This window comes from Eleutherodactylus coqui, chromosome 8 (assembly GCF_035609145.1).
Source record: "Eleutherodactylus coqui strain aEleCoq1 chromosome 8, aEleCoq1.hap1, whole genome shotgun sequence".
Classification (NCBI taxonomy): Eukaryota; Metazoa; Chordata; class Amphibia; order Anura; family Eleutherodactylidae; genus Eleutherodactylus; species Eleutherodactylus coqui.
In genome coordinates this window covers 204343290-204415030 of record NC_089844.1, presented here as the reverse complement: position 1 = coordinate 204415030, position 71741 = coordinate 204343290, and the positions used below count along the sequence as shown (strand labels likewise).

Sequence of the window (71741 nt, the reverse complement as noted above, 5' to 3'; positions counted from 1 at the left end):
CTCCCTGGAACCCACCGGCGGTACATAAATAAATCCCATTGCAGTGCCCAGCATAGCTGAGGTAACGTCAGGTTTAATGCAGGTGGGCTTCGGCCCACACTGCATGCCCCAGTCAGACTGGGGTTCTTTAGAAGTGGACACATGCAGTTACAACTCCGTGTGTAACCGACAGCATGGGTGGTTCCCTGGAACCCACCGGCGGTACATAAATATATCCCATTGCAGTGCCCAGCACAGCTGAGGTAACGTCAGGTTTAATGCAGGTGGGCCTCGGCCCACATTGCATGTCCCAGTCAGACTGGGGTTCTTTATAAGTAGACACATGTAGTTACAACTCCGTGTGGACCGACAGCATAGGTGGGTCCCAGGAAGCCACCGGCGGTACATAAATGTATCCCATTGCAGTGCCCTGCTCAGCAGAGCTAACGTCACATACAATACAGGTGTGCTTCGGCCCACAGTGCATGCCCCAGTCAGAGTGGTACTATGTACCTTAACAGTAACCGCGTTGGTGGGAATGTGGTGGCGACTGCGGACCTAGTAGCGTGGTTTTATTTAGTTGTTTTTTTTTTAATGTGGCCAGGATTAAGTGGGCCGTGGTGGGGGGAAGCCTCTGTTTCCACACCCCAGTGACATAGCATTTCACTATAAGCACCCCTGTAAAGTAAGTAATACTTATTACTATACAAACCATAATCTCTAACACAAACCTCTGCATCTTCTGATTGTCATCTTCCGATACACCGCAGCGCTGGTTTATTTTTTATCTTCTATTGATTAGCATTAGCAGCGGTATAGGCAGAGCCCAGAATTAGTAACATTTCAGCAGTAGCATTAGGGACCGGCCCCAGTAACATATCACTAGCAGCAGTATAGGGGGAGCACAGTCTTAGTTCCATTTCAGTAGTAGTAGCACTCAAGACAGGCCCCAGTAACAATTCCGAAGCAGCAGTATAGGGGGAGCACAGTATTAGTTCCATTTCAGTAGTAGCAGTCAAGACAGGCCACAGTAACATTCCCGTTGCAGCTGTTTAGGGAGATAACAGTATCTTTCACATTTCAGTAGCTGCAGTATAGACAGGGCCCCAGTTACATTTATGTAGCAAAAGTGTAGGCCAACCCCACACACCTTGCTGTAGCATGATTGCAGGCGAAGCCCATAAAAATTACTAGGATTACACTGTAGGCGAGGGCCCCAAAAAATTGATGTACCAACAGTACTAATGTACCTCAGAAAAATTGCCCATGCCCAACCAAAAGGGCAGGTGAAACCCATTAATTGCTTTGGTTAATGTGGCTTAATTTGTAACTAGGCCTGGAGGCAGCCCAGTTAAAATAAAAATTGGTCCGGGTGAAAGTTTCAACGCTTTAATGAGCATTGAAACATATAAACATTGTTTACAAAAATTATATGACTGAGCCTTGTGGGCCTAAGAAAAAATGCCCGTTTGGCGTCATTACGTCAGGTTTCAGGAGGAGGAGCAGGAGGAGGAGGAGGATGAATATTATACACAGATTGATGAAGCTAAAAGGTCCACGTTTTTGATGGTGATAGAGAATGATGCTTCCATCCGCGGGTGCAGCCTACGTATTGTTTAGGTATCGCTGCTGTCCGCTGGTGGAGAAGAGAAGTCTGGGGAAATCCAGGCTTTGTTCATCTTGATGAGTGTAAGCCTGTCAGCACTGTCGGTTGACAGGTGGGTACGCTTATCCGTGATGATTCCCCCAGCCTCACTAAACACCCTCTCTGACAAGACGCTAGCCGCAGGACAAGCAAGCACCTCCAGGGCATACAGCGCAAGTTCAGGCCACGTGTCCAGCTTCAACACCCAGTAGTTGTAGGGGGCAGAGGCGTCACAGAGGACGGTCGTGCGATCGGCTACGTACTCCCTCACCATCCTTTTACAGTGCTCCCGCCGACTCAGCCTTGACTGGGGAGCGGTGACACAGTCTTGCTGGGGAGCCATAAAGCTGGCAAAGGCCTTGGAGAGTGTTCCTCTGCCTGCGCTGTACATGCTGCCTGATCTCCGTGCCTCCCCTGCTACCTGGCCCTCGGAAATGCGCCTTCTTCCACTAGCGCTGTCGGATGGGAATTTTACCATCAGTTTGTCCGCCAGGGTCCTGTGGTATAGCATCACTCTCGAACCCCTTTCCTCTTCGGGTATGAGAGTGGAAAATTTCTCCTTATACCGTGGGTCAAGCAGTGTGTACACCCAGTAATCCGTAGTGGCCAGAATGCGTGTAACGCGAGGGTCACGAGAAAGGCATCCTAACATGAAGTCAGCCATGTGTGCCAGGGTACCTGTACGCAACACTCGGCTGTCCTCACTGGGAAGATCACTTTTTATGCCCCCCTCCTCCTCCTCCTCCTCAACGCGCTGAGATATAGACATGAGGGTGCTCTGACTATCCGGCGACATACTGTCTTCCCCCGGCTCTGTTTCCGAGCGCAAAGCGTCTGCCTTTATGCCTTGCAGGGAACTTCTCAAGAGGCATAGCAGAGGAATGGTGATGCTAATGATTACAGCATCGCCGCTCACCATCTGGGTAGACTCCTCAAAGTTTCCAAGGACCTGGCAGATGTCTGCCAACCAGGTCCACTCTTCTGTAAAGAATCGAGGAGGCTGACTCCCACCATGTTGGAGTTGGTATTGCACTATAGCTCTACGCTGCTCATAGAGACTGGCCAACATGTGGAGCGTAGAGTTCCACCGTGTGGGCACGTCACACAGCAGTCGGTGCACTGGCAGATTAAACCGATGTTGCAGGGTGCGCCGGGTGGCAGCGTCCGTCTTGGACTTGCGGAAATGTGCGCTGAGCCGCCACACCTTGCCGAGCAGGTCAGGCAAGTGAGGGTAGTTTTTAAGAAACCGCTGAACCGCCAGATTGAAGACGTGGGCCAGGCATGGCACGTGTGTGAGGCTGCCAAGCTGCAGAGCATCCACCAGGTTACGGCCGTTGTCATACACGGCCATGCCCGGTTGGAGGCTCAGCGGCAAAAGCCAGCGGTCGGTCTGCTCTGTCAGACCCTGTAACAGTTCGTGGGCCGTGTGCCTCTTGTCACCTAGGCTGAGTAGTTTCAGCACGGCCTGCTGACGCTTGCCCACCACTGTACTGCTGCGCCGCGCCACACCGACTGCTGGTGACGTGCTGCTCACACTTCTTAAATGAGAGGTAGAGGTTGCGTAGGAGGAGGAGGGGGAGGGTTTAGAGTAGGTGGCATAGTGCGATGCAGATACCAGCACCGAGGTAGGACCCGCTATTCTGGGTGTGGGTAGGACGTAAGCGGCCCCAGGCTCTGACTCGGTCCCAGCCTCCACCAAATTCACCCAATGTGCCGTCAGGGAGATATAGTGGCCCTGCCCGTCAGTACTTGTCCACGTGTCCGTGGTTAAATGGACTTTCCCAGTGGTTACTGGTGAGGGCACAATTTATGTTGCGGGAGACGTGCTGGTGTAGGGCTGGGACGGCACACCGGGAAAAATAGTGGCGGCTGGGAACCGAGTAGCGCGGGGCTGCCACCAACATCATGTTTTGAAAGCTTCCCTTTCCTCAAGCCTGTACGGCAGCATCTCTAGGCTGATTAATTTTGCAATGTGCACATTTACAGCTTGTGCGTACGGGTGTGTGGTAGCGTATTTGCGCTTTTGCTCCAACTCTTCTGCTAGCGACAGCTGGACGCTGTGCTGAGAGATATTGCTGGATGGGGTGGAGGACACTGGAGGTGAGGGTGTGGGTGCAGGCCGGGAGGCGCACATGCCTGTGTCCTGAGCGGGAGGGGGGGGGGGGTGGATCTGAGTGGCAGCTTGGGGCACAGGGGACAAGGCAGTGGTGTAACCCGGAGGCGGTGAACGACCTTCGTCCCACCTTGTGGGGTGCTTGGCCCTCATATGCCATAGCCTGGTAGTGGTGGCTCCCAGGCTGATCTTGGCGCGACACAGGTTGCACACCACTGTTCACCGGTCGTCCGCGCTCTCACTGAAAAACATCCACACCTTTGAACACCTAGCCCTCTGCACGGAGGCTTAGCGCGAGGGGGTGCTTTGGGAAACAGTTGGAGGATTCTTCGCTCTGGCCCTGCCTCTACCCCTGGCCACTCCACTGCCTCTTCCAACCTGTCCTGCTGCTGCACTTGCCTCCCCCTCTAAAGACCTGTCCTCAGTAGGCTTAGCAAACCAGGTGGGGTCAGTCACCTCATCGTCCAGCTGCTCTTCCTCCAAATCCTCTGTGCGCTCCTCCCTCGGACTTACTGCCCTTACTACTACCTCACTGATAGACAACTGTGTCTCATCATCATCATCCTCCTCACTCATTGAAAACTCTTGAGACAGTTGCCAGAAGTCCCCAGCCTCATCATCCAGACCCCGGGGACGTTCCAAAGGTTGGGCATCGGTCACGACAAACTCCTCAGGTGAGAGATGAACCATTTTTTCCCACTCATGGCAGAGGCCCGAGAACAGTTCCTGGGAGTCTGTCTGCTCAGAATATGTCATTTTCATGAAGTCAGGAGGCTGGGAGGAAGGAGGAGTTGCAGCCAGAGGAATCAGAGTTGCAGTCCCTATCTGGGAGTAGTGGACTGTATAGAAGACTGGGTGGTCGATACATTGCTGGATGCACTTTCTGCCCTTTACGACAGGACCTACTCACACTGCTCTGTTTGTAATAAAGGTCTACCACAGACCTGGGCAAAGCACGGCCCGCGGGCCACATCCGGCCCGCTGAATAGCTCGGACCGGCCCGCAAAGAGTGTCCTGGTGACTCACCAATGAGTCCGGTGTCAGCAACGGGAAGCAGCGAAACTATGCACTCCGAAGCCTTGTCCATTTTGTTCACTTCTGTGCTGTGCTAATAGTTATTCAGGCCTTACTTATTCAAGCACCTCTACCAATGACGTAGGCTTGAATAACTTTATTAAACAGCACATAAGTTAACAAAATGGACAAGGCTTCGGAGTTTGTAGTTTCACTGCTTCCCGATGCTGAGTAAGTGATGCCACTGTAACTTCTGAGTGCCAGGATGCTCGTTGCGGACCTTGGGGAGTGCCAGGACAATCGTTCCACGCTCGTCATTGGTAAGTGTCAGGACTTTTCCCTTTGCATTGTAATTAGAATAATAATACTAATAATATTCACTTTTTAATTCATTCATTTTCAATGGCGGCCGTATTCTGGCCGCAAATCGGGCGGCTGGAATACGGCCCCATTAAGGCAATGTGCATGGAGCCTTCGTATGTTGGTCTGGCCCTCTAAAACCATTCCAATTTCTCATGTGGCCCCATGGGAAAATTAATTGCCCACCCCTGGTCTACCACGTGGACCCATAAATTGTGATATGAAGCTGGGGACCCAAGAAACTTGCCTCTCTCCTAATCCCGCAGAAGCCGGCTGTGATTCACCTGGACCAGGAACTCGGCCTGTGCCCACACCCTCACTTGGACGTCCGCGTCCACTTCCTTGACCCTTACACCTACTCCTCATCATGGCGGATTACAAATAAAGCAGGGTCTAAATAAATTACCCCACTGCACAGCACTGACGACTTGGCCTTAATTCACCGCACACAGAGACTTGTAGGTAGCGGAGACTCTATGCTGTGGCTTGAAAAAAGTAACCTGCTGTCTTGGCAGAGACTTGTAGATAATAGAGGCTGTGTGGAGTGGGAGAAGACTGTAAAGCCAGTGGATAGTGCTGGTGTGGTGGAAGTCCAGTATATATCTATATGGATCGGTGGGCCTTGGCAGTAGACAGTTGTCAATTTAACATTCTGTATACATATTTGCTTTCTGTCTTGCTACAAATATAATGTTCTTACAGTTATGCAATAGGTACTTCCGCTCATATGAAAATATCTGTTTTATAACTCTGCTGACATGGGGAAGCCAACATGAAACTTCTGTACTCAAAACGCTGACAAGATAATATATAGTATAAACACGTTACATTTTCCATCTGTTTTGCAATTTTGGAGGACAGTATAACTCAGACGGACAACCGCAGTCTGAAACAGCCACCGCAGAAATTACCCAAGCACTTTTACTGGAAACGTATGCAAATAACATGGGAGGTTTGTGCAATTTATAGTTCATGATGTAACATCCAATCATATCGAAGGAACCACACGTGGCTCCAAGACAACCCACTCATTTCATCCACCACCTGATGGCCAATCACAGATGACCGGAGGATGGAAGAATTGCAAGATGCTTATCCAATAATTAAACAATACATTGTATCTATGTAATCTTTGACCTGCCCAGATGGGTGGAGTTGTTAAACTCTTAAAATAGGCTACACGCCGATCATTAAAGTTAGAATTGAGGAAGCTATGCATGCTGAACCTCGTGTCAGTGTGAAAACTTCTTATGCGCATTATCAATTCAGAATTAATATGGAAGGGTGTGAACATTCCAAATTGAGTAAGCCGTGGTTCCGCAAAGGAAGGTTCCGCGACAGCTGGTGGCCCGTACGGGGAGTGATCGATAGGTTCCATAGAATTCGGACAGAAGACACGGACATATGCGACCTTGGACTTGGTGGGCCCAAAATATCATCAGAACACGGTAAGATAAATTAATTATCTATACCTGTGTGGCTAACTCCAGGCTCGCCTATTTGCCGTGTCAAGGCCGAATGATTTGGAACTGCACGACAGGTACTTTTAAGTCTCGATCACTCGATAAGAACCTGTCATAAGATATAAAAGGAATGTTTGCATGCCTGTTGTCTTGAGAGTACTAGTTAATTGGTGACATCAATAGCTGCCCCCGGGAGGGCCTGTACGGGGTGTTTCCACTCCTGAGGGAGGAGGGAGCCGTTCAGGTGGCCTGTCGCAGAGACTCAGCAGTCCTGAGGCCTGTTTGGAGGGCCCAGGGAGGGAGAGACTGCCAGAGAAAAGTCTGATATGGGATTTCCGCTCCTGCTAGGCCTGCTTGTAGGGTCCGGGAGAAGGGAGCTGTCAGACACGTATCCCGAGGGGCAGTGAGACTAAGCCAGCCGTACTGGTGCTCTGTCTATTTGTGTGTGTCCACAAATATTTGTTTATCGTTTGAACGTTCATGAGTAGATCCCTCTGTCTAAGGGTAGATCAATAAACTGTGTAGTGACAGAAATGCTAGAGACTCTAGGACGGGACATACTGTGCCCGGTGTCTGAGGAGACTTCTATAATCATAAATCTGGCTGCCATGATTGAAATTGAAAGGCAGCGAACATTGTACCGAGGTCAATTCTTACACGCTCCAGAAAAGTGTGGAAGGGGTGGAGAGTCAAGTTATCATTGATTAATCAAGCAATCTTTCTGTGTGTTTAAAACGTCCTACCTGTCCTTTATATAAAGTTAGTGTGCTTGTCTGTTGTGTAGAGCTAATCCTGCTGAGTTGTTATATAGAATTAGTATCAGTCCTGCTCAACTGTAAGAAGGGATTGTTAGCAATGAGAATGCATTGGCTGGGTATAGCCAAGATAATGCACCGTACACAGCGGCGCGCTGTGTGTTTGGACTTTATAGGTTAGGTTGCATTATTGGATCCTTTCTAGTAAAAGACAGACTACTAAACTGTGTTGCCTTTGAATTGTTAAACGTTAATAATAGCATAGAAGTATAGGCTTGTGCCCGTAAGTGTGTTTGGAGGAAAAAAAAAAAAAAGGCTGCTAACTTCATTTAAAAAGAGGAAGTGCCATAACTCTTGATAGAAGGCAAGCAATTCCTGTGCTGTAATAAATAAATAAACTATACGTCCGTCATACAAATGTAAAAAGTTATATGCCACTCACATCCTGAGGGGGCTCTTAAGAATACATCTATGTTTGCCAAGTCCCCAATTCAATTGTAACCACATACAATGTTAGGTGGTCACCGCTGTGACAGTAAAGTTACAACATAAGATTTATGCATTAGACGTTAGAATTTCCCTAAGAGACTTAAAAAGAGGAAGAGAAGGTGGGTTGAAATGGCGTCTGTATTAACACACGCCAAAGACACCAGCGTTCAATATAACAGTTTAGTAAATAGAGAGAATTGCAGTACATTACCAATCAGATGGAGATGCCCGGCATCTAAGACTGCATCTGCCCGGTCGCCGGAAGTCTGGGACAAAAACTGTTGTAAAAGTAAAAATTAGCCACGTTCTCCCTTATAATCCTGTTGCTGGGCTGTCACATGAGCGAGAGACTTAAAAAGAGGAAGTTACTTGCCCTGTAGTCCCAGCACAAGTAACGTATATTCACAGACAATAAAAAATAAATAAATAAACTACAGGGAGTAAGAGAAACTGTAGAGAAGCCAAGGAATAGGAAACAAGCAGGTAACGATAAGGCCAGGTATCCACAGGAGGAACGGGGCAAATTGACCCGTAATTTGTAAAATGTAAATTGTGTGATGCATAAGACTTTATCTTTATTGGGTTGTGATGTGTACCCAAGGACTGCCAAACTTGAATGAGAGAATAAGGAAGTAAGGGATTAGCCTGATTCAGAGGGGTGGAGCTAGATGATGCAAGAACGCGTCTCTTATCCAAGGAGGGGGTAAGAATCATAGATAGCCAGAAGAAAAAGTTTTGTTTTTTCTCCTGTCCCAAACTCAGCTTTCCACGGTTCCTGACAAATTATGGGACACCCACAAGACAGGCATAGGGAAAATGAATGTACCCACCATGATAATATATACGAGACCCAGATACACACCCCTGGGTCAAACAGTATCCCCCTAGTTAAAAAAAAAAAAAAAAAAAAAAAGGGTGAAGGGTCAGCCACATATGTTAGGTGCTGTGTGCTGATGCTTTGGAAAAAACTGCCAACCGGCCACAATTTCACTGTTAATTTCTCTTGCAGAAGGCTGTAAGGCCTGGAGGCCTCCAAAGACTAACCAAGTTCTGCAGGCCATACCTGTACATACACTCGTTGCCAAATTCCGCACCTTTCTGGGCCTTGTTTCATACTGCCGGCCATATGACAGTATTGACACAAAAGCACGGAGGACAACCACAGCCATGAGGTTAGATCCAGTGACTCGAGGAGCTCCCTCATCTGCTTGTGCGGTGGCAGCAGTACAGGCAATGGCTGACAAATCTTCTAAGTCTCACTTGAAAAAGTCGCTTTAATGCGACGAAACGCGTCTGACGTATTTTTAAATAAAAAATTTTACTTTTACTTTGGAATTGAAGGAGCCTACTATTTATTTAGTTATATAGGCTTCCTTTTTGTTGGGAGCGCTGGATCTTTTTTGTTTTTTGGTTCTTTTATTACTGCATGGTCGCACCCCTTGGGTTTGGGAGGTGTGACAGATCCGTGCCTGCTCCTGCGCATCTACCTCCCAAATTTCGGACGTGAGAGAGGACACTACATTATATATTCAACGCTCATCAGGACGTGGAGGTGTTAGGTGGAGGGTTTTCACTTTGTGATCCCTCTACCTACACCGGGTAAGTCCCCAGCTATATTTTAAGCACTATTCTTTGGTGGGTGGAGCGCCGTCCCTCATTGTTTTTTCCTTAAATCTTCTAAGTTGGTATTGGACTACCCCCTAGTGGTCCACACCCCAAATGACATCCAGAACATACTCATGCAAGTGCAACCCAAGCACTTATCTCTGGCCTATTAGATCCGACTACAATGTGCTCTTTCCATGCCTCCCCCAATATTGCTTCCCAATGTTGTAATACCTTGAACCCGGCTACTCTTCTTTTAATCAGGTATTCCTGGGGGGAGGGGAGGCATAGGTGATCTGAGTATGGCAGATCAGCTATTTTTTTTAAAATTATTTAAAAATTCTGTGCAGCAAGATTCTGACACTATTGTAGTGATGTACACACTGTTAATGATGCATATTTTGAGTTTTCTTTTGTAGATGGTATCAGGGTGAGGATTGATGATTCCGAACCAGATATGCAGAGGTCACACAACAAGATGTCCTAAACGCAGAAGCTCTGCCTCCGCATGTCTCAGGGCAAGAAGCGGAACCGGAGGCCCTCACTGAGGCGTGTGGAGTGGTAGAAGGTAAGTCGGCAACTTTTTACACTGACTCCTGGAATGCATTTGGCATAGCTCATGATTATGGCCCAATATGGAAGGCCAGACAGCTTGTTATCTCAGTAGGACAGCCAATTAAGAATGGTGCAGCGGTGCAGAGTCTCATGGAAACCCTACTACTACTACCTGGCAATGGAGAATCCACACCGATTTCTACAACGGAGAAGCGAGAGATGACACCCTCACCGACAACACAGCAAAGGCAGCGGCCCTCAAGCCATGGAAGAAAGAAGAATAGATACTGACAGCATGAGTCAGTGATAAAAACTTTGGACTTTGATAAAACCTTTGGACTTTGATAAAACCTTTGGACTTTGATATGTCAAGGACTTTACAGTTACAAGTCAACGAGGAAGGAAAGCAAATGGGCTAAAAGACGGGAAAGACAGAACAGGACGGCGTATGGTGAAAATCCAAACAGAACTTGCCTACAGAAGTCCCTGTTCCCCAGGATGGCCCAACTGGTACACAGAATCAAAAGCAGCGATGACGGCGACACTGAACAAGAATGGGTGACACCTGGGTTCTCTGTAGCTGCTGCATCATTTGTCCAGTTAGCATGATCTTTGCCATATGCGAGTCCGGACAGAAGTAAGGTGGCCATATAACACTTGCCTTGACCACTCTACCCATTTCAGAGATTGCCAATTTGACCACATTCAGCTCACACCTGTTGGGGAGTATGAATATGTGCTTGATGTTGCTCGAGTCTTTTTCAGGTTGGAGGCCCACCCTGATACTAAGGTAAATGAGCAGATAACCACACAGAAGCTCATGAATGAGGTAATCTGCAGATACAGGGTACCTGAAGTGAATGAGGTAAACAAAGGTACACACTTCATAGGTGAAATTATTTGACATCATATCTGGAAAGTAATTGGACAGGGGAATGTGCCTTAGTAAAGCCATTATGCTCCCCCACATCCTGTCAGACAGCATTGAAGATAATGAGGTTACCCCCCATAGTTACTCGATCTTGATCCAACCCTGCTGTGTTGCGTAGTTATCCTGTCATGTTGGTCGACCCTTGTTTCTGCATAGGTACGACGGCTCCTTCTAGTCTTGTCACTAGGTAGTGTAGGGTCAGGGTAGGCGGCCTGGACGTGTTCACCATTAGGACTATCTCCAGGAGGGACATCGGTGTGGGTGAAGATCAGGGTGTCCCACGCCGTGCGTACCTGTGCACACTACTAGTATTGTAACAGCACATTAGAGTGAGAAGAGAGGCTCCTGGTGATAGTTTTGACCCACACATGTACGTTGACGTCATAAGACAGCCAAGGGGGGTACCTGACGAGTTTTTTAAAATTTTTCCTGATTTATTATGGTAAATAAAATGTTGACCAGATTAATTATGTTTATTATAATTAACAGCGGTTTATAAATTATACTAGAGACGCCTTATAGCGACTAGTCGACCAATAGGACCTACCTCGACTATGATTTTTCAAAATAGAATGGCACTAGGTACGATTTTAGCCAAAAAAAGGGAGTGTCTGTTAGATGATAGGGTTGACTTGTACCTACATTCCAGACAACACGTGACCCGCGGGCAAAGACGCAGTTGCCATTAAGAAGCTGACCGCACTAAATAAAAAGAGCTAACCTTAGTCTGTTTTCCTCAGTTAGGTACCTAACAGGAGAAGGGAAAAATATATATAAAATAAGTTTTGAAACATTGTGTATTTAGAACACTGTGATAGGTTTTTGCTAAGATTTTGCTTTGTTTTATCTGCAGTGCACTCTGCTCATGTCCACGCAACATACCGGTGTTACAACGCCCCTGGTCCTGTTACCTTGCCGCCTCTGGAAAAGGGAAGTGGGAATAATCAGCTTGTAGCTCTTTCCTTCCAGACTAATATATATGATAATGCACTTACTAATAAGACAGGGGTTCAGTCATGTTGATCAGTTATTAGATAGTCCTGATTTTGCACTCTTGTTGATGAATCTAGGTAATGTCAAGTAGGCAGGGTTCTATACAAGTTATGCAGTGTTTACCTGAGATAGTAAAAGTCGCACCTCTCCTAACCTAATTATGTTTGTCACCTTTATAGTCATCCTAATTTCTGTTTGTTGTTGCATACAGTGTATTCCGACCCTGATGACTGCCTGGTCCACCTGTCCCACTACAACGTCCAACAAAAAGCCCACTGTCAGCGCAACCGTCGTCATCATGGATCCAGAATGTGATGATGTCGAACCATCCTATACCCCCATGACAGCAATAGCTCCAGTGTACAACACAATGCGAGTCTAGGGTCAGCGGTGGGGGTGGGTCGGAGCAGGGCGAGTTTAGTGAAACAGATAGTTTCAAGGGGGGTCTGTGGTGGAAGTCCAGTATATATCTATATGGATCAGTGGGCCTTGGCAGTAGACAGTTGTCAATTTAACATTCTGTATACATATTTGCTTTCTGTCTTGCTACAAATATAATGTTCTTACAGTTATGCAATAGGTACTTCCGCTCATATGAAAATATCTGTTTTATAATTCTGCTGACATGGGGAAGCCAACATGAAACTTCTGTTCTCAAAACGCTGACAAGATAATATATAGTATAAACACGTTACATTTTCCATCTGTTTTGCAATTTTGGAGGACAGTATAACTCAGACGGACAACCGCAGTCTGAAACAGCCACCGCAGAAATTACCCACGCACTTTTACTGGAAACGTATGCAAATAACATGGGAGGTTTGTGCAATTTATAGTTCATGATGTAACATCCAATCATATCGAAGGAACCACACGTAGCTCCAAGACAACCCACTCATTTCATCCACCACCTGATGGCCAATCACAGATGACTGGAGGATGGAAGAATTGCAAGATGCTTATCCAATAATTAAACAATACGTTGTATCTATGTAATCTTTGACCTGCCCAGATGGGTGGAGTTGTTAAACTCTTAAAATAGGCTACACGCCGATCATTAAAGTTAGAATTGAGGAAGCTATGCATGCTGAACCTCGTGTCAGTGTGAAAACTTCTTATGCGCATTATCAATTCAGAATTAATATGGAAGGGTGTGAACATTCCAAATTGAGTAAGCCGTGGTTCCGCAAAGGAAGGTTCCGCGACACTGGTAACTGCGGCAATCTCAACCCCACCAATGAAAGGGTATTGTGAGACGCTCTGCACAGCGGCTGAGCTGAAGTACTTCGCAATAGCCCGGTGATATTACAGTACTGTTTATCGTGAGAGTGGTATTTTACTGCACACTCCAGCCAGAAAAAAAAATAACACGGCAGGCTGCAAACAGGCCTAGCTGCGTATTACTAAAATGGAAGCACTACAACTCCCATCAGCCACCCAGTAAAATGCACACGGTCAGATGTAGCCCAACAAGGAGCTTTTGGGGTTTTTTTTGCGCAGAGGATACAGGCCGTATAGTGTATATCACTTTGCCTCTAGAAGTGGCTGTGGCCCTACGCTGTGCGTCTAATTTACTGCAGACACAGACCGCTATAAATAAGCAAGGAATTATTTGCGTACACTTTCACGCTGAGAGCGGTATTTTTGCGCACACTCCAGCCAGAAAAAATCAAAAACAAAAAAAAAAAAACATTACGGAGGCTGCAAACAGGCCAAGCTGCATAATACTAAAACGGTAGCACTACAACTCCCAGTAGCCACCCGGTAAAATCCACCCGGTCAGATGTAGCCCTAAGAAGGACCGTTGGGGTTATTGAGGACAGGATCCTACACTAACACTCTCCCTATAGTAGCAGCAGCAGCACTTTCCCTATACACTCCCAGTGTGTGTCTGAGGCGAGCCGCGAGCGGGCCCGCTTTAAATATTCTAACTAATAGAGATGAGCGAGCGTACTCGTCTGAGCTTGATACTCGTTCGAGCATTAGGGTACTTGGGATGCTCGTTACTCGAGACGAGCACCACACGGTACTCGAGGCAATTCAATTTCCTTCCCTGAAATGTTAGCACAATTTTCTGGCCAATAGACATGCAGGGAAGGCATTACAACTTCCTCCTGTGACGTTCCAGCCCTATCCCACCCCCCTGCAGTGAGTGGCTGGCAAGATCAAGTGACCCCCGAGTATTTAAAGTGGGTTCGCTTGCGGCTCGCCACAGTCACACACTGAGAGAGATCAGGGGCAGTGCTGCTGCTGCTATAGGCAAAGTGTTAGTGTAGGAACCTGTGTACAAGAACCCCAACAGTCCTTCTTAGGGCTGCATAGGACCGTCTGCATTACTGTTGTGGCTGCTGGTAGCGGTTTTGCATTTATTTTTTATTTTTTTTTTGTATATCGGGCGTGCAGCCCCATTACAGCTATAGGGTTCTCAGGCTGCAGTCTGTACTACATACTATAGGGACAGCGTTGCTGAGATATGGAGAGTGGTAGTGTAGCATCCTGTGTACAAGAACCCCAATGGTCCTTAGGGCTACCTGTGACCGTGTGCATTTTACAGGTTGTCGGATGGGAGTTGTAGTTCATCACTATTGCACAGCTAGGCCTGTTTGCAGCCTTCCGTGTGTATATATATATATATATATATATATATATATATATATATATATATATATATATATATATCTATATACACATATCTATATATATATATATATATATATATATATATATATATATATATATATATATATATATATATATATATTTTTTTTTCCCCTGGCTGCAGTTGGCGTTAGAATACCGCTGTCAGCCTCCAACTGTACGCCAATAATTCCAATTTTTTACACCACTCTGTGTCTGCGGTCAACTTCACGCACAACGTACGGCGACAGCCCCCCCTGATAGAGGGGAAGTCATATACACGCTATATAACTGTTTTTTTTTTTTTTTTTTCTTTAAATAAATAAATAAAAGCTCCTTCTTACGGCTACCTGTGACCGTGTGCATTTTACAGGTTGTCTGATGGGAGTTGTAGTCCATCACTATTGCACTTAGGCCTGTTTGCGGCCTTCCTGACTATTTTTTTTCTGCCTGGAGTTTGCCTTATTAGACCGCTCTCAGTGACAAAGTCTACGCACATAATCCCAAGATCATTTACACCGGGCTGTGTCTGCAGTGAATTAGAGACGCACAACATACGGCCACAGCGACTGATAGAGGGAAAGTGATATACACACTATATAGCCTGTATTCTTTGACCAAAAAAAAAACCCAATAAGCTCCTACTTAGGGCTACCGCTGAGCGTCTGCATTTTACTGGGTGCCTGGCGGGAGTTCTGGTGCATCACTATTGCATTGCTTACATTTTTTTCTGCCTGGAGTTAGTGTTACGATTCCGCTCTCTGCGTGAAAGTGTACGCATATGATTCCATAATTATTTACAGCGGTCGGTGTCTGCTCTATTCGTAATCCACCATGCTGAGGTGTAGGGGTAGAGGATGTGGGCGAGGATACGGAGTTCCAAGTGAGGATGTGGGCACAGGCCAAGTTCCTGGTCCAGGTGTATCCCAGCCGGCTGCTGCAGGATTGGAGAGAGGCAAGTTTCTGGGGTCCCCAGCTTCATATCACAATTTGTGGGTCCACGTGGTAGACCTTTATTGCAAACAGAGCAGTGTGAGCAGGTCCTGTCGTGGATGGCAGAAAATGCATCCAGCAATGTATCAGGCACCCAGTCTTCTACGCCACCCACTGCTGAAACTCTGAATCCTCTGGCTGCTGCTCCTCCTTCCTCACAGCCTATACTGCTGCTACAAAAATGGTACTGGGGTCTGCATACGCTTCTGCTACATAAATGTTACAGGGGTCTGCTGCTACAGAAATGGTACTGGGGTCTGCGTATATTGCTGCTAGAGAAATGTTACTGGGGTCTGCCTATACTTCCACTACATAAATGGTACTGGGGTCTGCCTATACTGCTGCTACAAAAATGTTACTGGGGTCTGCCTATACTTCCACTACACAAATGTTACAGGGGTTTGCCTATACTGCTGCTACAGAAATGTTACTGGGGTCTGCCTATACTTCCACTACACAAATGTTACAGGGGTTTGCCTATACTGCTGCTACAGAAATGTTCCTAGGGTGTGTATATACCTTTGCTACATTAATGTTACAGCGGTCTGTCTATACTATGGGTGCACTAAGTCTTCCCATCGCGGTGTTTTACCTGTGTGGCACAAATAGTACAGTGGCTGACTAGGCCTGAATTGCTGTCCGAGGCCAAGTTGCTTGGCGGGGCAAAACTCTCCCATGGTTGGGCACTCCGATTTCTTCCTGTGTAATACCATCTTTGTGCACTTACAGCATAGGCTAGGCCAAGGAACGCAAAGACTGCCTCTTCCAGTGTTGAGCTATCTATGTTGCGACACATGGATTTCTTGTTGCTATGTAACTCAGGGCACCTTGGGTCACAAAGGTGGAGGCTTGGAACCGAGCCTGACCCTGGCCCCGCTAACGTGCTTCCCACACAGACTATAGCGGGTCCTGGTCATGGTGTCTTGGCCTTGTAATGCCACCTCCTCCCGCTTGGGGTCAGGGGATCAGCAATGCACATCATGTGCTTTCTCTAGTGTTACCACAGTTATCGGAGAAACTTGTTTGGGCCAAAGGAGAGGAGTGTAACTGCATTAACGTTACAGGGGCCTGCCTATACTTCAGCTGCAGAAATGTTACAGGGATCTGCCAATACTGTTGCTACATAAATGTTTCTGGGGTCTGTGTATACTTCTGCAACTAAAATGTTACTAATATTAGGCTCTGCCTATGCTGCTGCTACGGAAAGGTCACTGGGGTCTGTCTATAATGTTACTACTGAAATGTTACTAATACTGGGCTCTGCCTATGCTGCTGCTACGGAAATGTCACTGGGGTCTGTCTATACTGTTACTACTGAAATGTTACTAATACTGGGCTCTGCCTATACTGCTGTTACGGGAATGTTACTGGGCTCTGACTATACTGCTGTTACGGAAATGTTACAGGGGTCTGTCGATACTGTTACTACTGAAATGTAACTGATACTGGGCTCTGCCTATACTGCAGCTACTGAAATGTTACAGGGGTCCGTCTATACTATTACTACAGAAGTGTTAATAGGGTCTCCCTGGACTTCTGCAGCATAACTGTTAGTGGGGTCAGCTTATACCTTTGCTACAGGAATATTACAGGGGTCTTTGTATAGTATGGGTGCACTAAGTGTTCCCATCGCAGTGTTCTACGTATCTGACCCCCCAAAAAACCCAGACTGACTAGGGCATGCCGTGTGGGCCGAAGCAAACCTGTACTTTATCGCACGTTAGCTCAGCTATCTGGGGCACTGCAATGGGATTTATGTGTGTACTTCCTGGGACCCACCCATGCTGTGGGTCAACCCAGACTTCCCATAGCAGGGTTGTACCTGCCTGTGACTATGAAAAAAGGCCAGACTGACTAGCATGCAGTGTTGGCCGAAGCCAACCTGTATTTTATCTCACGTTACCTCAGCTATCCGGGGCGCTGCATTGGGACAAACAAGAGGAGCGATACAGCGCTAATGAGACGTTCACAGCTATGCTAGCATGGGAGTCCGCTCTAGGCGCACGATTGCTGAGGGTTTGTGCAGAGGCCTATGTCCTGGGTGCAGTGAAAGTCCGCTTCCTGCCTATGATTGCTGAAGCTGTTGGCCGAGGACTATGTCCCGGGGGAACTGCAACTGCGCCAGGTTGGGGCTGTGCAACTTTCCCCTGCTAATCCAGTCATTGGAGTGGTGAAAGGAAAGCTAACTGATTTAATGAGCCCGTCGCAGATGAACTAGCATTGAAGTCCGCTTCATGCCTACGATTGCTGAAGCTGTTGGCCGAGGCCTATGTTGTTGGCGCGGTCCAAGTCTGCCATGTTTGGCCGCTCTGATTTATTTATTGTTCATGTCTTGGGTTGCCTAGGAACCACCCAAGCTGTTGGTGCACACTTAGTTCCCATCGCAGTGTTTGACCTGTCTGGCACAAAGACACTGGCTGACTTGGGTAGAGGGCAGAGTGCAGATGGCTTTCCCCTTGCTGTGTCGATTGAGCTATGCGACACCTAGACAGAATGAATACTGTGTGGGCACATGGATTCCCCATTGCTATGTAACGCATGCCCACGTTTGCAGCTCCTGACGGAGGTGGCACAGGATTGGAATGAAGATCAAACGTCAATGTGTCACTTTTGTGTGCGCTGCAGACGCAGGGTGGTGCGGGGTGGGGGTTGGGCAGCATGTGACCCAGGAGAAGAGGCAGCGATGTGTCCCGCAGGCAGTGCTTGTGCTTGGTTGGAGGTAGTGTGGTGCTTAGCTAAAGTGTGCCTTGCTAATGAGGGTTTGTCCGCAGTTTGTCCGGATCTACACAATGCTGCAACATCAGCAGCGAGGGGCATTTTCTGCTCAGCCATCGTGGTAACTTCCCGGAAAACCTTGGTGCCCTCAGCCATGAGCAAGGTGGACGATCCCACCAAGATGTGAAGGTCATGGAGGCAGGGTATCAGGGTAGACGGGGTGCATATATCATAGCCGACTATTATTGGGGCATCAGTCCGGATTGCCAAAGATTGAACAACACTCCGTGACAAGATATCAGCCTAAAGGTCGCCCTTTGCCGCTACTACTTGCACACAATGTGACACAAGAACACTAGACCCTTTGTACGGACACGGCGACCTTTACATAAACATTACATTCAGAACTCATTTATTGTATTGTTCTCCATTGTATGTCCATGTTGTTCATTGTGAGCAGATTATTGACCCGCCGGCCGCACCGTGTACTGCGGCTACTGCCTTTACATGTATGACTGCAGGTAGATACAGTGACCGGAGACTAGTGGGTTAAGGGTTAAATGTACTGATGCCGTACCATCTGCGTTGCTCCTATTCACTTACAGCTGAGCGGCCCTGGTGCATTATGTCTCCAGCGGATGTAAGGGTGGAAACATGGGTTGGGAGCCCCGAGTTAGATGGTACGTCTAGGCGAGGGGCACGACGGTGGACCGGCTGCCGCACACACACCTCCCCACATGTACCGCCCATTCCCCTGGCAAGCTCACATATCTCCCAGGCGGATTCCCATCTCTGGTCCTGTCTCACACATCTTCCCGCCGGATTGACATCTACGCTCGTTTCCCCCCGGGCGCTCGCTGGACAGCTTTGCCCATCCCAGCTCCTGTCCCCGTCGGCCGCAGCAGCCGGCGCCGCTGTCACCCTACGCGCTGGCCTCCGCTCCCGTACACCGATGGCACTGGCGCCGCTGCCACGGCGAACCCCGCTCTCGCTGTCCATGGCGCCGCTGGTGGCCAGCTCTGCCGATGACTGTGCGCTGCTGTTCGGCCGGAGCAGCGGCTTGCCTACAAGAGCTCCACTAGCCGCCCCTGCACTGCTCTCTTTCTGGGTAGCCTCATTGGGCGCTAAATAGAAGAGCTGATTAGCGATCTGGAGGGGTATATGGGACCGGGTTGTGGGAGAAGCGGGGGGTCTCACAGTACCGATGGCCCTTCAGGGTCTGTGAAAGCTTTCTGGGCCAACACGCTCTGCCATAGGAATCCCAGCGGACACTGTACAACATCTGCTGCCCCGGGGATCTACAGTAGAACCCTCCCTGCGGGTTCTGTACGATGTCACCGACTGTGGCACTGGATCTGGCGCTGAGAGTCCCGCTGTATCACTGCTCCGCTCGGACATCAGTGACTGACAGGCCATCGCCGGCTGCAGGAGACCCGCGGGTAGAAGGCTTTGTTCAGGCGTCATTTCTTGGCGATCTACATCCCGATTAGAGCGTTGTTAGATGCCACCGCTCTTCAGCCAAATCCCAAGTTCCATCTTCACCGTCAACGATTGATGGGAACTACAGAGCCGATGCAATGGCCGTCACGTCCAGCACATGGTATCCCTGGGATGATATAGAACGGGCAGCAGCCCGCGGGAGGACATGCACCTGCAGAGAAGAAGAATCGCTTCTTCTTGTGGACAACCACACCCATCATGTCCGGGGTATTAAAGGGACGATAACGTGTGGCATTCCCGATCGTCTGAGTGTACAGGGGGGTACTGGGTTTCCTCATCTTACATTGCGCCGCAGTATAGAGAAGTCTGCAGTATATACATTATACATTCAGCACCCGGGAGCTGGCAGTGAGCGGAGGCGCCGCCTGTGCTACACCTCTGGGCTCTCGGCAGCTCCAGGTCGTCCTCACATTGTGCAATCAGCTTCTGCGCGATGGAGATTGTGGAGTAGATCCCGGGGATGGTGACAAGGGCCAGGAATAGAGGGAAGGCGCTCCCGCAGCGGTTTTATCTCCGCAGATAGGCGGTGATGTGCAGATCGGGAGAACTATGGCGAAGATCTCGTGGCCTCCTCTCCGCTCCTCCCCGGAACCTCCGCCAGCGGCGGCTATAAACGGTTGCATGGGATGTCAGAGAGTGAGGAGTCACGTTGAAAGCGAGCTCTCCTGTCCGGTTCTGACCGGTAACGGACTCTTATCCCGGGCAGGGAAGCACAAGAGGAGAACGGAGCGGAGAGGAGGCCCGGATGGGATAAGGCAGTAGCTGTGCTCAGTGTCAGCCAATAGCAGCTCAGGACGGGCCTGCTCACGAGCCAATCAGAGCGCGGCCGCTGTACATATAAGAGGCGCCACCAGCGCCGCTCTCAGAGTTTCTCTTCCAGGAGAGTTTTAGTATTTGATTACCGCAGCACACAATGGCAGAAACCGCGCCAGCCGCCGCTCCTCCTCCTGCCGCCGAGCCGGCTGCCAAATCCAAGAAGCAGCCGAAGAAATCCGCCGCAGGGGGCGCCAAGAAAAGCAAGAAGTCCTCCGGTCCCGGCGTGTCGGAGCTGATCGTCAGAGCCGTGTCCGCCTCTAAAGAGCGCAGCGGCGTGTCTCTAGCCGCCCTGAAGAAGGCTCTGGCTGCCGGAGGGTACGATGTAGAGAAGAATAACAGCCGCCTGAAGCTGGCCGTCAAGTCTCTGGTCACCAAGGGCAGCCTGCTCCAGGTGAAAGGCAGCGGCGCCTCCGGCTCCTTCAAGCTGAACAAGAAGCAGGAGACTAAGGACAAGCCGGCCAAAAAGAAGCCAGCGTCTGCGGCCAAGCCCAAGAAGCCCGCTGGAGCCAAGAAAGCGGCGAAATCTCCTAAGAAGCCCAAGAAGGCTCCGGCCAAAAGCCCGAAAAAAGCAAAGAAACCTGCAGCGGCCGCCGCCAAGAAAGTGGCCAAGAGCCCGAAGAAAGCCTCAAAGCCGAAGGCCGCCCCAAAGCCCAAGAAGGTGACGAAGAGTCCGGCTAAGAAGGTGGCCAAACCCAAAGCTGCCAAGAGTCCGGCTAAGAAGGCTGTTAAAGCCAAGAGGAGTGCGGCTAAGAAATAAGCTGAAGCCGCCCATGCATTTACCCCACAAAGGCTCTTTTCAGAGCCGCCACCTTCTCACCGCAGAGCTGTATTATCGCTGCCTCGAATGCTGTTCTAGATAGCAGCGCCCCCATAGCGGCTACAGGGGACTTCATATCAGTTGGGAGTCTAGGGAGCGAGGGGGAGGCTGTAGAGGGGGAGTAATACGAGACATTGTCGCCGCATCATCCCCGTTACTGTTGGGCACTGTGACCTATACAACGCGTGTATGGATGCCGGGCTGAGTGTGAAGAGGGAGGGGACTCGCCGACCTAATGCATTTCCCATAAAAGCAGCGCAGCTTCTAATGGGGGAGACTGCCGTGCAGCGTGGAGTGCGTGTTTCTGCGGACATATCAATGCAGGGAAGCAGCTGAGAACATGATTTCACAGACACCCGTACGTATCATGCAGTGGCCTGATAGGGTGAGGTGGGGCTAGCCTCTGCCGAACGCTGATTGGTCGCGGGCATCAAGCGTTTTGGCGGGCTAGTGGTTTGTTCGAAAAAGCCAATGAGATGTAGGGGGCGTTGTTTCTAAGAGCCAATAGGGAAGAGCAAGTAGGGTATAAAGGCTCTGCTCTTTCTACGGCTCCCATCATATCACATCTGTGTGCATCTCTACAGCAGCGCTATGGCCAGAACCAAGCAGACCGCTCGTAAATCCACCGGAGGGAAAGCTCCCCGCAAGCAGCTGGCTACGAAGGCCGCCAGGAAGAGCGCTCCTGCCACCGGCGGAGTGAAGAAGCCTCACCGCTACCGTCCAGGTACAGTGGCTCTCCGTGAAATCCGTCGCTACCAGAAGTCCACCGAGCTGCTGATCCGTAAGCTTCCCTTCCAGCGCCTGGTGAGAGAGATCGCCCAGGACTTCAAGACTGACCTGCGCTTCCAGAGCTCAGCGGTCATGGCCCTGCAGGAGGCCAGCGAGGCTTACCTGGTAGGACTGTTCGAGGACACCAATCTGTGCGCCATCCACGCCAAGCGGGTCACCATTATGCCCAAAGACATCCAGCTGGCCCGCAGGATTCGCGGAGAGAGGGCTTAGATCTGCTCTGGGCACCGCATAGAACACAAAGGCTCTTTTCAGAGCCACCAAATCCTCCTCAAACGAGCTGCATCCTGTCCTCCGCTGTCATTCTTCCGATTCCCTTCCCATTTGGGTTCACAGCCAGCCTGTCCGCAATAATGTGTCGTCAGCAGGAGGTGGTCTGTTAACCCCTTCAGTGACCTAGTCAGTACCTCGGGTAATTTATGCCATTTTCTCATATTTCCATATTGTAGAAAGAGACAAAGCGATGAAGTTGTCAGTGAGAGGCATCTATCGGTTCCTGTAGTCCGCCGGGAGGGAAGGGATTAGTGTTGAGGATGTATTTTATATGTGGATATTATCTCATTGTACCAAGGAGAAAGAAAGCAATACAAAAAGGAAGGAAGAGCTTCCTGGCCCGCGCGTACTTCAGGCTCTAGTCGGCTCTACCGATAGAGAGGAGGAAGCAGGCTGCGGCGCACTGATTGTATGTCCTCCTTGCACTAAAGCATACGGCCTGCCCGCTAATCCGTGTAGTGCTACCATATTGGAGGCGTCCTGCACGGCCGTCCTCTCATATAGAAGTGCTGCAATTGCACCAAGATCTCCCAAGGACCCGCGGAGCCATTATTTTATATAGAGTTGCGGTCATAGCACCCAGCTCTCCCAGAATACTGCACTGACATCGTGTTGCAGGACTCTGGGAGAGCTGAATGATATAGCCGCAGCACTAAATTAACCTAGGCAAGAGGGTGGCCCTGCAGATCTCTGAGAGATACGGTCTGCGCCTCTATGTGAGGGGATGGCCGCTGTCACTCTGGTCCCCGCCAGGCTATCTTTGCTCCCATTCCCACTGCTGCTGCTACTCTGGTCCCTGCACCGCTATCGTTCCCTTTGTGGCCGCTGGAGTAAAAGGAGTCAAGAGGCGCCTGGACACCTCTACATGCGGAGCTGGGGAGTGTGAGGCTCTTCTCGTCATGCTCCCCCTCCCTGGCGCTTCAAGCCTCTCATTGTCAGGCATCCCGGGTTGCCTCCGCTACCCCCTTGTACCCACTACAATGCACTACAGCCCCCAGCATGTCATCCTTGGACAACTTTGTCGTCTGCCTCCGACCCCTTGTGCACCCCACTGCTTCGGTCACACACACTCCATGTAACCCGTGTAATCACTGACGGGGCATCTGATAGAGCGGCGATCAGGGCTGCCGGTATCTGATCAGCAGGGGATACACTGTGCTCAGAGTACCGCGAGCAGCAACAGTCGCCGATTATCTGATGGCTTTATTGTCCGGTGCGGCGCCACTAAATCTAGGTAGAGCGCCGCACAGTGCCCACCAGTATGGAGGCGTCCGCGGGTGCTCTAGAGTGACGGCTCTTCTGCCCGCGGGTCCCCCGGATGGTTTAGAGATCTGCCTATTCCCAGGACACAAGCTCCAGGTCCGCTCACTATCAGCTCCCCGGCCCGGCTGTCACGTATTAACCATTTCTGAGAGAACAGTTGGGGTTATCAGCGAGCTGCCGGGACAGGTACATATCGGGGGAAGCATGCGGCCGGCGCTGTACACTCCACCGATCACACTCGGTTAATATCGCGAACTCCCGCGCTGGGTTTCTAGAGATTCCCTAAAATGTGCTGGAACTGCACCTTGTCAGGATTTCTCCCCGTCGGTGATCCTCCTAGTTGCTCTTTACCATCCGCAGCTTTCTTCTAATTCATCCCAGCTGCATTACTGGCGATATAAACCACGGGTTCTGAGCAGTCCGTCAGGGCATCGTCCATAACAATGCTGCGGCCGCTTTGTCCTCACACCGGGAGCAATGCATCAACACCCGGCAGCCGCGCCGACATAACGGCGGTCTATCCCCACCTACTGCCAGCAGGAGACATGATTGCTATTGCTGGAAGGCAATAGGACAGAGCCCCCTCCCGAGCGCTTGTGGACACGGGGAAGAAAACGGAGCCCCAAACCGCAGCAGGCGGTGGAGTCTGAGATGATCATCTGTGTTCCGCTGCTGCCTCCCCCAATAATGCCATTTATACTGCACGATGCAGAAGAGACACAAGAGAGAACTAGCGCACAATCTGGTTATCATTCACTCTACAGCAACATATTACAATAACCTACACACCGACTAGGAGGTGACAGCTCTGCTGTAGACGGGGTGGGTGGCTCTTAGAAGAGCCTTTGGGGTGATCGTGCACGGCGGACCACTAGACAGATTACTTGGCGCTGGTGTACTTGGTGACGGCCTTGGTGCCCTCGGACACGGCGTGCTTGGCCAGCTCTCCGGGCAGCAGCAGGCGCACGGCGGTCTGGATCTCCCGGGAGGTGATGGTGGAGCGCTTGTTGTAGTGAGCCAGGCGGGAGGCTTCCCCTGCGATGCGCTCGAAGATGTCGTTGACGAAGGAGTTCATGATGCCCATGGCCTTGGAGGAGATGCCGGTGTCAGGGTGGACCTGCTTCAGCACCTTGTACACGTAGATGGCATAGCTCTCCTTCCTGGTCTTCCTACGCTTCTTGCCGTCCTTCTTCTGAGTCTTGGTCACGGCTTTCTTGGAGCCCTTCTTGGGTGCTGGAGCAGACTTGGCGGGATCAGGCATGATAACGTAGAGATACTTTCCTCACTAGAGAGAACAGTGTTCCTGCACCTCCCAGCGCTGCGGTATTTATAGCGAGGCCATGCAAATGAGTACCGCCGTCTGCTTGCTGTTCTACTGGAGCGACATGTGGCCTCTGTGAGCGTCTTTAGCCACGCCCAGTGCAGCTCATTGGTTCTTACTCAAGTCTGGCCTCTATTGCGTGGATTGAAATCTACCCAATTAGAAGAGAGGAGGGCGGAGCAGCAGGTTATAAAAATCAACAGAACTGCGCCTTCTCGTTATCACAACTTTCAAGTTGTTTTCTCCTAATTCTGCTTTCCTGTGCTAGATGATGTCTGGACGCGGCAAACAAGGAGGCAAAGTCCGTGCTAAGGCCAAGACTCGCTCATCCCGGGCAGGACTGCAGTTCCCTGTCGGCCGTGTACACAGGCTTCTCCGCAAGGGCAACTACGCTGAGAGGGTGGGCGCCGGCGCTCCGGTCTATCTGGCAGCAGTGCTAGAGTATCTGACCGCTGAGATCCTGGAATTGGCTGGCAATGCCGCCCGGGACAACAAGAAGACCCGTATCATCCCCCGTCACCTTCAGCTGGCTGTGCGCAACGACGAGGAGCTGAACAAGCTGCTCGGTGGGGTGACCATCGCCCAGGGAGGCGTCCTGCCCAACATCCAAGCCGTGCTGCTGCCCAAGAAGACCGAGAGCAGCAAGACGAGCAAGAGCAAGTGATCGCGCTGATCCTCCATAGAACCAAAGGCTCTTCTAAGAGCCACCCACATGCTCCTTACAACAGAGCTGCGCCGCTTCTATGCTGTGATACTCGGTGGCCGGTACGCCGGCTGCACCGGGAAACTGTATAAATGTACAGGACTTTCCACAAGGAGGCAGAGATTGGGGCGGATGCCAATGTGGCCATCCCTGTCACCGGCAGAAGCGGACAATCGTCCTGCTCTAGGTGACCTCATGTCCAGAGGACGGGCGGCTGTAGGACTCGCTCACCAGTCCTTGCGATAACGGGTTAACAGAGTCCTCTGTTTGGTCACGTATATACAAGAATCGGAACGCTTGTGTTGTGTTTCGGATAGAACACCCAGCTTTCTCAGGGTCCTGCGTGGGCCGTATGCTTACAAAGTGTTGCAGCCGCATCATCCAGCCCTCTCAGAGCTCTGCACGGTCGCCCCCTTAGAAGTGCGCTCATCATGTCACTCCACAGCCATGCCCTTTTTATGGAGGTGGAGCTATATCACCCAGCTTTCCCAGAGCCCTGCACGGCTCAGGCTGGTTTTGGATTATAGTAAACCTACAGGGATTAGACGTCCTCTTGCGTTACGGGTGGAGCAGGTAGAGGATTCCACCGCCCGTCGTAGGGCTGGGATTAGGGGGTGTATCTGAGGGTTCTTTACCTCCAGCCCCGAGCGCCTCTCTATCAGACGGCCGGGTCACTGATTACACGTGTTACATGGATGGGTGGAGGACAGGAAGAGCGGGAGACGCGATCAACTGAGCGGGAAGTTCAAAATCTCCGGTGATCAGCCAATGAGCGGGAAGAATCTGACTATAGCCCCGCCCATAGGCGGCACTAAAACCACCCGACCTCCAACGGCAGGTCTGTTAACCCTTCACCGCACTCATTAATTCAGGCCCAGCTCCTCGCGTATTATAGACATAACCTGCCTGCCCTAAATCGGTTAAGGGGTTTAAAAGCGTGCCGTGACCGCAGCCTGAAGGGCACCCTGACGGGGAGGCTGCTACACCCCCGCTGTATCATGTCAGAGTGCCTAGACTATCACCGCTGCTGACGACCCCACAAGGAGTTGGATTACAGCCTTTCCTTGGAAGAGGTGGGCGGCTCTGAGAAGAGTCTTTGTGTTATGGAGAAAGAGCAGAATTATTAACCTCCGAAGCCGTAGAGAGTGCGGCCCTGGCGCTTGAGCGCGTACACCACGTCCATAGCGGTGACGGTCTTGCGCTTGGCGTGCTCGGTGTAGGTGACGGCGTCGCGGATCACGTTCTCCAGGAAGACTTTCAGGACGCCGCGAGTCTCTTCATAGATGAGGCCGGAGATACGCTTGACGCCTCCCCTGCGAGCTAGACGGCGGATGGCAGGCTTGGTGATGCCCTGGATATTATCGCGGAGCACCTTCCTGTGCCGCTTGGCGCCGCCCTTCCCAAGGCCTTTCCCTCCTTTACCGCGACCAGACATCTTCTACGTTACAAGCAGAAAGCGATAGCTGCTCAGCGCAGAGCCCTACTCTATATAGACAGTGAGCGGACCAGAGAGGGAACTACTGATCAGGGCCGTCATTGTGGGGCGTTTCTTTCAGTAGTCTAGAGTAAAGGCTCATCCCCTCTCCCTGCTGATTGGCTGAATACAAGAGCCCTTGCCATCTTGTGCAGCCGATTGGCCTGTCAGCTCCTGAAGCAGTGGGAGAGAAGACGGAGGAGGGGTGAAGGAGACAAGGGCCATGCAGCAGAGAGCCGCTGGAGCGTGAATCCCTCCTGTAAAGCGAGGAGTGCAGCTGCTGCCACAAACACGTGGGGGCGAGGAGAGAGCGCGCAGGGAGGCTTCGGTGAAGGGGAGTACTAGAGCTCTGCTGCATCAGCCCTCCCCTGCCGGAGCAGAGAGACACTCAGGAGCCACAACAGACAGCTGTGGGCGGCAGGAACATCAGGGCACCGTGTATAACAAGGAGGCCCCATAACCTTTGACAGTCCCCGGCACAGGGCATACAGTGGCACTTCTACTGCTACCCCAAGAAGCACCAGGATTACTCCTCCTCTGCTGTGGCCACCATGCTGTGCAACACTCTGCAGATTCTCAAGACCCGGAGTCCCTCATTACAGTCATCAATGAAGTGCAAACTGAACGACTTCCCTGTGTGACTGCTGCCAGACACTGCTGTATACTCCTTATGTCTTAGGGGCCTTTACAGGTCTACTTAAGGAGCTTTAAGCAATTTGCAAAATCCCCTACAAAGGCAAGAAACGCAGAAGTGGTTCTGCTATGGGACCCACTAGACAGAACTCTCCCAGTGATAAACTAAAGATGTTTGCGAGGGGGGAACCCCCCGACACGGAGCCTACGACATCATCTGCATCAGGAGACATGGCCTCTGCACCAACCGCCTGTTTGAGTTCGCTTGCTGGGTTGGTTCAGACTTTGCAATGACTGTCCGATCGGCTCTTATCAGCGATGCAGACAGCTACTGTGAATCTAAGAGACCGCGTCACTAGTACAGAGGACAGGATCTCTGTGCTGGATGATACCGTATCCCCGACGGCAGCTACTGTGCGAGAGCTTACGGCAAAAGCGGAAATCTGGAAACAAAAGGCGGGCGGCTTGGGAAATGGTTCACGGCGGTATAAACTGTGTTGTGGGCCTGCCAGAACGCACTGAGGGGCAGAGACCGCAGGGGATCATGGAACGGTGACTACCTGAATGCTTCCCTGTCACACAGGTCTTTGTGGTGGAGCGCGCACACTGAGTACCCATGAAACCACCTATACCAGGCGGGCGCTCCTCCTAGACCCCTGTTGGCAAAGCTGCTCAACTCCTGGGATAGAGAGGTGATCCTACAAGCTGCCAGAACAGGAGGCCCTCTTAGATGCAACAATGCTGCAAAATCCATCTTCCCGGACTTCTCGGCAGATCTACAAAAGCAGAGAGCGCCCATCTTTGGGATCAAAAGGCAACTCTGAGATCTCCAGCTGCCATACTCCATGGCATATGGATGGTGACTGCACACGTTTCTTCTCTTCGTCGTCTGAGGCTGAGGAATGGCTGTCTAACAGGCATCAACCAGAGTGACTGAAATGTACACTTATCTAAGGAAAAGACTTGGGTATACTAATAGATCATAGACTGAACATGAGTCAACAATGTGATGCAGCAGCCAAAAAAACAAACAGAATTCTGGGATGTATTAAGAGAAGCACAGAGTCTAGCTCACGTGAGGTCATTACCCCCCTCTACTCTTCCTTAGTCAGACCTCATCTGGAATACTGGGTCCAGTTCTGGGCACCCCACTTTAAAAAAAGACCGACAAACTGGAGCAAGTTCAGGCAAGAGTTATCAAGATGGTGAGCAGTCTGCAAAGCATGTCCTATGAGGAACGGTTAAGGGATCTGGGAATGTTTACCTTGTAGAGAAGAAGGCTGATAGGAGACTTAATAGCTGCCAACATATATGTGAAGCGCTGTCACAGAGCAGAGGGATCAGCCCTATTCTCATCTGCACAAGGAAAGACTAGAAGCAATGGGATGAACCTGAAAGGGAGGAGACACAGATTAGATATTAGACAGTGAGGGGGATCAATGAGTGGAACAGGTTTCCACGGGAGGTGGGGAATTTTATTTCAATAAAATATATATATGGTTGCCCATGGATTGCCGTGTTCCTGACTGCTGCGGGTGTGACGCCCCAATGGTTCACAAGCACTACGCTCAGCACCCTCGCAGGGTGATGTTCACAACTACTCTAGTAGATAGATATGCACCGAAGAACAGTGTGCACCACAACTGAAATGCATAACCCTGATGAAAAGCCTGTGCGACACCAGGGTACCACATTCAGCACGGCGACAGGGAAGGCATGCCCTATAGGAACGAGCCGCACACCATGCTATGCTGAATGGTAGCACCGATCCATTCCTAACCTAGTAAGGGAGGTGAAGGGGCCCCGCCTTAAAGATGAGCAGTAGCCTCGATAGAGACGGCCCCACGGTCTTCCTCCTGGGCCCTGTCTGTCCCTGAAAGGACCCCTGGAGAGATGAACCGAACAGTAAAGCAACACAGAAATGAAAAACAGAAATGCAACTGAAAAGGAACCCACAGCTACTCATCTGCAAGTAGCACAGAAGAGCTCCAAACTCCAGGGACTCCACTATGGAACAGAGTAAGCAGCACTGAACAAAGGGAGGCGTGAGAATATATAGCCACTATGCACATGGGAACTGGCAGAGTGAATGGGAAACCACACAACATCACCCTACTCCCAGGCATGACTAATCTAGCATGCATCAAAGACAGGCAGCACCAGCAGTCTCTGCACATGGTGCATTAACCCCTGTCCTCCATAACAAGGCAACAGGTCTTGACCTGCGTCCAGACCACCATGCCCCAACAGCATCAGGGTACAATAGTACCCTTCACTCCTAACCGTTGAAGAGGATGGACTCCAACTACACCTCAATCACCCGCATTTATAGAAGGCAGACATCGTGTGACGGTACATGTATTGGTACTTTTGCAGACATATCCCAGCCACTTTCAGACATTAGCCCCTTACATGCTGCAGCTGTGCAATGCATACAACAGAGTACTAGACCCTTACACGGGCACTGCCCGCCCCCCAGCAAGCAGACATGTTTCAATGTTTCAATAAAGGCCCATTTAGCTAGCTGAAAGACAACAATGAGCCTTATCCATGCTGCATGCTGCATTCTTAGCGGGATACCGCTGATACTATTGTTTTAGCTGGTATCCTGCTTGGGGAACACAGCCGGAATATGAAGAAGACAAGCGCTCCAGCTGTGTTCTGCATACCCCGCTAGGAGCGCTTAGCGGGATATCAGCTGAGCGCTCTGAGAAGACAGCAGCTGTATGGAGAAGATAGCGGTCCCGCTTGTATTCTGCATACAGCGTGAGTCTTCATTTACACGCTTATGCAAAGCGAACGCTCAAAACTGTCCCATGAACTGCCGTGTGCGTGGATTTTGAGTGATAATCGTTGTGTCTAAATGGGCCTTTAGAATGATCTTCATTAAACACTGGGAGATACTTAAAAGTGATATTTTCCTATAGATACCATAACCCCCAGGCCCAGTATAGTATTCTGTAGGGACACATCAAAAACATAGGGGCAATTTGTCTACCCTACTGGGAGGATCCTATAAGTGCCAGCATGGAAGATGCACACGTTGCAACAATATAGCACACCGCATGCAGCAAGCGGAGATATGACCGGGCACATTTACGACAATACAATACTGTTTAATCTGTAACCCGTCCGAAGTGGAGACTGACTTCAGATGGTCACCAAGCTCCAGTATTCATCATTCTATACGGCCCGTGTCACACCAGATTGATGACATCACAATGCACAGTCAACTGCCAGACAGGCAGGCTCATTAGCATGCAATATGTTTGTATGTCTGTCTGTCTATCTATCTTTAGATATACTATGTGTGAGGGATTAGCGTCTAGGATCAGTAGCAACCTGGGCATAAGCAGTCAGAGACAGTGACACTTGTGATGAAGTCTTTAGTCCAGGCTTTGCCTGGGTTTATTTCCAAGCAAACAAAGCAAAGAACAGGCCTTAACATCAGGCAAACATAAAGGAAATCCTGCTCGTCTGAGCACTTACTATACGTGGAGCGTCCCTGTCTACACACTGGTAACCAAAATGGCTCCTGCACACAGCCAGCCAGGACTCTCAGACCTGCAGAGGTCTCAGCTCTCCTCTAGGCCCTGTAGGCCCAGGCTTTATAAGGCCTGGTACCAGCCTCACCTGGTACGTGGGAGTGACCATCCCACCCTTCACTTTGGTCACTCCAGGAAAAGCCGGCCCGGATTATGCGGCTTGGAGCCACTTACTTGCTACAGCGTGTTAGTAGCTTAAAGGGGTTGTCCCGCGCCGAAACTGGTTTTTTTTTTTTTTCAACCCCCCCCCCAGTCGGCGCGAGACAACCCCGATGCAGGGAGGTAAAGAAAGCTTACCGGAGCGCTTACCTTAATCCCCGCGCTCCGGTGACTTCAATACTTACCGCTGAAGATGGCCGCCGGGATCCTCTGTCTCCGTGGACCGCAGCTCTTCTGTGCGGTCCATTGCCGATTCCAGCCTCCTGATTGGCTGGAATCAGCACGTGACGGGGCGGAGCTACACGGAGCCTGCATTCTGCACGAGCGGCTCCATAGAAGACTGCAGAAGACCTGGACTGCGCAAGCGCGGCTAATTTGGCCATCGGAGGGCGAAAATTAGTCGGCACCATGGAGACGAGGACGCCAGCAACGGAGCAGGTAAGTATAAAACTTTTTATAACTTCTGTATGGCTCATAATTAATGCACAATGTATATTACAAAGTGCATTATTATGGCCATACAGAAGTGTATAGACCCACTTGCTGCCGCGGGACAACCCCTTTAATGCAACTAACACTATACTGCCGGCTTCCTCCACCGAGCCCAGGCTGCTCGGTGGCACGTATCTGCCCAAGCGCTCCCCAAGGCAGCATAGGAGAGCATCCTAGGCGACACATACCTGCCCTCCAGCACCTTGCCGGTCACCGTCTCACATATGTAAACAATATAAATGATAGAATCCACATTGATATAATTAAGGTAATAACGAGAGATGAGCGAGCATTAGGGGACTCGAGATGCTCGTTACTCGAGACGAACACCACGCGGTACTCCAGTCAATTCAATGTCCTTCCCTGCATGTTTAGCGCCATTTTCTAGCCAATAGACATGCGGGGAAGGCATTACCACTTCCTGCTGTGACACGCCAGCCCTATCCCACCCCCCAGCAGTGAGTGGCTGGCGAGATCAGGTGACCGCCGAGTACCTAAAGCGGTCCCGCCCGTGCCTCGCCCCAGACACACGCTGGGAGAGTATAGGGACAGTGCTGCTGCTGATATAGGGTTAGCGTAGGATCCCGTCTACAAGAACCTCAACTGTCCTTCTTAGGGCCACATCTGACTGTGTGCATTACTGTTGTGGCAGGCAGTGAGCAGTAGTGCACCCCCCCCCCATCCCCATCTCGGGCTGTGCAGGCCATTACAGCTATAGCGTTCTAAGTCTGCAGTGTATTATACAGAGAATAGGGAAAGTGTTAGAGTAGGATCCTGTCTACAACAACCCCAAAGCTCCTCCATTGGGCTGCATCTGACCGTGTGCATTAGTTGTGGCCTGCTGGGAGTTGTAGTGCATCCATTTTTGTATTACGCATCTAGGCCTGTTAGCAGCCTGTCAGTAATAGCGTTCTCAGGCTGCAGTGCCGTACAACCGGCTCTCACCATAAAACTGCACTCAAATATTTCCTAGCCTACAGCAAACGACTTCAGTTATACCGTTCTGTGTCTGCAGTGTATTAGACAGAGGTCTCACCGCTAAACAGTACTGTAATATTACCTTGGTCACTGCAAAGTATTTCAGCTCTGCCGCTGTGCAGAGCGTCTCACAATACCCTTCCCTTGGCGGGGTTGAGATCGCCGCAGTTACCAGCACTCTCCACTGGCGTTAGACTCTTCTCCCCCTCCACACAGCCTCTATTATCTACAAGTCTCTGCGAGCAGTAAATTATCCCTCGGTATCAGCGCAAGACAGCGGGTAAATGTTTTCAAGTCACAGCATAGAGTCCCCGCTATCTACAAGTCTCTGTGTGCGGTGAATTAAGGCCCAGTTGTCAGTGCGGTACAGTGGGGTAATTTATTTGGGCCCTGCTCTATTCTTAATCCACCATGATGAGGAGTAGGGGTAAGGGTCGAGGACGCGGAGGTCCAAGTGAGGGTGTGGGCACAGGCCGAGTTCCTGGTCCAGGTGAATTGCAGCCGGCTGCTGCGGGATTAGGAGAGAGGAAAGTTTCTGGGGTCCCCAGATTCATATCATAATTTTTGGGTCTACTTAATAGACCTTTATTACAAACAGAGCAGTGTGAGCAGGTCCTGTCGTGGATGGCAGAATATGCATCCAGCAATCTATCGACCACCCAGTCTTCTACGCAGTCCATTACTGCAACTCTGAATCCTCTTACTGCTGCTCCTCCTTCCTCCCAGCCTCCTCACTCCATGAAAATGACACATTCTGATGAGCAGGCAGACTCCCAGGAACTGTTCTGGGGCCCCTGCCTTGATTGGGAAATAATAGTTCCTCTCTCACCTCAGGAGTTTGTCGTGACCGATGCCCAATCTTTGAAAAGTTCCCGGGGTCCGGGTGATGAGGCCGGGGACTTCCGGCAACTGTCTCAAGAGCTTTCAGTGGGTGAGGAGGTCGATGATGATGAGACACAGTTGTCTATCCGTGAGGTAGTAGTAAGGGCAGTAAGTCCGAGGGAGGAGCACACAGGGGATTTGGAGGAAGAACCGCTGGACGATGAGGTGACTGATCCCACCAGGTTCGCTAAGCCAACTGAGAATTGTTCTTCAGAGGGGGAGGCAAGTGCAGCAGCAGGACAGGTTGGAAGAGGCAGTGGAGTGGCCAGGGGTAGAGGCAGGTGCCAGAGCAAAGACCCCCCCAACTGTTTCCCAAACCCCCCCCCCCCCCCCTTCACGCCAAGCCACCGTGCAGAGGGCTAGGAGTTCAAAGGTGTGGACGTTTTTCAGAGAGAGCACAGACGACCGACGGACAGTGGTGTGCAACCTGTGTCGCGCCAAGTTCAGCCGGGGAGCCACCACTACCAGCCTCCCCACCACCAGCATGCGCAGGCATATGATGGCTAAGCACCCCACAAGGTGGGACAAAGGCCGTTCACTGCCTCCAGCACATCCCCTGTGCCCAAACCTGCCACTCAGATCCACCCCCCCCCCCCCCCCCGCTCACGACACAGGCACGTGCGCCTCCCAGCCTGCAACCACACCCTCACCTCCACTGTCCTCCACTCCACCCAGCAATGTCTCTCAGCGCAGCGTTCAGCTGTCGCTAGCACAAGCGTTGGAGCAAAAGCGCAAATATGCCACCACGCACCCGTACACACAAGCTGTAAATGTGCACATTGCAAAATTAATCAGCCTGGAGATGCTGCCGTACAGGCTTGTGGAAACGGAAGCTTTCAAAAACATGATGGCAGCAGCGGTCCCGCGCTACTCGGTCCCAGTCGCCACTATTTTTCCCGGTGTGCCGTCCCAGCCCTACACCAGCACGTCCCCCGCAACATAAATCGTGCCCTCACCAACGTGGTTACTGGGAAGGTACACTTAACCACGGACACGTGGACAAGTACTGGTGGGCAGGGCCACTATATCTCCCTGACGGCACATTGGGTGATTTTGGTGGAGGCTGGGACCGAGTCAGAGCCTGGGACTGCCCACGTCCTACCCACACCCAGAATAGCGGGTCCTACCTCGGTGCTGGTATCTGTGGCGGTCTATTCCACCCCCTCTAAACCCTCCCCCTCCTCATACGCAACCTGTACCTCTCAATTAAGAAGTGTGAGCAGCACGTCGCCAGCAGTCGGTGTGGCATGACAGCACAGCGGTGGGCAAGCATCAGCAGGCCGTGCTGAAACTACTAAGCCTAGGTGACAAGAGGCAGACGGCCCCGAGCTGTTGCAGGGTCTGACAGAGCAGACCGACTTCTGGCTTTCGCCGCTGAGCCTCCAAGCGGGCATGGTCATGTATGACAACAGCCGTAACTTGGTGGCGGCTCTGCAGCTCAGCAGCCTCACACACGTGCCATGCCTGGCCAACGTCTTCAATCTGGTGGTTCAGCGGTTTCCTAAAAACTACCCTCACTTGCCTGACCTGCTCGGCAAGGTGCGCCGCGTTGTTACTAATGCTGGGCTATGCCAATACTGCTGCTACGGAAATGTTACAGTTGTTTGTCTATACTGTTACTAATACTACTCAAATGTTACTGGGGTCTGTCTATACTGCTGCAAATGAAATGTTACAGGGGTCTGTCTATACTGTTACTACCGAAATGTTACTGGGCTCTGCCTACGCTGCTGCTACTAAAATGTTGCAGGGGTCTGTCTATACTGTTACTAGTGAAATGTTACTTGGTCTGTCTATTGCTGCTGCCAATGAAATGTTACTGGGGTCTGTCTATACTGGTGCAAATGAAATGTTACTGGGGACTATGCACATGGGCAGGAGAAACGGATGTCACCAATATTCACTTAATGGGGTACCACTAGGGAAAAGTGATATGGAAAAGGATCTGGGGGTATTAGTGGATAATACACTAAACTGGAGTAACCAATGCCAGTCAGCTTCTGCGAAGGCAAATAAAGTCTTGGGGTGCATTAAAAGAGGTATAGGGGCGAAGGATGAGAACGTTATCCTTCCATTATATAAGGCACTTGTCAGGCCTCACATGGAATACTGTGTACAGATCTGGTCACCGTTGCTCAGGAAAGATGTCACAGTGCTTGAAGGGGTTCAAAGAAGGGCAACTAAACTAATACATGGAACGACGGGACTGGAATACCCTGAGAGGCTATCCAAATTGGGACTATTTACTCTAGAAAAAAGAAGGTTAAGAGGCGACCAAATAACCATGTATAAGTACATGAGGGGACAATATAAGGATCTCTCCCAAGATCTGTTTACACCCAGGACCATGACGGTAACAAGAGGACATCCGTTACGATTAGAGGAAAGTAGGTTTCATCACCGACATAGAAGGGGATTCTTTACTGTAAGAGCAGTTAGACTGTGGAACTCTCTACCGGAGGAAGTGGTGATGGCAAAATCCATAGAGGAGTTTAAAAGGGGACTAGATGTCTTTCTGGAGAGGAAGGATATAACAGGATATAAATATTAGGTTAAGTGTCAATCTGGGTATATAGGAAGGTAGGAACTATTAGGGGTTGATCCAGGGATTAGTCTGATTGCCATTAGGGAGTCGGGAAGGAATTTTTTCCCCAAAAGGGCTAATTGGCTTCTGGCCTTGGGGTTTTTTGCCTTCCTCTGGATCAACTCAGTAGGATAGACAGGCTGGACTAGATGGACATCGTCTTCATTCAGCCTTACACACACTATGTATGTTACTTTGTCTGCCTATGCTGTTACTACTCAAATGTTACGGGCTCTGCCTATACTGCTGCTATGGGAATATTACTGGGGTCTGTCTATACTCTTACCACTGAAATGTTACTAATTCTGGGCTCTGCCTATACTGCTGCTACGGCAATGTTACAGGCTTGTGAAAACTGAGGCTTTCCTAAGACATGATCAGTGGCGAGGCCGAGCTAGTAGGTCCACAGTCGCAGCAATTTTTATACCAACGCGGTTACTGGGAAGGTGCATATAACCACGGACACGTGTGCAGGACACGTACTGCCTCAAAAACATTCCCCTCCTCCTCCTCCAACAATGAAAACATTCTTGGCAAATGCTTTCACAGTGGTCCATCTGGCAGCAGTCCAAGAATTTCACCTAAAACGACACAATAAGAAAGCACCCCCCCCCCCCCTACAGGAGTATTACAGGGGTCTGTGCATACTATCGGTGCACTAAGTGTTCCCATTGTGGTGTTCAACGTACATGGCCACCCAAAAAATTACCCAGACTGACTAGGGCATGCAGTGTGGGCCGAAGCCTACCTGCATTTTATCTCACGTTACCTTAGCTATTCGGGGCACTGCAATGTTATGAATAATTCACAGGAAAAAGTCGAAAATCCAACACCCCTTAGTCTTCCAAGCAGACACGGTCGCCATAGGCAGTATCGCCACAAGGCAGGCACAATCGCCATCGGCAAAATCGCAGTAGGACAGGCGCAATCGCCATAAGCACTACAAATATGCCGGCAGCCAGACAATGCTGTGGAGGACAAACTTGTCCATGGAAGGCTAATATGCTGTCACTCACTCAACCAACCCCGTCAGTGGGTTCCAGGGAGCCACCCACACTGTGGTTTCACACAGACTTCCCATAGCGGAGTTCTACGTACCAGTGACAATGTAAATTACACATACTGACTGGAGCATGCAGTGTGGACCGAAGCCAACCTGTGTTTTATCACACGTTAGCTCTACTATCCGGGGCGCTGCATTGGGACAAACTAGAGTAGCGATACAGCGCTAATGAGATGAACACAGCTACGCTAGCATTGGAGTTCGCAGTAGGCCCGCGATTGCTGAGGGTTATTGCAGAGGCCTATGTCCTAGGTGCAGTGAAAGTCCGCTTCCTGTCTACGATGGCTGAGGCTTTGGGCCGAGGCCTATGTCGTTGGCGCGGTCCAAGTCTGCCATGTTTGGCCACTGTGATTTATTTATTGTTTATGTCTTGGGTTGCCTAGGACCCACCTATGCTGTTGGTGCAAACTTAGTTCCCATCGCAGTGTTTGACCTGTCTGGCACATAGACACTGACTGACTTGGGTAGGGGGCAGAGTGCAGATGGCTTTCCCCTTGCGGTGTTGATTGAGCTATGCGACACCTAGACAAAATGAATACTGTGTGGGCACATGGATTCCCCATAGCTATGTAACTCATGCCCACGTTTGAAGCTCCTGACGGAGGTGGCACAGGATTGGAATGAAGATTGAACGTCAATTTCTCATCGATTCTCTACAGCATTGTGGGCTATCACCCCGCCCCATTTAAAGAGGGTCGCTGCCTGGCCCCGCCAACCCTCTGCAGTGTGTGCCTCTGGTTCCTCGTCATGGCAGACACATTTATAAATAAACATGAGGGTGGTGTGGCTATGAGGCCAGCGTGTGGCATGAGGGCAGCTGAAGGCTGCGCAGGGACACTTTTGTGTGCGCTGCGGACGCAGGGTCGTACGGGGGGGGGGGGGGGGGGGGGGTTGGGCAGCATGTAACCCAGGAGAAGAGGCAGCGGTGTGTCTCACAGGCGGTGCTTGTGCTTGATTGGAGGTAGTGTGGTGCTTAGCTAAGGTGTGCCTTGCTGATGAGGGTTTGTCCGAAGTAAAAATTGTAAAGGGGGGGTGGGGTCCACTGTTGCCGCTATTGTGGCTTAATAGTGTGACCTGGGAACCTGAGATACAGCCCTGCATGTTTCCCCTCGCCTGCCCTATCCGTTTCTGTGTCGTTTCTATCACTTTCTTGGGTTTTCTAGATTTTCACATAGAAAACCTTAGCGGAGCATGGGTTATATACAAAAATGCTCAAGTCGCCCATTGACTTCAATGGGGTTGGTTACTTGAAACAAACTCTCGAGCATCGCGGAAAGTTCGACTCGAGCAACGAGCACCCGAGCATGTTGGTGCTCACTCATCTCTAGTCTTGACTAGAGATGAGCGAACACCAAAATGTTCGGGTGTTCGTTATTCGAAACGAACTTCCCGCGATGTTCAAGGGTTCGTTTCGAATAACGAACCCCATTGAAGTCAATGGGCGACCAGAGCATTTTTGTATTTCGCCGATGCTCGCTAAGGTTTTCATGTGTGAAAATCTGGGCAATTCAAGAAAGTGATGGGAATGACACAGAAACGGATAGGGCAGGCGAGGGGAAACATGCAGGGCTGTATCTCAAGTTCACAGGTCCCACTATTAAGCTACAATACCGGCAAGAGTGCCCCCCCCCCCCTCCCAACAACTTTTACTTCTGAAAAGCCCTCATTAGCATGGCATACCTTTGCTAAGCACCACACTAGCTACAACAAAGCACAATCACTGCCTGGATGACACTCCGCTGCCACTTCTCCTGGGTTACATGCTGACCAACCGCCCCCCCCCCCCTCCCCCCCACAGCGCACACCAAAGTGTCCCTGCGCAGCCTTCAGCTGCCCTCATGCCACACCACCCTCATGTCTATTTAGAAGTGCGTCTGCCATGAGGAGGAACCGCAGGCACACACTGCAGAGGGTTGGCACGGCTAGGCAGCAACCCTCTTTAAAAGGGGCGGGGTGATAGCCCACAATGCTGTACAGAAGCAATGAGAAATATAATCCTGTGCCACCGCCATCAGGAGCTGCACACGTGGGCATAGCAATGGGGAACCTATGTGCCAGACACTATTCATTCTGTCAAGGTGTCTGCATGCCCCAGTCAGACTGGTAATATGTACCTTAACAGTAACCGCGTTGGTGGTAATGTGGTGGTGACTGCGGACCTAGTAGCACGGTTGTATTTTGTTGGTTTTCGGAATGCGGCCAGGATTAAGTGGGCCGTGGCGGGGGGATGGTGTGGGGGCTCTCTTGTTGTGTCGGTAAAGGTGAAATTCTTGGACTGCCACCAGACGAACCAATGCAAAGGCATTTGCCAAGAATGTTTTCCCTGTTGGAGGAGGAGGGGGATGTTTTTGAGGCACTACGTGTCCTCTCCACGTGTCCGTGGTTATATGCACCTTAACAGTAACCGCGTTGGTGGTAATGTGGTGGTGACTGCGGACCTAGTAGCACGGTTGTATTTTGTTGGTTTTCGGAATGCGGCCAGGATTAAGTGGGCCGTGGCGGGGGGATGGTGTGGGGGCTCTCTTGTTGTGTTGGTAAAGGTGAAATTCTTGGACTGCCACCAGACGAACCAATGCAAAGGCATTTGCCAAGAATGTTTTCCCTGTTGGAGGAGGAGGGGGATGTTTTTGAGGCACTACGTGCCCTCTCCACGTGTCCGTGGTTATATGCACCTTAACAGTAACCACGTTGGTGGGAAATGGCCTCGCCGCCATCATGTCTTTGGGAAGCCTCTGTTTCCACACCCCAGAGACATACCATTAGCAGTGGTATAGGCAGAGCCCAGAATTCGTAACATTTCAGCCGTAGCATTAGGACAGGCCCCACTAACATATCAGTAGCAGCATTATAGGAGGAGCGCAGTCTTCGTTCCATGTCAGCAATAGTAGCACTCAAGACAGGCCCCAGTAACAATTCCGAAGCAGCAGTATAGCGGGAGCGCAGTCTTCGTTCCATGTCAGCAATAGCAGCACTCAAGACAGGCCCCAGTAACAATTCCGAAGCAGCAGTATAGCGGGAGCGCAGTCTTCGTTCCATGTCAGCAATAGCAGCACTCAAGACAGGCCCCAGTAACAATTCCGAAGCAGCAGTATAGCGGGAGCGCAGTCTTCGTTCCATGTCAGCAATAGTAGCACTCAAGACAGGCCCCAGTAACAATTCCGAAGCAGCAGTATAGTGGGAGTGCAGTCTTCGTTCCATGTCAGCAATAGTAGCACTCAAGACAGGCCCCAGTAACAATTCCGAAGCAGCAGTATAGCGGGAGCGCAGTCTTCGTTCCATGTCAGCAATAGTAGCACTCAAGACAGGCCCCAGTAACAATTCTGAAGCAGCAGTATAGTGGGAGCGCAGTCTTAGTTCCATTTCAGTAGCCTCAGTATAGCCAAGGCCCAAGTTACATTTATGTAGCTAAAGTGTAGGCCAACCCCTGTCTTACCTGCTCAAGTTTTGGCTATTCTTTAACCTCATTGGCATACCTACCAAGCATACCGTCTGAGACAGTTTTCAAAGTAAGACAAATATAAAACACAGGTTTATTTACTCTTTAGTATATGTAAGTAAAATAGTTAATTAACATATAGGCATTGAGATCACATGGGTAACAAAGATAAGCATCAATACGTCACCGGATATTGTAGCATCACTCCGCAATCGGGGGATCTCCAGGTACGATTTATAGGAGGAATCCGAGAGTACGCCGATACGTCTATCGACCACAGCAAAACGAGTCCCAGATTCTCCTTGAAGATCACTGTTATTTATGCTGTTCTTACATTACGTGGCATATCTGCTTCTGCGCAGTTATGGGTATATACGTCATTCTAATATGGCTATTCAGGTTCTAGACATGCGTAGTAGATGATTGGCAACAAAATATATTGAATATTTTGTCCATGAAGTTATCGACATCTGTGTTGTATTATGAGTCATTCTTGCTGTAACATACCATATATGTCCAAAATATTCTGCTTTTGAACAAATGTTAGCAGAATATTCAGACGGGTCATTAGTTCATTGGAGTTCTGGTTAACTCATACGGCAACTAGTTATTTGATTACCTTAATTTCCCTGCCTCTGACACAATCATCCAGTTCAATCGTATCCCATACGTGTCACAATCGGTCCTTAATCATTCACTATTTGCCGTATGATACCATTAAAACTTTTGGTTTTCTACAGAATACCTTATATGCCATGAAACAATTCCATAGCGATAAAAGTATTACAACTATGGCCAATACCAAAACAGGATGTATTAGCCAATTAAGAGTGGTTTGTGCAGATGATGAATAACCCATAAAGATGTCATACCAATGGTGTGACGTGGCATCAGCAATAGCCGATCCCATCTTTACAATTTTGCCAGCTATTACAGTAGTGCTTACAATATGCGTTGCCAAAGATCTATTAAGCAATTTAATATGTTGCTGTACTTCTTCTGTGTCTTCTAACAACTTTTTGAATTTGGTCAAATTTAGATCCCAATTTGACACATTTAAAGGCAGCGGTTGCCAATTGACAGCCACTGTCTTGTCTTGTTCAGGTAATAACACAAAGGTCTCATTTTCCCAAACAAGTGCAGATACGTTTCGCAAGCATCCTGAAAATGGGACAACCATCCCAGGTACAACAGGATGATTACTTGCCAAACATACCTCCTGTGGGGCTATTTCAACCATCATCTTAAAAGTGAGTGGCAGCACAGTCCATTCACATACATTGATCGTATTTTGTAATAAGCATGGTTCATAAACAGCCGATTGGACCTTGCATATGGTCCCTTCTAATGTATCATCACACAATGATAAATCATGAGTTCTATTTTGGTCATCAATGTAAATCCCGTTAAATCTAGGTACCCAGAAATGCATATCTTCTGGAACACCTATAAGTAAGGGGAGAACTACAAACTTACACATCACATTCTTTTTAGTAACATTGTATATGAATATGGTCCCTTTACATAATATATCATTGCAAACCATTTTCTGCGCCTCCAACTGTATCCAATCAGTCTCAGTTATAGTCTGATTGAACACGGTCCTCCACACCTGCTCATTGCCAGTCATGAGCATAGTTTGAAGTGTGTTCTTTTGTTGTTGCTGATAAATGGTCTGCAAGGTACATATTGACCAATTAACATAATTAGATATGTTAGAATTTATTTCATATGAAAACCTATTAGATGCATCTTGCAAATCAAGCATTATTGTGTCCACATCCGTTTGCATACTAAAGGGCTGCCATATAGTGGGCATCCAGTTAGCCTGCAATGTGAGCACATCTTTAATACCACTTCCCGCGTTATGCATTCGATTAGCTAAAGTCTCTATATCAAAACCATTAATAGTCCCAGAAAGCGCTCCGTAGCCTCCGAGTAAGGTATCATACCAAGCTCGACGGGAACGCTTGGTAGGACAAGTCCTTGAGGGTGGAAACTGCACGGAGGCTTGTATAACAGTCTTTTGAGCATCTCGTCCCACCAGGCGACAGGTGGATGGAACCCTTTTTATATGTCCAGGATCTATTTTAGAAGCATTAATGTTCACGAATACCAGGAACTGGCCCCACATGGCCCGATTCTCGATCTCCGTTGCATTCCCACACGTAATTACTTCTGTCTCATTTAAGGGAAATGAAAACTGCACTCCCGTATTTGTACAATTCTGAACATATTGTATCACCAGGGAGTAATTGAGATATGGCAACTCTTTTGGTCTCTGACAGCAGGACACTTTCACAAGTGACGTAATGTTTATTTGTCCCGTCGCCTTATGCAGTGCATATGAAGGACGGTAGGTCGAACTTATATGCGATAATGGATTTCCACTCCAGATAGTCCCATCAAAGGTAATATTCACGATATAACATTTCTGGTTGGCTTCACAAGTGAAGTTGTCTTGCTTCCTGGTTCGGGTTGAATTCCTCCAGCCCCACGAATAATCATTCCTTCCGGTGTCATTGACGCGGATCCCTGGCGTCCACGCATCACCTACTGCGAACACCGAACACATGACGCCAAGGATTCCAAAAATGATTATGTGATTCTAGAGAAGGCAAGGAAACAAGCATTATTCCCGCAAATAGCACTTTTCTTGTGGGACATATTCCCATTTCTCTACTCCGGGTCGCATAATAAGCAAAGTTCGATCTTTCCCCACAGCAATAACCTCTGCCGGGGAGGGCGGTCCTTGGTGATTCTGAACCCATATTTTGGCCCCTACATTAGTAACATCAGTTGAGCCAAAACCTTTATCTCCTCTTACAGTAAGTTCAGTGGGGGCCGCCCCTTCTTCCACTTGTGTCAGATACACTGGTATTAATAGCAGCTGTGCCATGCGCTCCTTTTTCCCTATTATTGGAGGATCTGTTCCTAAATTTATCATGATTACTTTAATTTCCCCCTGATAATCTGCATCTATGACTCCCCCTAGGACTACTGCACTTCTCAGAGCAAAACTTGATCTAGTAGCTATCTGCCCGAAGTGATTCTCTGGGATCTTGCATCCTATCCCTGTGGGAATAGTACTCACCTTTCCCGGGGCTATCACCACCGTATCAAGAGCGTATAGATCCAACCCTGCAGCGGCAGGAGTGGCTCTATAAGGTGCCTGCGCATCTGGATTAATTTTCCAGTATAAGATTGTCTCTACCTTAGCTACATCTATACTGAGATTGGGTGTTAGCATGCGCATTAAGGGTGTCATAGAATCAGTGATGGGCCTGTTGTTGATAATCTGTAAAGCAGCAGTCAGATTATCTCTCCATTGACCATATTTGTCGGTCTCAGTGAGCTTCTTCAGGGTAGATTTTAATAACCCATTCATTCGTTCCACCAAGCCCGCGGCCTGTGGATAGTAGGGTATATGATATACCCATTCTATGTTGTTTTTACTGGCATACTCTTTTACCTGATTTCCGGTAAAATGTGAACCATTGTCTGTCTGGATCTGCAGGGGAGTCCCATAATACTGGGTAATAACTTCCAGAGTACGTAAAGTACTCCATTGTGTTGCTGTTTTACACGGGAATCCCACCATCAGACCTGAGAATGTATCTACTGCTGTACAAATATACTTACATCCTCTGCTCTCAGGGAGGGGCCCTACAAAATCCATCTGCCAAATCTGCGCTGGCAACTGGCCTCTCCCTATGTGTCCCATTACTGTATGAGGCACTTCTCGTTTTTGCACATGTTGACATACTGGACATTGCGCGATTACTTGTTTGATCATGTCCACCGTCAATGGGATACCTCTTTCTTGTGCCCACCTGTAAGTGGCCTTCTCTCCCAAGTGTCCACTTTTTTGGTGAGCCCAAACAGCTGTACCTTGAAGCCATGCTTCCTTTTCCTTGTCAGGTTCTTGGACGGCAACAGAGATCGATGCTGCCGCATCTGCTTGAGAATTAAATAAACGTTCCAATGAGTCAAGAGGGACATGAGCATCAACATGAAACACAGTACTTTTAGTACTCCTAATGAATTCCTCTATGTCTTGCCAAAGCTCTTTCCCCCACAATTCCTTACCATGAATGTTCCAGTCGTTCTTCTTCCATCCCATGATCCAAGTGGCCAAACCATTGGCAACTGACCATGAGTCCGTATACAAATGACATTCTTGCCCTTGTTCCTGCTTCAGAGCTAAGAATACTGCACAAAGTTCTGCATATTGACTACTCTTACCTTCTCCTTCCATGACCAACGTCTTGTCTAATTTTGGATTAAAGGCTACACTTTTCCATCTACGTCTTCCACTGATATACTTGGCCGAACCATCCGTGAACCAAGCATGCTCTTTTTGGGAGTCTGTCAACTCAGAGTAAGGTATTCCCCACTTTACTGGGGATTCCTCCATTTGCGCTACTGGTGTAACCTGACCATCTGGAGGGATATCAGCTATCTTTTCATGCAGGGTAGCTATCCCCCCTTCACCTTTTTTCGCTCTTTCCGAGATGTACCATTTCCACTTAATGATACTCTGCTCCTGGGCATGTCCTATCCGATTGGACTTTGGATTAGATAATACCCAACTCATGATGGGTATTTGCGGCCTTAGAAGGACTATGTGTCCTGTCGTCAATTGTTCAGTATCCACCAGGGCCCAATAACATGCCAACAGCTGTTGCTCCAGTGGAGTGTATTTTTCTCCTGCATCTGGTAATTTCCGATTCCAGAAGCCTAGTGGCACTCTTTTGCCCCCTTGCTTCTGCCACAATGACCAGTTTGCATACATATGCTGAACTGATACATGAAGTTCTATCTCACCATCTTGTAAAGGCCATAAATCTACAGCCTGTTGTATGGCTTCTTTTACTGCCTCAAATGCAACCTGTTGCTCTTCTCCCCACGTGAACTCGTACTTCTTGCGAGTCACCTTGTAAAGAGGAGCAAGAAGCTGCCCCAGATGCAGAATGTGTTGTCTCCAGAATCCAAACAATCCTATGTAGGATTGTGTTTCCTTCTTGTCTTTCGGAGTGGGAAAATTTAAGATTTTCTGCCTTGCCTTAGGGAGAATCTCCCTATGGCCCTTATTCCATTGAATTCCTAAGAATTTCACCGTCTGAGAGGGGCCCTGCACCTTGCTATCATTTATTTCCCATCCTTTTTCTCGCAAATGATGTAACAGTCTGTCCAATTGTTTCTTTACAGATTGTTCATCCGGTCCCTGAATCATTATATCATCGATATAATGTGAAAACTGCATTTCTGATGGTAAATCAAACTCATCCAAATGTTCTGCCACCGTCCGGTGACAGATGGTTGGACTATGTATCCAACCTTGTGGCAATCGAGTGAACGTATATTGACGTCCTTGCCACGTAAAGGCAAACTGATCTTGCGCCTTTTCTTCTATTGGAATTGTGAAGAAGGCTTGTGCGATATCAATCACAGCGTACCATTGTCCACTGTGACTTTGGATCTGCTCCACAATTGTAATGGTGTCTGGGACAGCTGCCGTCAAGGGAGGTGTTTGTTTATTCAACTCCCTGTAATCGACAGTCATCCTCCAAGACCCATCACTCTTCTTCACAGGCCATACCGGATTGTTCCATGCTGTGGTTGCAGGCCTCACAACCCCAGCATCGACCAAATCCTTAATGGTTTCTCCTATTTCCTTGTGACCTCCAGGAATTCTGTATTGCTTCATAGCAACCAGTTTTCCTGCAGGAGGGATATGTACGGGTGGCATTTTGACCTTTCCCACCGTAACTGGACAAGCTTTTATCCCTATTTTCCTTACGCCAAAGGCAAACTTACCATCTTCAAGGTGTAGTGTCAATCCTTTCAGAATATCTATGCCAATTATATATTCCGGAATAGGTACTACTAACACCGTGTATTTACGTAAGGGCAAATTGCCCAATTTCAAAGTTACCTGTGTCTGTACTCCTTCGGTAACTTTTCCTCCCAATCCTGAAATATTAACTTTTGGACCTTTAAACTTTTTGGGATTTCCATAAATCAGAGTAGCCTCCGCCCCTGTATCTACTAAAGCTGGGACCCTTTGGACATTACCCCCTTTCCAATGTATGGCTAGCGGGACGTAGGGTCTGTCATCCCGCCTAACCCAGACAGGGGCTTGGCTTGCTACCTATGCGGAATCAGAATCTGATTCCTCCAGGAGCGGAGCAGATGGCTTCAAATGGTCCTGCACTTGGGTAGCTACCATTGCAGCCATCTCCTTCCATGGATAGATCTTTTGAAAGTCCTCCCATTCTAATTTCTTAGGTTCTAAATTAGTGACCTGCTTCTCTCTCTTTTTAGAAGCTTTTGGGGCCACTGAATCTTCCCTTTTATCCACCTTTTTGTTGGATAATACCTTCTGTTTATAAAGACGCCACAAATCACCTGTATCTTTTCCATCAATGGCGTCCTTGGAGACTCCAGCTTTCAGGAGAGCCTGAAACATATCTCTACGAGATACCCTTGGCACTCCTGAATCACCAGTCCCCTGGGAACTAGGATTCCTAGACCTATCACGATCTGTTCGCTTTTCCTCTCTATCCCAGTTTCCCATATCTTGCAATTCCCGCATTCTAGCCACGACCGCAGACATTGGCTCATTAGTCATGGATAGAAGTAGGGTCATCATCACGGCTTTATAAGCCGGAGGTGCAGTCTTAATTAAACGATTTCTAACTCCTGCTGTCAGCCGAGTCTCCAAATAATCTTCCATATGCTCGATGATAATTAATGAGACCCTCATAGCTTCCTCCTTCAACCTTTCAATGCCATCCCTGATAGTGTACCAAGGTTTGTCATTGATTGGAATGTCTGCCTCTGTTGGGAATTTATTAAGAAACCCATTGGTTACTATATTAAACAGGGAAATAGCACTTTCTCCTTGATGATTAGGAAAATATTCTCTAAAATTTCTACTGATTACTGGATCTCTAGTTAGAGTAACAAATCTCATTGCATCTTTTGGATCCAACATTACCCCAGTCGCCCCGTGCTCAAATAGACGGACCAACCATGGTATGTCAGATTCCCCAGGCCTTTGCCTAAATCTACTCAGTATATCATCAACTTCTGACTGAGAAAAATCCTCTAGGGTAAGCCTGGTGCGCCTATGTGGCACCAATTCTTCTTGCACCAACAGTCTCCCATCGGCATCGTACATATAGTTTCCCTGATCGTCATACCTGGGCAACCTTTGCCCATCATGACCTACGATAGGCTGGGTATCGGGTCCATATTCAGTAGTTTCCTTCCTTCTGCTAATGGGCTGGGCACGTTTTAAAGCAGGTGGATCAATTATTGGATTGGGTGGGTCTTCCCAATCCCCCTTATGCCAGTCCTCCTCCCCCGAAGAAGATGAGGAATCCCATAAGTCTCCATCCCACTTATCTGGGTCCCAGTTCACAGAAGCAGAAGCTATAGCTTTCGATACCTTTCGCTTATCAACTTTACCTTTACGCCCCTTATATTTATTCTGAGCAACTTTTACAACAGCCTTTTCTGCAATATTCTGGTAATGTTCTATTTTTTCCTTTATCAGCCTTTGGTTACATTCCAACACCACTCTCTTTCCTTCAGATTCTGCTAACTTTTGTTCCGTCTGATTAAGTTTTCTTATTAGTTGGGACTTCTTCTTATGGATGTTCCTATAGGCTGAGGCCAATACCCAATTTCTCCTACCCAACTGAACTGCGTCACCTGCCTTGGCAGGGGTCTCCTCGAGTACCTTAACGACATCGAGGGGCTCTGAATCTTTTAGCTTACTATCCCATGATTCTGCAAGCCCACTATGCATCAACTCCTGAGCTAATATATCATAGGGACCATCGGACCAGCCGGGGATGTCTACTTTCTGAACGATTTTAGTTTTATCTTTCTTGGTTCTTTTTCTAAACATATTGTTGTCTTATTGGCAAAATGCCAATTGGTGAAACTTTTTGCGCAGAGTTCCCCCTTACAGAACTCACAAAATTTTGGCAACTTGCCAATTGGTGAAATTTTGCACAGAGGTCCCCTTTACTGCGAGACCCCACTCTGCAAATTGGCACCAATTTCCCAAGTCCTGTCTCAAAGTTACAGAACTCCGAAAATTTTGGCAACGTGCCAATTGGTGAAATTTTGCACAGAGGTCCCCTTTACTGCGAGACCCCACTCTGCAAATTGGCACCAATTTCCCAAGTCCTGTCTCAAAGTTACAGAACTCCGAAAATTTTGGCAACGTGCCAATTGGTGAAATTTTGCACAGAGGTCCCCTTTACTGCTAGACACCACCGTGCAAACTGGCACCAATCTCCCAAGTCCTGCTTCAAAGTTACAGAACTTATAATATTTTGGCAGTATGCCAATGGGTTCAACAAGGACTACTTACTGCAACTATCAATTTGTATTTACTATTATTACTCTATCACCTATCAAAGCAAAGTTATAACCATTTGAACCCCTTGGCAATGGGCCAAAAATCTAATATGGCGACAGCAACCCCCCCGTGCACTGAGAAGCACTGTCACAATACCAAATTATACAGTAATATAACCTTACCAAAGACAACAATATCCTGCCAGACTACGCCAATTTATGTCTTACCTGCTCAAGTTTTGGCTATTCTTTAACCTCATTGGCATACCTACCAAGCATACCGTCTGAGACAGTTTTCAAAGTAAGACAAATATAAAACACAGGTTTATTTACTCTTTAGTATATGTAAGTAAAATAGTTAATTAACATATAGGCATTGAGATCACATGGGTAACAAAGATAAGCATCAATACGTCACCGGATATTGTAGCATCACTCCGCAATCGGGGGATCTCCAGGTACGATTTATAGGAGGAATCCGAGAGTACGCCGATACGTCTATCGACCACAGCAAAACGAGTCCCAGATTCTCCTTGAAGATCACTGTTATTTATGCTGTTCTTACATTACGTGGCATATCTGCTTCTGCGCAGTTATGGGTATATACGTCATTCTAATATGGCTATTCAGGTTCTAGACATGCGTAGTAGATGATTGGCAACAAAATATATTGAATATTTTGTCCATGAAGTTATCGACATCTGTGTTGTATTATGAGTCATTCTTGCTGTAACATACCATATATGTCCAAAATATTCTGCTTTTGAACAAATGTTAGCAGAATATTCAGACGGGTCATTAGTTCATTGAAGTTCTGGTTAACTCATACGGCAACTAGTTATTTGATTACCTTAATTTCCCTGCCTCTGACACAATCATCCAGTTCAATCGTATCCCATACGTGTCACAACCCCACACACTTTTCTGTACCATGAGTGCAGGCGAAGAACATACAAATTGCTATGATTACACTGTAGGTGAGGGCCCCAAAAAATTGGTGTACCATCAGTACTAATGTACCTCAGTAAAAATTGGCCATGCCCAACCAAGATGGCAGGTGAATCGCTTTGGTTAATGTGGCTTAAGTGGTAACTAGGCCTGGAGGCAGCCCAGTGTAACGAAAAATTGGTTCAAGTTAAAGTTCCAACGCTTTTAAACGCATTGAAACTTATAAAAATTGTTCAGAAAAATTATTTGAGTGAGCCTTGTGGCCCTAAGAAAAATTGCCCGTTCAGCGTGATTACGTGAGGTTTCAGGAGTAGGAGCAGGAGGAGGAGGAGGAGGAATATTAGACACAGATTGATGAAGCAGAAATGTCCCCGTTTTGGATGGTGAGAGAGAACGTAGCTTCCATCCGCGGGTGCAGCCTACGTATTGCTTACGTATCGCTGCTGTCCGCTGGTGGAGAAGAGAAGTCTGGGGAAATCCAGGCTTTGTTCATCTTGATGAGTGTTAGCCTGTCGGCGCTGTCGGTTGACAAGCGGCTACGCTTATCTGTGATGATTCCCCCAGCCGCACTAAACACCCTCTCCGACAAGACGCTAGCCGCAGGACAAGCAAGCACCTCCAGGGCATACAGCGCTAGTTCAGGCCACGTGTCCAGCTTCGACACCCAGTAGTTGTAGGGGGCAGAGGCATCACCGAGGATGGTCGTGGGATCGGCTACGTACTCCCTCACCATCCTTTTACAGTGCTCCCGCCGACTCAGCCTTGACTGGGGAGCGGTGACACAGTCTTGGTGGGGAGCCATAAAGCTGGCCAGGCCCTTAAAGACTGTTGCACTGCCTGGGATGTACATGCTGCTCGATCTCCGCACCTCCCCTGCTACCTTGCCCTCGGTACTGCGCCTTCTGCCACTAGCGCTGTCGGCTGGGAATTTTACCATCAGCTTGTCCGCAAGGGTCCTGTGGTATAGCAACACTCTCGAACCCCTTTCCTCTTCGGGAATGAGAGTGGGCAGGTTCTCCTTATAGCGTGGGTCGAGCAGTGTGTACACCCAGTAATCCGTAGTGGCCAGAATGCGTGCAACGCGAGGGTCACGAGAAAGGCATCCTAACATGAAGTCAGCCATGTGTGCCAGGGTACCTGTACGCAACACATGGCTGTCTTCACTAGGAAGATCACTTTCAGGATCCTCCTCCTCCTCCTCCTCCTCCTCCTCCTCCTCAGGCCATACACGCTGAAAGGATGACAGGCAATCAGCCGGTGTACCGTCAGCAGCGGGCCAAGCTGTCTCTTCCCCCTCCTCCTCATCCTCCTCATGCTCCTCCTCCTCCTCCTGTACGCGCTGAGAAATAGACAGGAGGGTGCACTGACTATCCAGCGACATACTGTCTTCCCCCGCCTCCGTTTCCGAGCGCAAAGCAGCTGCCTTTATGCTTTGCAGGGAATTTCTGAAGATGCATAGCAGAGGAATGGTGACGCTAATGATTGCAGCATCGCCGCTCACCACCTGGGTAGACTCCTCAAAATTACCAAGGACATGGCAGATGTCTGCCAACCAGGCCCACTCTTCTGAAAAGAATTGAGGAGGCTGACTCCCACTGCGCCGCCCATGTTGGAGTTGGAATTCGACTATAGCTCTACGCTGTTCATAGAGCCTGGCCAACATGTGGAGCGTAGAGTTCCACCGTGTGGGCACGTCGCACAGCAGTCGGTGCACTGGCAGCTTAAAGCGATGTTGCAGGGTGCGCAGGGTGGCAGCGTCCGTGTGGGACTTGCGGAAATGTGCGCAGAGCCGGTGCGCCTTTACGAGCAGGTCTGACAAGCGTGGGTAGCTTTTCAGAAAGCGCTGAACCACCAAATTAAAGACGTGGGCCAGGCATGGCACGTGCGTGAGGCTGCCGAGCTGCAGAGCCGCCACCAGGTTACGGCCGTTGTCACACACGACCATGCCCGGTTGGAGGCTCAGCGGCGCAAGCCAGCGGTCGGTCTGCTGTGTCAGACCCTGCAGCAGTTCGTGGGCCGTGTGCCTCTTATCTCCTAAGCTGAATAGTTTCAGCACGGCCTGCTGACGCTTGCCCACCGCTGTGCTGCCACACCGCGCGACACCGACTGCTGGCGACATGCTGCTGCTAACACATCTTGATTGCGAGACAGAGGTTGCGGAGGAGGAGGAGGAGGGTGGTTTAGTGGAGGAAGCATACACCTCCGCAGATACCACCACCGAGCTGGGGCCCGCAATTCTGGGGGTGGGTAGGACGTGAGCGGTCCCAGGCTCTGACTCTGTCCCAGCCTCCACTAAATTCACCCAATGTGCCGTCAGGGAGATATAGTGGCCCTGCCCGCCTGTGCTTGTCCACGTGTCCGTTGTTAAGTGGACCGTGGCAGTAACCGCGTTGGTGAGGGCGCGACAATGTTGCGGGAGACGTGGTCGTGCAGGGCTGGGACGGCACATCGGGAAAAGTAGTGGCGACTGGGAACTGAGTAGCGCGGGGCTGCCGCCTCCATGATACTTTTGAAGGACTCCGTTTTCACAACCCTATACGGCAGCATCTCAAGGCTGATGAATTTTGCTATGCGGACGGTTAACGTTTGAGCGTGCGGGAGCGTGGCGGCGTACTTGCGCTTGTGCTCCAACAGTTGTGCAAGCGACGGCTGGACGGTGCGCTGAACTACACAGGTGGATGGGGCCGAGGACAGCGGAGGTGAGGGTGTGGGTGCAGGCCATGAGGCGGTAGTGCCCGTGTCCTGAGAGGGGGGTTGCATCTCAGTGGCAGGTTGGGGCACAGGGGGAGAGGCAGGGGTGCAAACCGGAGGCGGTGAACGGCCTTCGTCCCACCTTGTGGGGTGCTTGGCCATCATATGTCTGCGCATGCTGGTGGTGGTGAGGCTGTTGGTGTTGGCTCCCCGGCTGAGCTTTGCGCGACAAAGGTTGCACACCACTGTTCGTCGGTCGTCAGGCGTCTCTGTGAAAAACTGCCAGACCTTAGAGCACCTCGGCCTCTGCAGGGTGGCATGGCGCGAGGGTGCGCTTTGGGAAACAGTTGGTGGATTATTCGGTCTGGCCCTGCCTCTACCCCTGGCCACCGCACTGCCTCTTGCGACCTGCCCTGCTGCTGCCCGTGCCTCCCCCTCTGAAGACCTGTCCTCCTGAGTAGGCGTTGCACACCAGGTGGGGTCAGTCACCTCATCGTCCTGCTGCTCTTCCTTCGAATCCTCTGTGCGCTGCTCCCTCGGACTTACTGCCCTTACTACTACCTCACTGCAAGACAACTGTGTCTCATCGTCATCGTCCTCCTCACACACAGAAAGTTCTTGAGACAGTTGGCGGAAGTCCCCAGCCTCTTCCCCCGGACCCCGGGAACTTTCGAATGGTTGGGCATCAGTGACGATAAACTCCTCTGGTGGGAGAGGAACCACTCCTGCCCAATCTAAGCAGGGGCCCGAGAACAGTTCCTGGGAGTGTTCCCGCTCCTGAGCAGGTGTCATTGTAGTGGAGTGAGGAGGCTGGGAGGAAGGAGGAGCAGCAGACAGAGGATTCTGATTTGCAGCAGTGGACGGCGCAGAACTGCGGGTGGACGATAGGTTGCTCGAAGCACTTTCTGCCATCTAGGACAGGACCTGCTCACACTGCTCATTTTCTAATAACCGTCTCCCGCGTGGACCCATTAATTGGGCGATGAATGTGGGGACGCCAGAAACGTGCCTCTCTCCTAATCGCGCAGCAGTCGGCTGCGACACACCTGGATCAGGAGCTCGGCCTGTGCCCACACCCTGACTTGGGCCTCCGCGTCCTCGCCCGCGTCCACGTCCTCTAGGCCTACCCCTACCCCTCAGCATGCTGTATTACCAGTGATTTAATTTCACAGGCAGGAAATAAATTGGCGCAAGACTGCAGGCCAAATATAATTTTTTCCCTTTTTTGAAAATGAAAGGCCCCACTGCCTCTAGTGAATGAATAATCTAAGTTTAATAACTGTGCTGTGGCCCTGCTAATGTGTCACAGAACTTGAGGGTAGCAGAGTTATTAACTCTGGCAGAGCAGGTATTTTGTTCCCAATTAAGGAAAGCAAATGGCGAAGCCAGCAGTAAACCGTAGCTGGGTGCGTCTGATTTTTTAACGTTGTACACACAGCTCACTCGTGTCCACAGCCCTTAGGACGGACAGAGGCAGGACAAATAGATTTTGTTTCCCTTTTTTTACACCAAAAGGACCCACTGCGTATATTCAATGAATAATAACTGTGTTGTGGCCCGGCCTACACAATTCTTTCCCTGTAGTATCAATGGAGGGTGCAATGCTCTGCAGAGGCGATTTTGAGAAGAAAAAAAATATGCAGCACAGCTAACAGCAGCCAGCACAGTACTGCACACGGTTAAATATGGCCCTAGAAAGGACCGTTGAGGTTCTTGAAGGCTACACTCACTCCTAACACTCTCCCTGCCTATCCAACACTTCTGTCCCTAATGCCGGGTGCAACGCTCTGCAGAGGCGATTTTGAGAAAAAAAAAAAAAGGCACTGCTAACAGCAGCCAACACACAGGTATTACTGGCCCTAATAAGGACCTTTGGGGTTCTTGAAGCCTACACTAACTGCTATTTCTCTCCCTACAGCAGCTCCAGTACCAGCAGCACTGTCCCTCATCTAACTCACAAGGCATCTGTGGCGAGCCGCGGGAGGGGCCGACTTTTATATTCGGGTGACATCTGATCTTCCCAGCCACTCACAGCAGGGGGGTGGTATAGGGCTTGAACGTCACAGGGGGAAGTTGTAATGCCTTCCCTGTCTTTCAATTGGCCAGAAAAGCGCGCTAACGTCTCAGGGAAGGAAGTGAAAGTAACCGGAACACCGCGTGGTGTTCGTTACGAATAACGAACATCCCGAACACCCTAATATTCGCACGAATATCAAGCTCGGACGAATACGTTCGCTCATCTCTAGTCATTAGGTTTGCAATGCTAAAGTCAGCTGGCCAGTCAATTGGAACCTGATTAGCCACTCCCAGCTGTTTCCTAGTCATACCTTAAACTTTTACTATAATATCAGTGTAAGCATGCATGCCACGCGGGTGGCTGCCACGCGAATATAATGCTGTTATGAAGTATGCTGTAGAAAGTATGAGACAGTTTGACCATGGCAGTTCGACATGGTAGGAGGCAGGTAGGCCACAAACTCTGCCTAAATACTTTGCACTTCAAAGCTATTGCTAATGCTGTCACCTCTGTTCTCATTCTTGCTCTCAGTTTCAGAACTTCTTTCAAGTGCCCACCTCTGGGGCACTCTATACACATTAGCCCCTCTCTCCTGTCCTCGCCTATGCACAGCTCTCATGCACTCTTTACCTTCTTGCTTAGCCTCAAACCCCCTAGTGCCACTAACAAAAATAACAGCCACCCTCATAAATCTCATAGCCATCTGCTAACCCTCTCTATCCTGCTGCTACTAGCTGCTGGGGATATCTCTCCCAATCCTGGCCCACCCTCCACTGCTCCTAGCTATCACCCCCTACCTGACTCACTAAGAAAATCCCCAAGCCCAACTGCTAGCCCATGCATAGCCTCCCCTGACTCCTTTAAATTTGCCCTCTGGAACTGCCAGTCAGCATGTAATAAACTCCCCACCATCCATGACTTTTTTACTGCTAAATCTTTAAACCTGCTAGCTCTCACAGAAATGTGGATCCAGCAGTCTGACACAGCCTCCCCTGCTGCACTGTCTTACAATGGCCTGCAGTTCTCCTATACCCCGAGACCAGATGACAGGCGTGGCGGAGGAGTAGGTGTTCTTCTTTCCCCGAAATGCACCTACCAGGTCATCCCCCCTGTACCCTCACTCACTTTTCCATCATTTGAGGTACATATGCTACGGCTTTTCCGCCCGCTGTCCATGCGAGTAGCAGTTATCTATCGCCCCCCAGGTGCTCCTCGCCTGTTTTTGGACCACTTTGCTGCCTGGCTCCCCCACTTCCTATCCTATGAAATTCCAACCCTCATCTTAGGTGATTTTAACATCCCCACTAATGACCCTATGTCCCCATCTGCCTCTAAGCTTTTTTCGCTCACCTCCTCCCTTGGTCTCTCTCAACTCACAGCCTCTCCCACTCACAGGGATGGCAACACTCTTGATCTGGTCTTCTTCCGTCTCTGCTCTGTTTCCAACTTCACTAACTCCCCTCTCCCGTTCTCGGATCATAACTTCCTCTCTTTCTCTGTCACGCTCCCTACCATCTCTCCAGACCCACCTACCTACAGTACCTACAGGAACCTTAAGGCCATTCACACCCAGGACTTTGCTGAATCCCTACAGTCCTCTCTGCCCCCCATCTCTCTCCTCTCCTGCCCCAACCTGGCTGCCGCTCACTACAACACCGCTCTCAAACATGCCCTGGATGAAGCAGCGCCCCCCAGAACCCGAGCCATTCGATGTAGAACACGGCAACCCTGGCTCACACCTCATACACGCTTCATCCGGCGGTGCTCTAGAAGTGCTGAACGGCTGTGGAGGAAATCGCAAACGGCACCAGACTTCCTCCACTACAAATTCATGCTCAGAACCTACAACCTCGCCCTCCACCATGCCAAACAAGTCTACTTCACCTCTCTAGTCTCCTGATTATCGCACAACCCTAAACGGCTCTTTGATACTTTTCACTCCCTTCTCAGCCCAAAACCGCAGCCCCCAGTGACGGATCTCAGTGCTGAAGAGTTGGCTGCTTACTTCAAAAAGAAAATAGACGACATCCGTCAGGAAATAACTTCCCAATCCCAGACTAGCCCTGACCCCAGTCCTGTCAGCACTGCATCTAGCTCCTGCTCACTGTCTGTACTCAGACCAGCGACAGAGGAAGAAGTCTCCAAATTGCTCTTCTCTGCTCGCCCCACCACCTGCGCTAGCGACCCTCTCCCCTCACACCTCCTCCGTTCCTTCTCCCCAGTGGTCATCTCCCATCTCACCACTATATTCAACCTCTCTCTGACCTCTGGCATCTTTCCCTCTTCTTTCAAACACGCCATCATATCCCCACTGCTAAAGAAACCGACTCTGGACGCGACTGATGCTGCCAACTACAAACCCATCTCAAACCTCCCCTTCATCTCCAAACTACTAGAACACCTAGTTTACTCCCGCCTTGTAAGCTATTTATCAGAGAACTCTCTCCTAGACCCCCTACAGTCTGGCTTCCGACCTCAACACTCGACAGAAACTGCCCTTACTAGGGTATCCAATGACCTACTGACAGCCAAATCGAGGGGCGATTACTCCCTACTGATCCTCCTCGACCTTTCTGCAGCATTTGACACTGTTGACCACAAACTCCTCCTCAGTATGCTACGCTCCATTGGCCTAAAGGACACTGCCCTCTCCTGGTTCTCCTCTTACCTATCTGACCGCTCTTTCAGTGTCTCCTTTGCTGGCTCTACCTCCCCTCCTCTTCCCCTTGCTGTTGGGGTCCCCCAGGGCTCGGTCCTTGGCCCCCTTCTCTTCTCTATCTACACAGCCCCTATTGGACAAACCATCAAGAGTTTTGGCCTCAAATACCACCTGTACGCTGATGACACCCAGCTATACACCTCTGCCCGTGACATCTCTGCACCCTTCCTCCAAAACATCACTAACTGTCAGTCCGCTGTCTCTAACACTATGTCCTCTCTCTACCTAAAACTAAACCTCTCTAAAACTGACTTACTGGTATTTCCACCCTCCACTAACCGACCTCCTCCTGACATCTCCATCTCAGTGTGTGGCGCCACCATAACTCCTAGACAACACGCCCGCTGCCTTGGGGTCATATTTGATTCTGATCTCTCCCTCACACCCTACATCCAATCTCCGAACATGTCAGCTGCACCTCAAGAACATCGCAAGAATCCGCTCTTTTCTCACTGGGGAGACGTTAAAAACGCTTATTGTCGCCCTCATCCACTCCCGGCTCGATTATTGCAACTCGTTGCTGATCGGCCTCCCCTGCACCAGACTCTACCCTCTCCAGTCCATCCTGAATGCGGCAGCCAGGCTCATCTTCCTGTCCAGCCGCTGCTCGGACGCCTCTGTCCTGTGCCGGTCACTGCACTGGCTGCCCGTTAAATACAGAATTCAATTCAAACTCGCTACCTTCATCCACAAAGCCCTCCACAGTACAGCGCCACCCTATATCGCCTCCCTCATCTCAATCCATCAACCAGCCCGGGCTCTCCGCTCTGCTAATGAAACCAGACTGAGCGCCCCTTTAATTCGAACTTCTCATTCCCGCCTCCAAGACTTCTCCAGAGCAGCACCGGTCCTCTGGAACGCACTACCAAAGGCTACCCGAGCAATCCAGGACTCGCAGAACTTCAGGCGTGCTCTAAAAACGCACCTCTTCAGGGAGGCATACCGCATTCCCTAAACAAACCTCTCTTAACTCCGCCTGATAACATGCTCCCTGACCTACTGACTGCAATCCCTGCTAGCCATCATAAACCGCTCCTGCAGTCATACTGATTCTGCCATCACACGGCTAAATGTCTGACCATTGTCTATGTGTATAGCATCGCTCACTCTCCACCTCGCCATACCGGGCACATCTCCACCCCCCATACTGTGCACACCTCCAGCCCCTTTACCTTCTGTATCCCCCCATTATCTGTAGTATGTAAGCTCATTGGAGTAGGACCCGCACCCCTATTGTTTCCATCAACTGATTACTATGTAACCGTGGTTCTGTAATGTTTGCATTTTGTCTTTCTGTATCCCCTGTCTATGTAAGCGCTGCGGGATATGTTGGCGCTATACAAATAAAGATTATTATTATTATTATTATTATTAAAGAGGGTCGCTGCCTGGCCCCGCCAACCCTCTGCAGTGTGTGCCTCCGGTTCGTCCTCATGGCAGACACACTTATAAATATACATGAGGGTGATGTGGCTATGAGGCCAGCGTGTGGCATGAGGGCAGCTGAAGGCTGCGCAGGGACACTTCTGTGTGCGCTGCAGACGCAGGGTCGTACGGGGGGGGGGGGGGGGTTGGGCAGCATGTAACCCAGGAGAAGAGGCAGCGGTGTGTCTCGCAGGCGGTGCTTGTGCTTGATTGGAGGTAGTGTTGTGCTTAGCTAAGGTGTGCCTTGCTGATGAGGGTTTGTCCGAAGTAAAAATTGTAAAGGGGGGGTGGGGTCCACTGTTGCCGCTATTGTGGCTTAATAGTGTGACCTGGGAACCTGAGATACAGCCCTGCATGTTTCCCCTCGCCTGCCCTATCCGTTTCTGTGTCGTTTCTATCACTTTCTTGGGTTTTCTAGATTTTCACATAGAAAACCTTAGCGGAGCATGGGTTATATACAAAAATGCTCAAGTCACCCATTGACTTCAATGGGGTTGGTTACTTGAAACAAACTCTCGAGCATCGCGGAAAGTTCGACTCGAGCAACGAGCACCCGAGCAAGTTGGTGCTCACTCATCTCTAGTCTTGACATAACATGAAGTGATTTCATGCTATTGTTATCGGACCACACCGGTACCGATCTGATGACCTCGTTGCCAGGTGCCAAATTGGTAGATATGGAAGCCCGTGATGAGCAATTATCTATCAATAGCATGAAATCACTCCATGTTATGTCAAGACACTTCTCCAGTGAGAATCCCAATGAAATTCGACTTTATTATGAACATTGCCAACTCTTATACAGGAAGACGAGGGCGTATCCAAATGTTGCTTGGTACAAAGATTAGTGTTACGTAGCTTACTGTTACAAAGGTGAAAATACTTATTGATCATAAGACTTATTGACATCTACCAAATATTCTCAAAGCTCTTAAGGCCCGTCTCAGACACAGAATTACCTAAGTCAGGATATTGCTGTTGCATTAGAGAACATTTCTGCAATAGTTGTGTGTCTTCTCTGTTAACATAGTTCAGCCTTATTTAATTTGTCTGTTGACTTCTTATCTTAAAGTCCTAGTTCCCGGCACTACAAAGCATAGGTTTCAGTCTTCTATTTAAGGGTCAATAGTCCAATAGAAGGTAAGAAACATAAACTTATTGCATTCTGAAACTTAACACTTTACATTTCAGGACACTATTCATAGATAATTGCTAGCAAATCTTCTCATCACAGGCTTCCGTATCTACCAATTTGGCACCTGGCAACGAGGTCATCAGATCGGTAGCGGTGTGGTCTGATAACACAGAGGACGGGTGCTGATCTGGTGAAGTCCTGAAGGCGAGCATGTGAGGTTCGTATTAGAGGGGTGTTTAGTCTGAGTGTGTTAACGGATGGGAGTGAGAGGGCTGTGTGGTGTACGGAAAGGAGGGAGGTGATGCATGGTGGTGCGGCACCATGCAGAGCTTTGTGGGTGCGGTTGAGGAGTTTAAATTTAGTTCTGCAGCGGATGGGCAGCCAATGCAGCGACTGACATAGTGCAGAGGTGCCTGAAAAATGGCTGGATAGAAAAATGAGCCTAGCTGCCATGGTTAGTATGGATTGGAGCGAGTCTGGTGCGGGGGAAGCTGATGAGAAGCAAGTTGCAGCAGTCGAGTCAGGAGTGGTTGAGTGCAACCACCAGTGTTTTTAGGGTGTCCGTGGTGAGGAATGGACATAATTTGGCAATATGTCTGAGGTGTAGGTTGAATATTTGGGCAAGAGATTGGATGTGCGGGTGTCTATCAGACCAAAACCAAACCACTCAGGGTATTTAAAGCAAACTCGGATGCTAGTACTTCTGTGAAAGTCTCATGAAATCAGTTACAGTTCCTTTCATCGCTCCAAAGACAGCATGAAACATGAAGAAATTTTAATGGGCAAAGCAGGACAATTCATTCTGCGTATGTGTCAGATAGCTGAACACCGCGCTGGGAAACCGTTGTGTACCAAGAGTATAGACAAACCCCTGAAGCATTTCTGTACCAAGAGGACAAGCGAACACCTGAAAAATCGGTGTACCAAGAGTACAGGTGTACCCCTGGAAAAAATCGGTTTACCCAGAGTGCAGGTGAAACCCAGAAACTGTTTTGTTTTTTTTTGTTTTTTTAAGATAGAGCTCGTAGTTGCTTAATTTGTAACAGAGCCTGGATGCAGCCCTCCACAAAATTTAGTTTTAACAGAGCCTTTTGGCCCTCTGAAAACTTGGCTATTCAGCGTGATGAGGAGGAAGGAGGAGGGGGAGGAAGATCAGAGAGGCATAGACCAAGCTACTTTTCCCCTTTTTGGGGGTGATATAGGGTGCATGGTTCTCTAGTTCAGTGCAAGTTTGTGCCACGTGTCCAGCTTTGACACCAAATAGTTGTGTAGAGCTGCTACTTGGCCCACTGAAGTACGTCCTCTACCACTAGCGTTGCCAGATGGGAAGTTTAGCATCAGCTTTTCCACCAGGTCCTTGTATCACTCTCGTACTCCTTTCCTCCTCGGGAATGAGAGTGGAAAGCTTCTCATTATACCGTGGGTCGAGAAGGGTGAATGGCCAGTGATCCTGGTTGGCAATAATGCATCTTATGTGAGGGTCACGGGAAAGGCAGCTTAACATGGAGTCAGCCATGTATGCCAGAGTCCCAGTACGCAACACATCGCTGTCCTCACTAAGAGTATGACTTTCATGATCCTCGTCCTCCTCCTTCGCTTCAGCCCATACGCGCTGAGCAGATGTGAGGAAAGTAGCATGGGTACCCTATGAAGTGTGGGTGGCAGTCTCATCCCTCTCCTCCTTCTCCACCCCCTCCTCCTCCAATATGCATTGAGAAACAGGCATGAGAGTGGTCTGGCTATCAAGCAACATACTGCAACCCCCCATCTCCTGTCATAACCGCCAAGCGTCGGCCTTTATGCTTAGCAGCAAACTTCTCAGCAGGCAATGCAGCGGGATGGTTATACTGATAATGGCCACATCACCGTTCACCATTTGTGTAGACTCCTCAAAGTTTTCTAGAACCTGACAGATGTCTGCCATCCAAGCCCACTCCTCTGTGAAGAACTGCTAAGGCTGACTACCACTCCGCCGGCCATGTTGCAGCTGGTATTCCACAATGGTTCTATGCTGCTCGTACAGCCTGGCCAACATGTGCAACATAGAATTCCAGCATGTGGGCACGTCACACAGCAGTCGATGCTCTGGCAGCTGGAACTGATGTTGCAGCGCCTTGACGGTGGCGGCATCTGAGGTGGACTTCCTTAAATGGGCGCACACGCGACACACCTTGCTGAACAGGTCAGACAAATGGGGGTAGTTTTTCAGAAAGCGCTGGACCACCAGATTTAGCACGTGGGCCAGGCATGGCTCGTGTGTTAGTCTGCCAAGCTACTGAGCCGCCACCAGGTTACGCCCATTATCACACACGACCATGCCTGGTTGGAGGTTTAGCGCAAAAGCCACAGATCTGTCTGCTCTGTCAAACCCTGCAACAGCTCTTGGGCAGTGTGCCTCTTCTATCCCAAGCCAGAGAAACCTTCACGGACGTAGGACCCGGAATTCTCGGTGTCAGTAGCACGTGAGCAGACCCAAGGTCAGACTCGGTCTCTGCCTCCACGAAGTTCACCCAATGTGCAGTGAGGGGGATGTAGCGTCCCTGCCCGCCAGCACTTGTCCATGTGTCGGTGGTTAAGTTGACCTTTCCAGAAACCACGTTTGTGAGGGCACCGTTTATGTTGAGTGAGACGTGCTGGTGTAGGGCGGGCATGCACACAGGGAAAAATAGTGGCGACTGGGGACCAAGTACCGAGGGACCGCTGCCGCCATCATGTTGCGGAAAGCCTCAATTGCTACTAGCATGCATGGCAGCATCTCCAAGCTAAGTAACTGTGCGATATGCACATTTAAAGATTGTGCATGTAGGTGGGTGGCCACGTATTTCCGCTTTCATTCCAACGATTGGGTTAGCGACAGCTGAACGCTGCGCTGGTGCGCTGGGACACATTGGTGGAGGACCGTGGAGGTGAGGGTGTGGGTGCAGGCCGGGAAACACTTGTGCCTGCGTCCTGGGAGGGGGGTTGCATCTCAGTGCCAGGATGTAACACTGGGGAAGAGGCAGTGGTGTGACCCGCAGGCGGTGAATGGCTTGCGTTCCACCTTGTGGGGGTGCTTAGCCATCATATGCCTGTGCATGCTGGTGGTGGTCAGGATGGTAGCGGTGGCTCCTCGGCTGATCTTGGTGCAACACAGGTTTGCACCACTGTTCGTCGGTCGTCTGCGCTCTCAATAAACACCTCCAGACCTTCGAACACCTATCCCTCTGCATGGAGGCTTGCCGCGAAGGGGTGCTGTGGGGAACAGTTGGTGGATTATTTGCTATGGAGCTAGTTCTCCCCCTGGCCACCACACTGCCTCTTCCAACCTGCTCTGCTGCTTGTTTTTGCCCCCCCCTACCTCTGAAGCCCTGTCTTCAGTAGGGTTTGCAAGCCTGGTTGGGTCAGTCACCTCATCGTCCATCAGCCATCAGCTCTTCCTCTTACTCCTCAGTCTGCTCCTCCCTCAGACTTATTGCCCTAACAACCACTCCGCTGACAGACAACTGTCTCATCCTCATCATCCACAAATAGCTCTTGAGACAGTTATTCAAAGTCCCCACCCTCATCACCCTGAGTCTGTGAAAGTTCCACATTTTCGGCGTCGGTCACGGCAAACTCCTCACGTTGCTGTGGAACCAGTTTTTTTTTAGACTCAGGGCAGGGACGCAGGAAGAGTTCTTGAGTGTATGCCTGTTCAACACAAACTCCCTCTTTTCCTGGAGTGACCAGGCTGGGACGAAGGAAGAGCAGCCTGAGGATATAGAGGCGCAGTCCCTTGGGTGGCGTGAGTGGACTGTGTGGAAGACTGCGTATTGGATAAAGTACTGGAGGTGTTATTCGCTATCCATGTCAGCACCTGATCGCACTGCTGTGCTTTAAATAATGGTCTACCATGCGGACCTGCAAAATATGACATGAAGCTGGGGAGTGGAGACAAGCGGCGCTCTACCAATCCGTCAGCAGCTGGCACTGTTTCACCCTGCCAAGGACCTCGGCCTGTGCCCACACCCTTATTCTAACGCCCGCGTCCACGTCCTTGACCCTTACCCCTAATCCTCGTCGTGTAGGGTTAAGGACAGAGCAGGGCCTGAAAAAAAATTAATCAATGTATACCGCTGATACCTAGGGCTAATTCATCACCTACAGAGACAGAGACTGGTAAATATGAGAGGCTCAATGCAGTGCTAGAAAAAATTTAAGAAGTGTAAAGCACTGAAAACTATTCCTTATACACCGCACACAGAGACTTGTAGATTTGAGAGGCTTTGAGCAGAGCCAGAAAAAAAAAAATAACTAGTGTATAGCGCTGAGAAGCAGGGCTTATTCACCACCCACAGAGACTTGTAGACTTGAGAGGCTTTGAGCAAGGCCAGAAAAAATTGAACCAGTGTAAAGCGATGATACCTAGTAGTAATTTACCGTACACAGAGACTTGGAGATTTGAGAGACTCTGTTCAGGGCCAGAAAATCAGTTACGGTTCATTTCATCAATCCAAAGACTGGATGAACCACAAAGAAATTCCACAGGCCAAGCTTGGCACAGTTGCCATCACCCAGGACCTTGGCCTCTCCACCCACCCTCAACAAACGCGGGCATAAAGTGGACTCAAATGCTAGTACTTCTGTGAAAGTCTCATTAAATCAGTTATGCTTCCTTTCATCGCTCCAAGGACAACATGAAACATGAAGAAATTTTAATGGGCAAAGCAGGGCAATTCAATCTGTGTATGTGTCAGATTGCTGAACACCATGCTGGGAAACCGTTGTGTAACAAGAGTTTAGACGAACCACTGGAAAATTGGTGGACCAAGAGTACAGGCGAACACCTGGAAACATTTGTTTAGCAAGAGTATAGGTGAAGCCCGAAAAAAGAAAATAGTTTGCTAAGAGTAAAGGTGTAGGCCTGAAAAAATAGTGTGCCAAGAGTACAGGTGTACCCCTGAAATATGTGTTTAGCCCTCCGAAAAAAAACAAAATAAACCAATAGTTTTTACAGAGCCGTTTGGCCTGTAGAAAAATTGGCTGCTCAGTGTGATGTCATGCTGGTTTAGGAGAAGGTGGAAGAGGAGGAAGATCAGAGAAGGATAGGCCAAGCTACTTCCCTCCATTTTTGGGGGTGATATAGGATGCATGGTTCTTTAGTTCCAGCTTAAATAATCTTTATGCTCGGCTGCTCCCCATCAGTGGATAAGAGAAGTCAGGGTAAATCCAGCCTTTGTTCATCTTAATGAGTGTAAGCCTGTTGGCGCTCTCAGTCGACAGGCGGGTACGCTTATCCGTGATAATCCCTCCAGCAGCACTAAACGCCCTCTCTGATAATATGCTAGCGGCAGGGTAGGCCAGCACCTCCAGGGCGTACAGCACCAGTTTGTGCCACGTGTCTATTGAACCAGTGTAAAGCACTGACATCTAGGCCTAATTCACCGCCCACAGAGACTGGTAGATATGAGAGGCTCAATGCAGTGCTAGAAAAAAATTAAAGCAGTGTAAAGCACTGAAATCTATTCCTAATACACCGCCCACAGAGACTCGTAAATTTGAGAGGCCTTGAGCTGGGCCAGAAAAAAATAACCCACTGTATAGCGCTGAGAACTAGGGCTAATTCAAAGCACACATAGACTGGTAGATACAGTATGCTCCAATACAGCAACAGCACTTAGAGCCTCCCAAAAACTAAATATAAAACCCTAGTAGTACACAGCATAAAACCTCTAACAGTGGGCAGAATACAGCTGGGATGCTTGGGGAAAAAAAATGGTGCACTACTGGTCCCAGCCAGCCAAAATGCTAAAGCACACAATAAGAGTAGTCCTAGAAAGGACTGTTGGGTTCATGTAGTCAGGATCCCTGCTTAACTGCTACCTAATCCCTACAGTAACACTTTCCCTATCTGCTGTAGATGTGCACGGGGTTGGAACGTCTCAGCAGGAAGTGGTAATGCCTCCCCTGCGTGTTTAGTGGCTAAAATAAAAATGGCACTAAACATGCAGGAGGGGACATTAAAGCTTTTCGAGGAAAGGAAGGGAAGGGAAATCTTTGTGTGGTGGAAAGTGGGCCAGGTCCCACAATTAAGCCACAATGGGGACAAAAGCCTCCCCCCCCCCCCCACACACACACACACACACAGCAATTTTTTACTTTGGTCAAACCCTCATTAGCAAGGCACACCTTAGCTAAGCACAACACTACCTGCAACCAAGGACAATCACTGCCTGTAGGTGACACTGCTGCCTCTTCTCCTGGGTTACATGCTGCCCAATCCAACGCACACTGCACTCCTGCGTCCACAGCACACACAAAAGTTTCCCTACGCAGCCTTTAGCTGCCCTCATGCCACACGCTCGCTTCATAGCTACACCACCCTCATGCCTATTTATAAGTGCGTCTGAGATGAGGAGGGACCGGGGGCACACACTGCAGAGGGTTGGCAGGGTCAGGCAGCAACCCTTTTTGAATTCCAATCCTGTGCCACCTCTGTCGCAAAATTGTCAGGAGTCGCAAACGTGGGCATAAAGGGGACTCAGGTGCCAGCCCAGCACTTCTACTCATTTCCACAATGCAGCAATACTCTGCGTGGGAAGTATGTGAGTGGGCCCTGGGTCAGGCTCTGTCCCAGCCTCCATTTTGTGTGACCCAAGGTACCGCCAATGACATAGCAGTGGGGACTCCATGTGTCCACACACTACTCATTGTGCTTGGGTGTCGGGTATCTCATCGACAACGCAAGGGGAAAGCCATCTGCACTCTGCAGCCTACCCAAGTCAGTCAGTGTCTTTGTGCCAGACAGGTAAATCACCGCTATGGGAAGTCTGTGTGCACCCAAAGCATAGGTGAGTCCAAGGAATCCCAAGACATGAACCATGAAGAAATCAGAGTGCCCAAACATGGCAGACTTTCACTGCACCGAGGACATAGGCCTCTGCACAAACCCTCATCAATCGTGGGCATAGAGCTGACTCTGATGCTAGTACAGCAGTGAACGTCTCATTTAATTTGTTGCGGTTGCTTTCACCGTTCCAAAGACTGGATTAACCAGGGCCAAGTTCCACGGGCCCAACCTGGTGCAGTTGCATTTCCATCATGAACTAGGCCTCTGCACAAACCCTCAGCAATGGCGGGCATAGAGCGGACGTCAATGCTAGTGCAGCTGTTAACATTTTATTTGTGCAGTATCGCTCCTCTTGTTTGGCCCAAACCAGTGCCGCGGATAACTGTGGTAACGTGAGAGAAAATACATGTTGGCCTCAGCCCACAATGCATGCCCTAGTCAGTCAGTGTTTTGGGGCCAGATAGGTACAACACTGTGATGGGAAGACTTTATGCACCAATAGTATAGACAGACCCCTGTAACAATCCAGTAGCAAAAGTATGGGCAGACCCCTGTGACATTTCTGTAGCAGCAGTATAGGCAGACCCATGTAACATTTCTGTAGGAACAGTATAGGCAGACCCCAGTAACATTTCTGTAGCAGCAGTATAGGCAGACCCCTGTAACATTTCTGTTGTAAAAGTACAGGCAGACCCCTGTCACATTTCTGTAGCAGAAGTATAGGCAAACCCCGGTAACATTTCTGTAGCAGCAGTATAGGCAGACCCCTGTAACATTTCTGTTGTAAAAGTACAGGCAGACCCCTGTCACATTTCTATAGCAGCAGTATAGGCAGACCCCTGTAACGTTTCTGTAGTAGAAGTATAGGCAGACCCCAGTACCATTTCTGTAGTAACAGTATAGGCAGATCCCAGTAAAATTTCTGTAGCAGAAGTATAGGCGAACCCCTGAAACATTGGTGTACCATTAGTGTAGGCGAAGTCCGGAAAAAATAGTTAGATAATAGAGATGAGCGAGCACCAAAACGCTCGGGTGCTCGTTACTCGAGTCGAAATTTCTGCGATGCTCGAGGGCTCGTTTCGAGTAACGAACCCCATTGAAGTCAATGGGCGACCCAAGCATTTTTGTATATCGCCGATGCTCGCTAAGGTTTTCATTTGTGAAAATCTGGGAAATTCAAGAAAGTGATGGGAACGACACAGAAACGGATAGGGCAGGCGAGGGACTACATGTTGGGCTGCATCTCAAGTTCCCAGATCCAACTATTAAGCACAATAGCGGCAAGAGTGCCCCCCCCCCCCCAACAATTTTTACTTCTGAAAAACCCTCATTAGCAAGGCATACCTTAGCTCAGCACCACACTACCTCCAACAAAGCACAATCACTGCCTGCATGACACTCTGCTGCCACTTCTCCTGGGTTACACACAGCCCCCCCCCCCCCCCCCGCACGACCCAGTGTCCACAGCGCACACCAAAGTGTCCTTGTGCAGCCTTCAGCTGCCCTCATGCCACACGCTGGCCTCATAGCCACACCACCCTCATGTCTATTTATAAGTGCGTCTGCCATGAGGAGGAACCACAGGCACACACTGCAGAGGGTTGGCATGGCTAGGCAGCGACCCTCTTCAAAAGGGGCAGGGCGATAGCCCACAATGCTGTACAGAAGCAATGAGAAATCCAATCCTGTGCCACCTCCATCAGGAGCTGCACACATGGGCATAGGAATGGGGAACCCATGTGCCACACACTATTCATTCTGTCAAGGTGTCTGCATGCCCCAGTCAGACCGGGTTTTTTTTATAAAAAGTCACAGGCAGGTACAACTCCGCAATGGGAATTTCGTGTGCACCCACAGCATGGGTGGCTCCCTGGAACCCACCAGCTGTACATAAATGTATCTCATTGCAGTGCCCTGGACAGCAGAGCTAACGTCAGATTAAATGCAGGTGGGCTTCGGCCCACACTGCATGCCCCAGTCAGACTGGGTTTTTTTATAAGTACACACAGACAGGTACAACTCCCTATTGTGAAGTCCGTGTGGACCGACAGCATGGGTGGCTCCCTGGAACCCAGCGGCGGTACAGAACTATATCCCATTGCAGTGCCCAGCACAGCTGAGGTAACGTCAGGTTTCATGCAGGTGGGCTTCGGCCCACACTGCATGCCCCAGTCAGACTGGGGTTCTTTATAAGTAGACACATGCAGTTACAACTCCGTGTGGACCGACAGCATAGGTGGGTCCCAGGAAGCCGCCGGCGGTACATACATATATCCTATTGCATTGCCCAGCACAGCTGAGGTAACGTCCCATTAAATGCAGGTGGTCTTCGGCCCACACTGCATGCCTTAGTCTGACCGGGGTTTTTAATACATAGACACTGGCAGGTACAAATTCCTAATGTGATGTCCCTGTGGACCCACAGCATGGGTGGCTCCCTGGAACCCATCGGCGGTACATAAATGTATCCCATTGCAGTGCCCTGCTCAGCAGAGCTAACGTCACATACAATACAGGTGTGCTTCGGCCCACAGTGCATGCCCCAGTCAGAGTGGTAATATGTACCTTGACAGTAACCGCGTTGGTGGGAATGTGGTGGCGACTGCGGACCTAGTAGCGCGGTTTTATTTAGTTGGTTTTTTGAATGTGGCCAGGATTAAGTGGGCCGTGGCGGGGGGAAGCCTCTGTTTCCACACCCCAGTGACATAGCATTTCACTATAAGCACCCCTGTAGAGATGAGCGAACACCAAAATGTTCGGGTGTTCGTTTTTCGAAACGAACTTCCCGCGATGTTCGAGGGTTCGTTTCGAATAACGAACCCCATTGAAGTCAATGGGCGACCAGAGCATTTTTGTATTTCGCCGATGCTCGCAAATTTTTTCATGTGTGAAAATCTGGGCAATTCAAGAAAGTGATGGGAATGACACAGAAACGGATAGGGCAGGCGAGGGGCTACATGTTGGGCTGCATCTCAAGTTCACAGGTCCCACTATTAAGCCACAATACCGGCAAGAGTGCCCCCCCCCCCCAACAACTTTTACTTCTGAAAAGCCCTCATTAGCATGGCATACCTTTGCTAAGCACCACACTACCTCCAACAAAGCACAATCACTGCCTGCATGACACTCCGCTGCCACTTCTCCTGGGTTACATGCTGACCAACCGCCCCCCCTCCCCCCCACAGCGCACACCAAAGTGTCCCTGCGCAGCCTTCAGCTGCCCTCATGCCACACCACCCTCATGTCTATTTAGAAGTGCGTCTGCCATGAGGAGGAACCGCAGGCACACACTGCAGAGGGTTGGCACGGCTAGGCAGCGACCCTCTTTAAATGGGGCGGGGCGATAGCCCACAATGCTGTACAGAAGCAATGAGAAATAGAATCCTGTGCCACCGCCATCAGGAGCTGCACACGTGGGCATAGCAATGGGGAACCTATGTGCCAGACACTATTCATTCTGTCAAGGTGTCTGCATGCCCCAGTCAGACTGGTAATATGTACCTTAACAGTAACCGCGTTGGTGGTAATGTGGTGGTGACTGCGGACCTAGTAGCACGGTTGTATTTTGTTGGTTTTCGGAATGCGGCCAGGATTAAGTGGGCCGTGGCGGGGGGATGGTGTGGGGGCTCTCTTGTTGTGTCGGTAAAGGTGAAATTCTTGGACTGCCACCAGACGAACCAATGCAAAGGCATTTGCCAAGAATGTTTTCCCTGTTGGAGGAGAAGGGGGATGTTTTTGAGGCACTACGTGCCCTCTCCACGTGTCCGTGGTTATATGCACCTTAACAGTAACCGCGTTGGTGGGAAATGGCCTCGCCGCCATCATGTCTTTGGGAAGCCTCTGTTTCCACACCCCAGAGACATACCATTAGCAGCGGTATAGGCAGAGCCCAGAATTCGTAACATTTCAGCCGTAGCATTAGGACAGGCCCCACTAACATATCAGTAGCAGCATTATAGGAGGAGCGCAGTCTTCGTTCCATGTCAGCAATAGTAGCACTCAAGACAGGCCCCAGTAACAATTCCGAAGCAGCAGTATAGCGGGAGCGCAGTCTTCGTTCCATGTCAGCAATAGTAGCACTCAAGACAGGCCCCAGTAACAATTGCGAAGCAGCAGTATAGCGGGAGCGCAGTCTTCGTTCCATGTCAGCAATAGTAGCACTCAAGACAGGCCCCAGTAACAATTCCGAAGCAGCAGTATAGCGGGAGCGCAGTCTTCGGTCCATGTCAGCAATAGTAGCACTCAAGACAGGCCCCAGTAACAATTCCGAAGCAGCAGTATAGCGGGAGCGCAGTCTTCGTTCCATGTCAGCAATAGCAGCACTCAAGACAGGCCCCAGTAACAATTCCGAAGCAGCAGTATAGCGGGAGAGCAGTCTTCGTTCCATGTCAGCAATAGTAGCACTCAAGACAGGCCCCAGTAACAATTCCGAAGCAGCAGTATAGTGGGAGCGCAGTCTTCGTTCCATGTCAGCAATAGTAGCACTCAAGACAGGCCCCAGTAACAATTCCGAAGCAGCAGTATAGCGGGAGCGCAGTCTTCGTTCCATGTCAGCAATAGTAGCACTCAAGACAGGCCCCAGTAACAATTCTGAACCAGCAGTATAGTGGGAGCGCAGTCTTAGTTCCATTTCAGTAGCCTTAG

General features: G+C 49.7%; 4 protein-coding genes across 4 annotated transcripts; 3 read left to right on the top strand and 1 right to left on the bottom strand.

Moving 5' to 3' along the window:
- The first annotated feature begins 20660 nt into the window (after nt 1–20660).
- On the top strand, nt 20661–21320 carry LOC136577747 (histone H1B-like). The gene has a single exon (XM_066577670.1). It carries the CDS (start codon nt 20661–20663, stop codon nt 21318–21320), a length of 660 nt encoding a protein of 219 aa, XP_066433767.1.
- Nucleotides 21321–21959: 639 nt separating this feature from the next.
- LOC136577746 (histone H3) lies at nt 21960–22382 on the top strand. The gene has a single exon (XM_066577669.1). It carries the CDS (start codon nt 21972–21974, stop codon nt 22380–22382), a length of 411 nt encoding a protein of 136 aa, XP_066433766.1. The 5' UTR covers nt 21960–21971.
- A 2177-nt stretch (nt 22383–24559) lies between these two features.
- Nucleotides 24560–24966, bottom strand: LOC136577745 (histone H2B 1.1). The gene has a single exon (XM_066577667.1). It carries the CDS (start codon nt 24964–24966, stop codon nt 24586–24588), a length of 381 nt encoding a protein of 126 aa, XP_066433764.1. The 3' UTR covers nt 24560–24585.
- A 328-nt stretch (nt 24967–25294) lies between these two features.
- LOC136577744 (histone H2A type 1-like) lies at nt 25295–25706 on the top strand. Its single transcript, XM_066577666.1, has one exon. It carries the CDS (start codon nt 25295–25297, stop codon nt 25688–25690), a length of 396 nt encoding a protein of 131 aa, XP_066433763.1. The 3' UTR covers nt 25691–25706.
- The last annotated feature ends 46035 nt before the right edge of the window (nt 25707–71741 follow it).

Excerpts from the sequence above, each read along its gene's own strand:
- LOC136577745 (XM_066577667.1), bottom strand. The coding sequence starts at position 24,966 with ATGCCTGATCCCGCCAAGTCTGCTCCAGCACCCAAGAAGGGCTCCAAG.
- LOC136577747 (XM_066577670.1), top strand. The coding sequence starts at position 20,661 with ATGGCAGAAACCGCGCCAGCCGCCGCTCCTCCTCCTGCCGCCGAGCCG.
- LOC136577744 (XM_066577666.1), top strand. The coding sequence starts at position 25,295 with ATGATGTCTGGACGCGGCAAACAAGGAGGCAAAGTCCGTGCTAAGGCC.
- LOC136577746 (XM_066577669.1), top strand. The coding sequence starts at position 21,972 with ATGGCCAGAACCAAGCAGACCGCTCGTAAATCCACCGGAGGGAAAGCT.